This window comes from Simochromis diagramma, unplaced genomic scaffold (assembly GCF_900408965.1).
Source record: "Simochromis diagramma unplaced genomic scaffold, fSimDia1.1 OVJJ01000216.1, whole genome shotgun sequence".
NCBI lineage: Eukaryota > Metazoa > Chordata > Actinopteri > Cichliformes > Cichlidae > Simochromis > Simochromis diagramma.
This window is the reverse complement of record NW_024386883.1, coordinates 6372372-6441268: the sequence shown is the minus strand read 5'-3', so window position 1 is coordinate 6441268 and position 68897 is coordinate 6372372. Positions and strand designations below refer to the sequence as shown.

The following is a 68897-nucleotide window of genomic DNA, read 5'->3' as shown; positions in this document are numbered from 1 at the left end:
TACACTAATGCAGCTTGAAATCCCCTACATCAGAGATAACAGAGTTTTCATAATAATCCTACATATAATTCAGCTATGCATCTTGAATAGTAAAATCTAGAGATAGTCTTCTTTGTTACCCAAAGAAAGACGTATCAAAAGAGCCAAATTTGTCTTATTTGTAACTAATCATCAAATACCTCAGGTCCCCATTGTTGCATCTGTGTTTACATTTCCAAATGGGAAATTCTTCGAATTTGTTTGCTTCTTCTTCTGCATTTGTAAGATAAGTTGTGTGTACATCACTCTCAATAGGAGCTGAGAGAGACATGCAAGCCCATGTCCAAAACGAATCACACGAGCTAGGTAAATATTTTTTGAGGTAGGGGGTGAAAAGGAGCACAAGAAAGACAAACACAATCAGCATGAAAAGGTCTGCAGATGTCTGCCGGCTGTTGCAGTATCAGATAGTGGATTTGTTATTTTCACTGTGCAGTGCCATTTGAGCCCATTTCCACAGGCTGCGATCTTATCAGATGTTTTCCTACATAATGCAATCAAAAATGGACAGACCACAGACAAAAAGCTGTGGCGTGCTGTGCATATTCGGTGATATCTCTAACAGTCTGACAGAGCCACTACCAGCTGAGACGCCTGACTCATCTCTCCAAATTACAACCATGCAGCTTTACAGTTGTAGACAGAGGTTTACATACACTCACATGTAGATCAACCACTCTTCTTGGAAGAATAAAGTGGTTGGTTTCCTGGCATGGACCTGGCTATTAAGCATAATCCACAAATTTTCAATACAGTTGATGTCAGGGCTTTGGGAAAACCATTCCATAAGTTTAATGCTAGACTGATTTATTCATTCCAAAACCAGTTTTGATTAACATGTTTGTGATCATTTCCTGTTTGAACACTCAACTCTGTACCTGTTTTAACTGTCTAGCTGTTCAGTTGAGATTAATTTGAAGAGATTGTAATCCTCCTCCTTCATTGTTCCATCTACTTTGAGCAATGTAGTAGTACCACTGACAGTAAAACAGACCCAGAACATGATGCTACCACCACCACCGTGCTTGACAGCTGGTACCGTGTTTTTAGGTTTGAAATCGTCACCTTTACGCTTCTAAACATACATCTTGGCATTAGGGCAGATAGCTTAATCTTTGTCCTGCTGGACCATAAAACTTGTCTCTGGAAGGAATTGGCTTTTCCATGTTCACCGCTGCAAATGACTGCGAGCTTGAAGGTGTTGATTTTGGAGCAAAAGCTATTTTTTTTGTCTGTACCCTCTCAGTCCATGGCGATGTAAAACTCTCTTCAGTGTGGACAGTGACACTGGTGTTCCAGCAGTTTCCAGTTTATGACAGACTTGAACCCTGGTAGTTCCTGGGTTGTTTTTTAACATCCGTATAAATTTCCTCTTATCTGAGGGTTGCTGTTTGATCTAATGATCTTGGAATCTGCAGTTGTTAAGAAATGCCTCTAAGAGACTTTTTAAGAGATCTGTCTCTTTCTCCTGTCAGGTTTACTGTTTTCCCCCTCATAAAATCCAGCAATTGGTATGATCACAAGCCAGACAGCAAGCTAATGCAACTGCCCAAGCATACAAAGAGCACAATAGACTGGGACAATGCTCAAAATCATAGGAGCAGGAGTATTTCAGCAGTTTTATATATTCCATAAATTATCATAAAAAGAGTATGTAATAGTCCAAAACCATTGAAGCACTGTGGTGATTTGAATTACAGTGTGGGAAAGCAGAAGCACCAAAAACAAAAATCACATGCAGGCCCACGAGTGAACTTGACGCTTCATTCTCAGCTTCAGTCTCTGGGGTTCTTTTTCCAGACATTACGTAGCCTCCCCTGAACCGTAGCAAATGCTCTAATTTGAGTTTGCAGTGTTTACCCTTCCAAAAGCAGGGCCGATGCCCAATAAAATCCCATTAATCCAGCCAATGTCAGCCTATCCCCACAGACACCGGATGAGAGGTGGGGCACTTTCTGGACAGATAGGCATTCCATTACAGAGTCAGTACTTAAATATTTTTGAGTTGGTTTGAAGTTTGTGATCATTATGGATGTGAATAATCCAATCAACCCCCCTTCCCACTTATTCATCAGCCTTCAGTTTTAACCTGCTGATGCTGGCCCCTTTGGAGAGCCTGATGTTCAAACTGTCACATCCTGACACGAGCACTCACTCTGAAACTCCGAACCTCTCCAGTGTCTCTGTCTGCCTTTAAGCTGGTTTGTTCCTTCAGTCTTCAATGCTCCATCTATCATCCTCTCTCTACAGCAGAGGAAATTTGAATCATGATGCAGATGATGGTAATTTGGCTGGGCTCATGTAAAAATAAAATTTCCATCACTCTCTCAAGGTTATTATCAACTAATATGAAAATCGCTGACAGTAAATCATAGTCTCGATCAAGACTGAATGTTAAGTACAATGATGATGCATTGGAACCAGTTCTGTTGGGCCAAAAATAGAAACATTCATTAGTTATTGCTTGTTTTGCAGGCTACCATCTCAGCATCCAAATCATTGTTAGATGTAGAGAGAGAGCGATAGCGAGCGCTTGTGGGCTGAATAAGAATCACGAGCTGTGGATAGAGGAGAGGCTAAATTTGGCACATGTGCATTAGAGGTGTTCACACTACAGGACAAGGTGAAGGTGAGCTTAGCCAGCAGACCCACCGGCAATCGCTCTCCCAAACAGCCTGTTCACCTTGCCAGAACTCAGTCACACACTTATGAGTAAGCAGCTCGACACATACAAAGTTAGGTTTTGATTGACACTTCAATCTGCAGGCTGTATGACTCTGGGGATGTCAGTGTTGGTCTGTAAATGAACTGCTTTGGTCCTGCTTAGGATCACCATTATTAAACTGTTATCATAATATCATTGCTCCAAGCACAGCCTCACAGAGCTGCACACATGGATGAAGACTCTTGTCACTGCTTCTTATTTTCAACATTTCTGGAAGTAAAATGTACCTTCTGGCTGCTTCTGAGTTCCTAAACAGGTGATAATCTAATATTTACACCTGTAAAGTATTATTTAGTACAATTTGGGTTTCACTGCCATCACATTATCCTAATAAGAGGAGCTGCTGTTGACGAACTTCATGATTGAAGGCTTTTTTCCCGTCCCCCGACTGCTGTCTGCTCTCTTGTTATGATGTTCCCAGATATGAAAGCTGAATATTGCTGACATTATTCATCCACCTCCAGGGAACAATAAGGCGTGCGACATACTTCGAACCTCAAAAAGCAAATAAAAAATATTGAGGAGAAAGTCGCCCTTGGGGAAATTTATTTATTTACTTAGTTTATATTCTGTGGTGTCAGCATACTCCTCTGCCACCTGGGGCTCTAAATATGTTAAGTGAAAAATATAGGGCCATCAACTCTTTTTTTTCTCCCCGATTTTTTTTTATAACTGCCATAAAAGTGTATTCATCTGACAAGCCAAGAAGGTTTATTTCTCTTTTGCGTGTGTTTGATGAAACTGAAGTTTGGCAGAGTCAGCTTGATGTTCTGAAACTTTCTCACATAAAACTGTAATCTATCTTGTCATAGGGGTAAAAAGCTAAGAATAGGTCCCCTCTCTCTTCTCGCCAGATAAAAGTAATGACCTCTCCTTTTTAATTTGCCTCACTATAATAAATGTAAAATAATCTCCCCCTCCCTCTTGTCAGCCTCCTTTTTTTTCTTTCTTGTGAACGTCCCGCTCTGTTCCCGACTGTAATGGCATGAGTATTTTCAGCACTGTGGAGGAGCATGAATGGATGATGAAGCCATTTACCTCAGTGACTGCTCATGCTCCTCATTCATCAGTCTACCCTTCTTGTAATGTAAAGCGATCTGTTATTGCACTTGATAGGGAAATTTCCTTTCCATTTTTCTCCCTTCACAAGATGAGAATGGGGTCAGAGAAGGTAGAAATTTGGTGTCATGTTCAAGGGCACCCAACTTCAGAGGGAAAAATATAACTGGTCACTATGCTGTAATTATTCCTAAATTATCCCCCCCCCCCCAAAAAAAAAAAGACAGATTTCATTGCTTGACTGATTAAATACCAAGGAAACAGCGTTGTCCAGTAAAATGCTTTGATTCAGAGAGAAAGCAAAAAGTGTACTCAAAATATCAAGAAACTTTAAGCAGCTGGACACAGTGGTTATTGCAACTTAATCAACATTGGGCAAGTCAACTTCTAAGGGGACACAAGCCCTTAAATCAGTCTTGATGATAGGGTAGAAAGAGTGCGGCACGATATATAGCAATGTGGAAAACTTTTGAGTCACCCACTGAAGGCAAAAACAAATTTTGTGCAATTCTAAGCCTGAAACTTAATATTTGATATGACAACCTTTATTCTTCAACATAGCCTGAACTTTCTTAGGCATTGTTTCTTGTAATTTTTTAAGTAGTCTTTAGGAATAGTTTTTCAAGCTTCCTTGACAGAGCCTCCACTGTGAGCCTTCACAGATGGCTGTAGATGCTCACTGTTGTACCTCTCTCATGACCTCCTCTATACAGGGAGTGCAGAATTATTAGGCAAATGAGTATTTTGTCCACATCATCCTCTTCATGCATGTTGTCTTACTCCAAGCTGTATAGGCTCGAAAGCCTACTACCAATGAAGCATATTAGGTGATGTGCATCTCTGTAATGAGAAGGGGTGTGGTCTAATGACATCAACACCCTATATCAGGTGTGCATAATTATTAGGCAACGTCCTTTCCTTTGGCAAAATGGGTCAAAAGAAGGACTTGACAGGCTCAGAAAAGTCAAAAATAGTGAGATATCTTGCAGAGGGATGCAGCAGTCTCAAAATTGCAAAGCTTCTGAAGCGTGATCATCGAACAATCGAGCGTTTCATTCAAAATAGTCAACAGGGTCGCAAGAAGCGTGTGGAAAAACCAAGGCGCAAAATAACTGCCCATGAACTGAGAAAAGTCAAGCGTGCAGCTGCCAAGATGCCACTTGCCACCAGTTTGGCCATATTTCAGAGCTGCAACATCACTGGAGTGCCCAAAAGCACAAGGTGTGCAATACTCAGAGACATGGCCAAGGTAAGAAAGGCTGAAAGACGACCACCACTGAACAAGACACACAAGCTGAAACGTCAAGACTGGGCCAAGAAATATCTCAAGACTGGTTTTTCTAAGGTTTTATGGACTGATGAAATGAGAATGAATCTTGTGTGCGTGAATGGGTGGATGACTGGATATGTAAAGCGCTTTGGGGTCCTTAGGGACTAGTAAAGCGCTATATAAATACAGGCCATTTACCAGATGGATGGGCCCGTGGCTGGATTGGTAAAGGGCAGAGAGCTCCAGTCCGACTCAGACGCCAGCAAGGTGGAGGTGGAGTACTGGTTTGGGCTGGTATCATCAAAGATGAGCTTGTGGGGCCTTTTCGGGTTGAGGATGGAGTCAGCTCAACTCCCAGTCCTACTGCCAGTTTCTGGAAGACACCTTCTTCAAGCAGTGGTACAGGAAGAAGTCTGCATCCTTCAAGAAAAACATGATTTTCATGCAGGACAATGCTCCATCACACGCGTCCAAGTACTCCACAGCGTGGCTGGCAAGAAAGGGTATAAAAGAAGAAAAACTAATGACATGGCCACCTTGTTCACCTGATCTGAACAGTACACCTCTCTGAACAGTGTCTGGGAGGCTGTGGTTGCTGCTGCACGCAATGTTGATGGTGAACAGATCAAAACACTGACAGAATCCATGGATGGCAGGCTTTTGAGTGTCCTTGCAAAGAAAGGTGGCTATATTGGTCGCTGATTTGTTTTTGTTTTGTTTTTGAATGTCAGAAATGTATATTTGTGAATGTGGAGATGTTATATTGGTTTCACTGGTAAAAATAAATAATTGAAATGGGTATATATTTGTTTTTTGTTAAGTTGCCTAATAATTATGCACAGTAATAGTCACCTGCACACACAGATATCCCCCTAAAATAGCTAAAACTAAAAACAAACTAAAAACTACTTCCAAAAACATTCAGCTTTGATATTAATGAGTTTTTTGGGTTCATTGAGAACATGGTTGTTGTTCAATAATAAAATTATTCCTCAAAAATACAACTTGCCTAATAATTCTGCACTCCCTGTACATATTGAGAACAATTTGAACCAAAAGCATCAAATCTAGATTCATCACTCTTTTTATGGTTGAATGCTTCATAGGTAAGTGTGGCTTAACAATGAGAGATGACTCAAGAGTTTTTACTGTTCATCTTTCTTTAAAATGAAACTTGAGTGAAACAAAAACACAAAAAGATAAGTCCTCTGCAGAATATTAAGTGGCATAAAATATAAATAAATAATGTCTCCCTGAATGTACAGTATTTGAATAAATGTCCTTTCGTGTCTATTAACTTTTGCTGAACACCACACCCTCACCATCCAGGAGACCTCACGTCTCACTACCTATACGAACATTAATTATTGAATAAATGAGAGGCCAGAGCGCTGGCGGTGATCCTGCTGTCCAGAGTGCACAGCAGCACAGCAGCTATTTGCCCCTGGAAAGTTCGCCATGACTGTGGACAGAAGTGATGAGCAGCACTGCTGATGGATTGAGTGTACTGTGAGTGTGACTGAACAGTCCTGCCAAGCATAAATATTGTCTCTGACTTTGCCCATTGAGGACAGCCCAATGACAGGAATTGTTTTATCGAGAGATGTTGAAAGAGCGATGCCAGCCCACACTCACTACATAAACTTGCACTCTAAATGACAGCTCTAGTAGCTCTTTATTAGTTAGCGCATTTTACCACATTTGGAAAACCCAGTGTAAGTATGTAAAGATGAAGTAATGAACACATGTCGCTCGATTGACCAATAACCTTTGAGAAGTCTAGACGCTTGAACTCTTAACTTTAACCAAACCCTAACCTTGTTAATTCTGACCTCAAGGATTAAAGATAAACTCGTTTAACATTTAATACTGTGTTGGATAATCTCAGAGGAACAGCCACATGGCTACAAGTTGACAAGTTGCACTATTGTATCTGAAATAGGAGGAGAAAAAAAATGAATGAACGTAGAACACAGAAGAATAAAAACACAAAGTAAAGCTCAGCATTGTTCTGAAACAGGATCAACAAGCACTTTGACTGATTAACCCCGTCTAACAAGACTGGCAGCACCCTGGTGTCATGCCCTGACTCGGGCAGCTCATTCACTTTCCAAGGTGTCCTGATACACTTCACCCCTCAGGAGGAGTGTCTGAATTGCCTCGAGGGCCTCAGTATCATCGTTCAACAGCCAGAAGGACAAACAGCGGTCACCTGAACATCAGATATCAAGCGTTTTGTAATTCAATCTAAACAGAGGCAATGCAAGCAAAGTATCCATATCATTTGTTTGTTATGTGATCTTGGGAAACTCATTGTTCATTATGGACCAGGGAGATGTGTAAACTAATCCTAATCCCAACCAGGTGCTGACGAAGTTATTATTCTGTAATCATTTTTGAATGATTTTGGGTTGAACATATAAAAGAGCATTATGAAAGTTACAGATGATTTATTACTTCATATAACACCAGATAACCTGCTGCTATTTTTGTTTTTTGCATTCAGGGCCAGAGACATTGTGTAATGTCATAATAACCCCAGAGGGTTCTTGGTTGTCTCTAATGCACTTTGCAATTTAATCTTAATATGTTCTTGAGAGGTCAAGTATCTGCATCAGTTGTTACTTGATCGTTGAGAAATCAGTGTTCGTGAGCTCGAAAGAGTCTGATCGTAGGCACTCCCTGTTTAATTTCCAGATCATATTGCCTTCACACTTCAAATCTTGAAGTGCAGAGTTAATGTGATACCTCACATGAAAGTAAATACTTTCAGAGAGCACAGTGATGTGAATAATGTGGATCCCTGAGCTTTATTAAGATTCTTTACATGCAAACTTGAAATGGAATAATTCACCTTTCACTCTAAATATCTGTTGAGATAGTAATGTTGTAAATTAAATATAATGTCTTCTGAAAAAAATCGTGCCCTATGGCAGCTGGGATAGGCTCTAACCACCTCGTGACCCTGAACTGGATTAGCAGAAGAGAATGGATTCAAATATTGCATGATGTAATTCAAGTAAAAAACAAATAAATAAAACAAATTACAAGTGTCATTACCATCACATTTATCTAACTTTTAATATTATACCTTACATTGTTTTTCATTTTTTCTCACTATTAGTGTGTTTACCTTCCCAAGATGAATGTTTTTATGCTCCTTTCATGAACCCCTTTCATTTTCTGCGGCTTTTATGTTGCCCTGTATTATTCTAAGCGAAAAGTAATACTGTTCTCATATAAATGACCCTACATACTTTACTTAATGTATTTGTAAAGTCCCATAAATCAACAAAGAGACCCTGTCTGTATGTATTATACATATCTAATATGAACTTAGTGTTCATTGTATTTTCCCACTTTGGACATGCAGTGTTATCACCGCCCACAGCTCACTCCTCAGCCCAAGTGACTAACTTTGTTTGGCCGATTGTGCCTGTCTGGCTACAGCTCGCTCCATTACAAGTCTAAATGACTAATTAATGGTCCTGGGACAGGTGACACCAGCTCCTCAAGATCCATTTACACTTCCATCGCCTCAGGGTTCTCACTGGATGCCGCTGCACTTCTTCGCTTCTCCCTTCCATCCATCTTCTCCTCCTCCCCCCAAGCCCTCTGCTCATCTCTTATTCATCCAGAGGTGGAGTACTGTTTAAGGAGCAGGTCTGCGGAGAGACTGATGGACAGATTAAGAGGCAGGTGGAACACAGAAAGAGAGGTGCAGACTCCATGTGAGATGGGAGGGAGAGCGAGATAGAAAGAAAAAAAGCGAGGTGGGTGATATGTGACTATCTTCACAGGAGGGGAGATAGATTAACCCTGAACTCCACCTGCCTCCGGGCGCAGCAGAGTTTTGTGTTGGGTCAGACAGATAGTATAAAACCCTGTGTGTGGGTTTAAACTGCATTATTCACAGTTGCTACAAAGTCCTTCAACTTCTTACCTCAGCTGCTTTTTAAAGTGATGGACAATATCAAGCGTCCACGCTACAGGGCAAGGACAAAGATTAAATAAGATTTTAAATGGAACTGCCATCACCCAGGAGCATTGCAGTTGTACCACAGTACATAATCTGGCACCCGCATCTGTGGGCAGCAGCAGTGCAAAGCAGTGAATGCTCATAGTCAGTAATGATTTCGTACAGCAGTGTGCAAACCTCCCTGTGCTCCTCACTTTCATAGCTAACAGAGTTAGGCCTATAAGATAAAGGTTTTATATACTGGTTTGTCATTTTCATGCTAACTTACTAATGAACATCCATCAAAGAGAGAAGGAATAAGAAGAGAAGCTGCACACCGTGAAAGAGAAAAGAGAAAAGCCATTTAGTGAATAAACAAATGTCTTATTAAAGGTTATAATTTAATAAGATCCTAAAAATGCAACATTAAAGTGGGTGAAGTTGGAAAAAGGGGATATTTTGGATAAAAGAATTTTTGATGCAACAAAAAGAAATCTAAGAGAGAGCAATGTGATTGTTGTTTTATTAACAAACACATACTAGACAAGACAATGCCTAGACTTTTGTAAGAAATAAGTCAACACAGACAAGGTAACGATTTGGTTTGGATACTCTATGTGGGCTGATTGTATTTACTCTCACAAAGGCCCATTTTGAACCAGGAGATTTTAAGCAACATAATAGTTTTATAGTTGCATCTTCTCACAGTATCCTCTCTCTGTGTGTTGCCAGAGAGATGATCAAGGTGCAGGTAATGTCTTTGATGTGATGAGACGCTGTGTTGAGTCATGATAGGAAATCTAAGCACCTAACACCAACTGACACCCTCAGGCTTAGTGGACAGTTTTTACAGTGCTCACCTGCTTTAGATACACACACTTGTGTCCTTTACTTGGCTTGTTTGGATAATATGAAATTATGAGTAAGTCCGGCATGTGTCAGTCATGTGCCAGCTGGAGGGAGGATGAAGGAAAGATCAGGTTGGCTCTTAACTCAAGGTTAATGAATGACAGATGATGCAGGTGGGATGAAGGAGAAATCCAAAATGAGAAAGTAAATGCAGGAACCATTTGAAGCGAATAAACAGAGCAATTCAAGATCATAAAAAGTATCCAGTCATCAATGCATGTGATCAAATGTAATTGCAGCATGTGCAATGGTTTGCATAATGCATAAACAGGACAGCAGTAAGCTTCTGCTAATTTGGCACGTGTGCCGGGCCTGTCAGAAATAATGACACACCTGAGGATTAGACCAAAACTGGTCACTCACTCTCAAGTTTACAAATACACACACACACACTCTCTCTCTTACTGTAGTCAGGAGATAGGGATGGGCAGCCTTGAGAAAATCAATTACGAGGTTCAGTGTCAAATTAAAGAGCATGGTGAGGGCACCGTATCCCAGCAGCAGCCTGTGAACAGCAGCCACCACTAAATCAGCTCTCAGCTCTGGCAGATAGAGTGGACACCCAGGTTGTGGAGGAAGCAAAGAGGTCTTGAGAGGATAAGAGGAGGATTGAACAGATGTCCTTGTGTGTTTGGAGGAAATACTGTCTGCTATGTTTTAAAAAAACAACCTGACATTAATTTCTGCTTATCAGCAGCAACAGCAGTAAGACCATTTTCCAACATTTGTTATCTCGTTGTGCCCTGTTGTTTCTGTGTCTCGGTTTCTTGTTCTCCCTCTTCCTCTGTCTATATTTACATCCCCACCATAACCAGTTGTGTCCATTTGTTGCTGATGGAGTGCTCTTGAGAATGACAGCGCACTGCAATCAGCTCCAGACTCCCCCCCGGTGCTGTGGTCTCTGTGATAAGCACCAGTCTTCCAACTGTCCTTAAATGAATAATTTGTAATTTAGTGAAATCACAAATTGAGAATCTAATTTTCTTGTCAGGTTTGAGGAAAGATCAATACCAATATCATACTGAATTTTATTTACTTAGGGGAAAAAAATCAATCATAATCAATAGATTGTATTTACACTAACACAATTTCTGTGCAGATGCTTTTGCTCAGATAATCTGATTTACTTTTAAACTGGCGTTTGTTTGTTTTTTTCATGAGTTGGTACTCTTATTTCCATTTTATGTAAAGTTCTATATCAAAGTGCATAGTGTTGTTTTGGGCAAGAGTGTGGTTTCAACTATGCATCAGTTTGGAGAAAGATTCAAACCAAGTCCACGAAGAACTGGCTTTCTAAGACTGGTGTGAAAGATTCTAGTCATGTATAGCCTACTGTCAGTCTCATCCAGTGGCTTGAGATGAACTGATGAGCAGTGAACACACATCACCGCAGCCAGAGTCCAAATGTTAGGATAAGACTACAATCAAAATGAGATTACAGATACATGTTTTGCTGTATAAGAACAGAAACACACACAAAGAAGAAAAAGAAAGCCAAAGTTTGATTTAAACTTTTATGTTGTTGATAGGCCGTTGTTGTCAATTTGTGACGGATGTAATGAACATTAGAAACAGCAGCAGGTGGGAGAGTGAATGCTACTAGAGTTTCTTTCTTTCTCTGCCCTAGTTTGTCATTTTCTGTTTCTTTTGCTCTCCAGTTCTTTCTTCTTCTTCTTTTTTTCCTGCCCTCACTTTCCTTCTTTGTTTGTGCCCACAGAACTTACTGCAGTGCTCTGCCGTATGGAGGCATCCATGCTACTGACCCCTGGGCAGTCTCTGACTTTCCCCTTTTCCTCATCTTTAGATCTTTAGTTTCTTAACATTTAAAATGGAATAAACCTCTTTCCTCCTCTGTTCTCTCCTTCCTTTGATCATTTCAACTTAGGCTACTTCCTTTTGAACACAGAACAACACAATATCCCTTAAGGGATATTGTGTTGTTAGAGTCAAGTATTGCTCTGTGGAGCTGTCCAGGGTGCTGAAGCTCGAGTTTGTTTATTAACTAACCTTTTGACCAACACATAATTATGACTGAAGAATAAATACTCCTGGCACAGTTGCACAGTTTCTGCTTAATATAGAAGCTACATTGAACAATGTACTCTGCCATGGTACCCTAGGACTAATGTTTCCAGATTCCTTACTGCGTAATTAGAGTATAATTCACTTCATCCTCATTAGTCCCAGAAATAAATGTAAACATCAGTTGTTTCATCCTCTGGTTTCTGGGTAAGTAATGTGACAAAATGACCGATCAGTCCCACATGTCCCTCCAGCATCACAGGCCAATGCAAAACTCTGATTTTAGAGCTGCTTATTTATTCAGGCTTATTGATTTGTTTGCCAACTCTGTACTGTAGACGTGGGGAGCGTGACCAACTCTCCAAAAGTGCGTTTTCTTTTTGTGGAAAATTGATTAATTGGAAGGAACTGACCAAGGCTCCATTAAACATTCTGCACTACCCAGGCATAATTACAGCAACTCATTTGCAATGAATGCAAAATGTAATTCAAGCCTATAATAATGTAATAATGGAAACAGCCTGAATGGGGAGGGGGAAAAAACCAATAGCCTTGGAGATAAATGACTGTACAGCTATCCAGTAATGGTAAACAGTGTCCCATTTAAAATTTGTAGAATGAGCTTCATGGATTCAATAAACAGTTCTGATTATTACTGTTATGAACATTAATATTTTGTTTTTGGTATTGAGGATTTTTCACTGGTGAGAATTTAAGAGAGTATTTCTTCAGGAAGAAAAGCTAACATTAACATTAAAGTCCATACTTCCAATGATTCCAACCATTTTCAGGGACTCATGTGATCTATTCTTCTTCATATTCCCTTTTTAGCAAAACAATGAATTCTAAAGGAAGAGGGCTCAGAAGAACATTAAGCTTGCCGTGCATCCATCTCTCTCTCTCTCTCTCTTCCCCTCTATCCCCCCCTCCTCTCTGTGACAGACGTCAAAAATACCACCAAGGGAGCGCGGATCAGAAGCTTTCCACGCAGCCACACTTCACACTTGGCCGTCTTCAGCCGTTCTCATGCGTGCAAATCTCAAACAAAACTCATCTTTACTGCAGAAAAACACGACTCCAAGGTGAAAATGAAGAAAGCCGTTTATTTCTATCCCGTCTGCTCCAAGTAAAGGCAATACATCCGACTGACACGACTTTACACGCCTGTGAGAGGATCGGTCACCTTCTTTGCAACACCCATCGGCATATTCCTGTTTTGAGAGGAGGGGGGGGGAAGAGGGAGAAGATGTGGATCTTTTACAGTTCGGACGATTCAAAGTGTATCTTTTCTATTTGGAACCAGTGGTGTTTGTATTACGCAGCAGTGATGTGTTTGTTGTTTTCGCCCGTAAGGATGGACGACGCGTGTCCGTCGTCCTGCATCTGTACCAGGGGCTTGAGGACGGTGACCTGCCGTGACGGGGACTACACCGAGGTACCCAGAGACATGCCAAAGTGGACGTCCACCTTGACACTTACGGGGAGTAACATCTCAACTTTACAGCGTGATGCGTTCATGACCAACGGCACGGAGTTGGAAATGACAACACTCTCTCTGTCCTATAACGGGATACAGGCTATTGAACCTTACGCCTTCCTGGGGCTTTCCCGGTTACATTCGTTGGATCTTAGTCACAATCAGTTGGAGTTTATCTCATCCAGGGCTTTCCATGGATTACCCGAGCTGCGCTCTCTTAACCTGAATTACTCCGTTTCTCCAGCGGCCACCGCGCAGCTCTCAGATGCGCTCAACACACAAAGTTTGCGCAACCTGCACAGACTGGAGTTGGCGGGAAACAAGCTGAAGTCTATCCCCCTCGAGAGATTAGATGTCTTTAACCTCCACGAGTTGGTGCTGATTAATAACTCAATAGAGATCATCGGGGAGGAAAATGTAACCAGTTTGTACCAACAAAGGCGCATACGCGTCTACTTGTCTTTAAATCCGTTTCGGTGCAGCTGTGAACTGGAGGCGTTTTACTACTGGCTGAAGAACTCGTCCCAGTGCCTGGATGCAGGGCGTCTCCTGTGCAGCGAGCCAGAGGCTAAGAGGGGGATTCCCGTGGAAAAGCTCCGGGGAGAGGAGGTTGATTGTATGAACGAGAACCTGGAGGCGGTGTCATATGTTTTCCTAGGTATAGTGTTGGCTCTCATCGGGGTGGTGTTCCTGATGGTACTTTATCTCAACCGGGGAGGCATCAAACGGTGGCTCAACAACATCAGAGAGGCCTGCCGTGACCAGATGGAGGTATATCATTACCGCTATGAGCAGGACTCTGACCCCAGACTGGCCAACGTGGCTGTTTAACCAGTCGAAACATCAATCCAGTGCTACATAGTGTGAGGACAGACGATATTACCAGGAGAACTTATTTATCAAAGACTGTGGCCTTGACCTGTCACAACTACAACTGATGGTTTTTTAAAACTAGTTTCATCACGTTCAGCCCATGAATTCACTCTGGGATATGCACAGAGCCAAAGGCAGTTAAATATAAGTAACTGTTCATCCAGCACAACTAAATACTTCAATCTTCTCAGCAGTGTTGTACATATTGTATATAAGTATCTCCTCATAGCAGAAATGCTTTCCATCCGTCGTGTTATCTTACACAGCCCCACTTGTTTAGTATTTACCCTCAGTAACCGTCCAAAGCGCACAGTAAAGGTCCATCAAATTTCCAATTTGAAAAGCTGAGTCAGCGTTATTACCCAAAGCTGCGGCCCCTGCTTAATATTTTACATTCAGGAGAACCTGCACAGAGAGCAAGACTGCTTTTAATCTACCAGGGAGTGCATATTGTCAGAAAACTGTCAGAGAAGGAAACTCATTTGGCATTTTTTTTATGGAGTGCCATGTTTGTGGAATATGTTACACACCATGTTTTCACGAAGACCCTTTTATCTCAGAGAAGAACGTGTGTCATTTGACACCAGATCAGCTTATCAGTAAAACTGTGGAAAAAGTGAAAGAGAGACCAATTTTAACCGTGCATGTGATTCCTGTAGGCATAGAAAACCAACCAAAACATTAATAAAAAGCCAAACAAAAAAAGAAAAATCATGAGTTTGCAGTGTGTCTGTACATTTTATCATCACTGTCAGGGAATGTAGACTTCATGCAGCACTATGTCAGACATTAAATGTATTTTTTTCCTGCTGTGTTTCTGAATGAGTGTGCAAGCTCCCGGTGAAATTTGCAGAACGTGTGACTTCACAAACTAAAGTGAGGTGTCACATTGTCATCGGGGTTCAAGGACTAGAGGGAAAGACTGGAGAGATATGACATAAAAGTGCAGTTGTGTTAATCACATCAGGACTGTGACTAATAACCTGTAAAGACTGATCATGGTAGTCGGTATCTTTACGGCTCACGGCTGATCGACCTTCTTAGCTAAAGGTCTCCATTACAGTCAAGGTCAATTACTAAAGAAAAACAAGCTAAAGGGAGGGCCCAGGTGGATCACTGTGTGTATATGAAATGAAAACAAACTGTAGCTATGGATTTCTAAACAAGCAGTAGGTTATTTTCCGTTGTCAGATCATTAGTGGAAGGTAAGAGAGTGAGTAAATCAACGTACTGGGCATACCAACTAACCAAGGAATCAGTGTAGCAGCTGTTCCTCCCTCATAAATCATAACAAATGTGATTAATACACCTGATTAAAGACAATGAGGCGAGAAAATTAGAATCATCCACACCGCACTGGATGAACAGTTCTAACAAAAGGAGCGAGGTGATGATTAGCACTTTCCGGTGGAGAGAGGGATCAAGCAGTGACAGATCACTGTGATACAGATGGCCCCCTCTCTAGACAAGCTACAGTTATTTATGTCTTCATCTACAGATTAAAATATTACAATATCTGCATGTTTAACTTAAACTTCCAGTTAAGGGATTAGATAATGAATACATGGACAGATTTTTTTTTAAAGCCATTTTATTATGTCAGCAGGAGGACACACCTTTACGTAACAAAAGACTGTGACACCGTGCCACTTCGTGACATGCCACTGTACCATACGCTGTCATGTTGCATATGAAGTCTGAGGTGATAAAGCTAATCACCAGGACAGCAGTGTTCAAGGATAAAAGCTTTTGTGTGCTGTATATGCATGTTCCACGTCTGCAGCCATGCCAGCAGCTCTGCGAGGCTGCACTGAAACACATTGGCGCTTTGAGCTCAAAGCTACCAACAGTTCACATGTTCACTGTTATGATGCTGATGTCAAGCGCGTATAATTTACAATATTTACAAACCTTAGTTTAATGCTTTAGCATTTGTCAGAGTTCACGAAAATGAAGATGGTAACCATGTAGATTTGATTGCTTACATGTATATCGAGTCATGAAAGGACAAACTGGACTTATGAACATTTTAAGATCTTTGGCATTAGATAAAAAGTTGGAGGATGGTGACCAAGAATGTTTTATTGCTCTCCAGCATTTCAGTCTGTGGGAAAGTGGTGGGGCAGGCCATCCCCGGAGTAACATTACCACTGTGCCTGAAAATGAAGAATCCAGGCTTAATTCAAAGTGAGCACTGTTGACAAGTAACAACCTATAAAAGTCCATAATTTGAAATGTGTGTTGTTATTCTGTCAAAACCAATTTTTTTAGTTGTTCTTAGAGATTCGGGTTAATCTCATAACAATGTGCTACATAATGAAATGCAAGATTGCTGAAAGCACACTGTCTGAATTTTTCAGGCCTTTGTGGTGTTACTACGAGGTCCAGAATATGAATAATGGATGTGTGGATTTTAAGCCGTTGTTTACAAATGCAAATAAATGTGAAAAAGCTAATGAAATGCTAAATCATCCCCAGACTAGTGGTTCGGGGGGTTGCCTTTGGGCAAACTAATTCTGTTCTTAGACATTAGAGAACACAAAGCATTTGATAACAACAATAATAATAATGAAGGAAGACTGATGGAATATAGGGGATAATGTTATAATGAGACAAAACTGAGTTTCTTAATTTATAGTATGTGCTTCTGGTTTCAGTTTAAATGCTGGGCTTGTGTGCCTTTAAAAATCCAGAAGTACAAACCCACACAAACTTGACTAGAGCCAGTTGGGATCATATATTTCTATGATATTCACAGTTATATCCCCCATGATCAGTCCTGCTACTTCATTTAGTCAAAATATAATCTCCTTTGCAATTAATTTTATTCCAAACTGAAATCAACATAAATCAACGATCTTCCTAATTTCTGTTTAATCCCGACTTTGACTATGTCTCCTTTATCTTTCTTCTGCGTGTTCTCTGCCTCTTTGACCATCACCTTTTTCTATTTTCTGGAGTCCTGGGCCATAAATAAACAGGTGGGAACAACAAACATCTTATTTTGTCTTATTAAAGTATCCAGACTTGCTTCACAGCTCAGCGCTCTCAGTTTTCTTTACCTGTCATTTCTCCTCTTTTTGGTTTCTTCATTTTTCTACATTCTGCTTACAATATCAGACCTCCTCTGTACGCTTGCACCCCCACCCTTCCCCGCTCTGCCTATTCGCTCCCTCCGCTCCTCTTCATTCAGGTAAATGACTTTATCCAGTTGAGTGACTTTGTAAGGATGCAGAGACAGGGTTTAAGCTGAGCCCAGCAAAAGGGAGGGACAGAGGAAGAAAGATAAAGAAAAGGGGAACAGAGAAAAGATTCATTAGAGTTCTACTGTCCAGGCTACAAATGCCCTTGCCTTATGCAAAACGATGACTCATCGCCTTGCTCTATATATGAATGTCTGGGAAGCCAAACACAACTGCTGTCTAAGAGAGACCAAACAGCAAAAATGTTATCTTTGAATATTATTTAACTCAATCATGAGCACCTAAACCTTTTTAAATGACCTCTGTCATTCTTTCATAGGAGCATTCGGATGTCTCGCTTTGCATATGCATCACTAGATGTGACAAAATCAAGATGCAATGAGTCACAATCAAATAAGATGTTTGCACCCTGTCTCTGTAAAACTGGTTTCCTGGTCTGCTGAGTGTGTATGGAGATGAGTCTGCCAGTTTGTATTCTGTTGATTACTGGTTATTGATTGCTTCTGTTTGAATATAAGAGAAACAGTTTGGCTTTGTAGGATTGTAGGATATGGGAAGGAGCAATGTTGCTGCAGACTGGGGTAGACTGTAAACACAAGTGAGTTAAACTTATTATAATGTCCAGCAGCTACAGGGGGTTTTCAGTGGTAATGTGTTTAATGAGTGCTGAATGGCAGTTGTCCTCATGTGGAATAATGACCGAACAGAAAAAAATGACATGCTGTTACCTGTTTCTGAGTTTTATACATGCTATCTGCTCAAACCCATAGGTAGCGTTTTTTAGTACACCCAGGCTTTGTTCACTTTGTCTTTAGAATGACTGTAATTCCCGGTGGCAGAAATTCAACAAGATGTCTGAAATATTCCTCAGAAATTGTTGGTCCATATTGACATGATAGCCTCGCACAGTTCCTGCATCCATGATGTGAATCTCCTTTTCAACAACATCCCAAAGGTGCAATATCTGTTGACTGTGGAAGACATTTGAGGATAATGAACGTACTTTCACCCTGAAGACATCATTTTATTTGAGCTTTGTGACATGGCATTGAAATGTGCTCAGTTGATACTAAGGGACCCAAAGTGTGCAAAGAAAATTTCCCCACACCATTGTTACACCATTGCCACCAACATGAACCACTGACAGATCCATCATGGCGGGATGGAGCCATGCTTTAATATTGTTCATGTCAAATCTGACCCTGCCATCCAAACGTTGCGACAGAAATTGAGTCTCTTCAGACAAGACAACATTTTTCCAATCTATTAAATTTTTGTGACCCCGTGTGAATTGTAGCTTCCACATTTTATGGCCACAAGTGATTAACCTCAAATTGTTTCTTCAATTTGAGAGTCATAACTTTGATTTAGTAGGATTTCAGAAATTTTTATTTTAGTCCCTCTGTTTTGTATTGAACAGCAGGACTTACTGCTTCACTTTTTCAACCATGTCCATACTGCAGGAATCAGAGGACAGGATGAGGCAGAAAGGACTTTCCTCCAAACTATGGAAGGGGAGTGAATTTTACTGCTGTCTGAGGGTGAGGTGGAGGAAGGTCAAACATCAGAACAGGAAAGTGAAAACTCTGAGCAGGGACAGTGTGACACACATAATGGTCATACGCAAACACACACACACACACACACACGAGCTAAAAGTTTGATTTCTTCTTTTATCCTTTCAATTTATTTAATTGATAATATATATGCTAAAAATGCATTAAACTGTACAACTCTCTCTTTTTCAGGCCATTATCTGTAAACTCTAGAGATGCTTGTGAGAAAAAAATCCCAGTAGTAGTAGTTTCTGCAAAGCCACTTCACCTTTCATCCCACACTACACATTTCTCCCTCGTTCTGATGCTCAGTTTGAGCTTCATGCTTATGCCCACGTTTACATGGCTAAATGTATTGGGTTACTGCCATGTTATTGGGTGATAACATTAAAAGTTTGCAAGAACAAGCAGGTGAATAGTTTTATCTAAAGAAGTGGTTGGTAAGTGTATATCTTAATTCATGTGATGCAATTAAATTGTATGGAAATACCTGACTGACTGATAGCATGTCACTTCAGTCAGGTATACTTTGGGGGTCAATATCTGCTGCATTTTTTCAGCATTAATGATAATGACATGCACAAGGTTTAGGATTAGAACAACAGCAAAGCACAGATGTGCTGTGACAACAGACATAATTCAAATGAGGAGATTACTCAATATTCTCGTGCCATACTGGTGCTTGATGAATCTGTTACATTTCATTGTTAGCAGAATTGGTTCAAGATTAGTCATCAGCCTCTAATCAACCTAGTTTGGGATACCTGAGCTGTAATTTTATGCTGTTAATTCCACTGTAAGATACATAAACCATATGTGCTTTTTTAGCAAGAAGGTAAAATTCATTAAATTTTGCTCAAAAAATAGAACGAGATTAAAATGTTGCACATTTTATTCTGTTTTTTAAATAAATACAAATCAAACACATTAATTTAGGATGTTTTTTGTTCTTTCTTTCTTTTAGACAAACATCTCCTTAATGCCTTTGTAACAGGACTGAGACTGCCATATCTTCTTGATCCTAGTGTGGAAAGCTTTTATTTCACTTGGTATTCAGCGGTAGAAAAGATGTATAAAGGTTTCATTATTCACTCAGAGCAAGTCTGCGCTTCTATCTGTCATCTCTTTTAGTTTTTCAAGGTCCACATGAAATGTGACTCCAGATTTTAGAGTAACATACACTTTTAATATGTATAATTAGCCTTTTAAAAATGGCTATGTTTACTTTAAATGACCACTTTTTAATGACACATCATTAGTGGCCTTCCCAAATATTTCCTCCCAGTTTTAATTGTTAGAGAGCAGGTTTGGGAATCCTAACAGGTTCTTATGAGATTAATTAAGGCAAAGTTTAGACAGCAAAAGGTTTGTTTGTTACAGGCAAGGTCATTAGGCAGCATCCTGTAGTAATGTCATCACAAATGGAGCTCATTAGGGAAAATCCCAGGAGTCAGAGAAGCAGAAGCGATTTTTTTTTGTCCAGGGTCACTGTGTCCTGTTTGATTTTTTTTTATGCACTCACAGGGAATTCAGTGTATCTCGTACCCCATTGAATTACTTACTTTGTATATATAAACCTAATGTACACTAAAATGTGATTAGTATGAGACACAATTAATATGCATACAGTATATCTCAGATAATTATTAAACGATCCAATAATCCTACCTTAAACACACCACAGCTATCCTTTTTAAATTTCCTGAACACACTGCATTATATTTACAAACCATTGGAAACACTTAGGTGAGATAAAGGTCGACTGGTGTTTGACCAAGAGAACAAATTCTTTCTAAACAAGCTGTACAGCTGTCAGATCTTTACACCAGTTAAAACCATACATCCTTGATACTTACTTAATATTTAACAATAAATAGTCAGCAATGTGGGCACCACAATAGTTAGCACAATTGATTTGCAGCAAGAAATCCTTGATTTCTCCTTTTATCCTTCCAAATTTCAGTCCTGGCCTTAAAAAAAAAGCAAGCAATTTCTGTATGCTTTTTGAATGTGTCCCCCAGCTTCTCTCTGTGAGCTCTAGCTTCCTACCACAGTCCAAAGACATGCGTGGGCTAAGGTTTATTGGTGATTCTAAATTTGCTGTTGATGGGAACAGTTGTCTGTCTCATAAGCTCTGTGACACACTGGCAACCTGTCCAGGGTCTACCTTGCCTTTTGCCCAATGTCATCCAGCCCCCCTGCAACCCTGAATTGGATAAGTGGAAAAAATGGATTGGATGTATTGAGTGAGCTCAGGAGGAAAGGTTTTGACCTTACTGTAGGGCAAACCTTAATTCCTCAGATTTCACGCTTTAATTTCAATCAATTTCTTTCCAGCGGGGGCACAGGTGGTCACTTCAGAGTCAATAATTTGGTTAACAAGGACCACCAACATCTTTAACATCTCAAAAATGGTGGAAAATGCTCTAGTCACCACTAGAGCTTAAAAAATGGGTGGTTCACATAAAAATTATGCTTAAAAAAATAAAACTCCCAATTCAGATTATATAGAAATCACATAGTTTTCAGTTATGCCATTGATTGCCATTGATAAAGAACCTTGAACCTTGATTGCTTAGTAGAATTTTTTTTTTGCAGTGCCAGCTCATCAAGAACCTTTTGAGTTCGAATCCACCAGCTGACTTTTTGTGTGGAGTTTGCACATTCTCCTTGTCCCTGCATGGGTCCTGTCTAGCACTCTCCCACAGTCCAGTGACATAATTGTGAGTTAATTAGTGATTCTAAATTGGCTGTAGGTGTGAATAGTGTGTCACTGTGTGTCGTAGCTGTGATAGACTGCCTTTCACCTTCACATGACCCTCAATAGGACAAATAGTTAAAGGCCTTCTTAAAAGGCCCACACATTTAGTGAAATTCACTAGTTACGTAAGCTTCACCGTGATGTAAAAAAATAAAAAATAACAATTTTGAGTAAAGTCCTGACTTCATCAGACAAACAACTTGATGTATTTTTCTAATTCTCCTGCTTAATGTGGCAGAATTCACCATTGTGGCTTTGGTTTAATTTCAGCAAGTCACAATAATATTTATGTTTTTCATCAGTGAGGCACTCAAAAGAAAGCATTTAACTCCTACTATATAAAAAAATTATTCATCCTAATTACTTGGAAGTGAGTGCTGATCGCTCATTAAATTGCATTTCAATTCATCACACAAGCATCTACAGTAGCTCTGCTAATTAGCTGTCAGTGTACGTGTGTGTGCGCATATGTGTGTGTGTTTCTTATTCAAATGCTTGCGTAAAAGAAAAAAAAAAAAGCAGTCTCAGCAGTGTGAATATTTCATGCTGTCCTTCACTCAGGAGAAGCTTCTGATCCTCTGACCAGTCATAACGGTGCGTGGTGCGTTAGCGGACAGACTGAGACTGCATCGGCTCTGACAGCCTGTCAATCAAGGTTTTTGATGTATTAAAGAAAGCTCTTTGATCTCAGTAGAGGCTCAACCCAACTATCACAACATGAATTTCAGCTACAACCACAGTACATGCCTTTACAGTATAATGGATTTGTATGCATTTACATATATATATTCAAAAAAAATTATAAAAAATGAAAGTTGTGCAAGTTAAGAGCCAGTTTCATTCAAGTAGCCTTGAGCAAACACTGAATGCTAAATATGGTGTGTTTCAACAATAACTGGTCATTCAGAATCTTATAATACAGTCACAAAAAGCATTTAGGACTGCAACGATCTGTCTCGATCCTTCAGACTCAGCAGTCCCTTTCTTCAGACATTAAACTGTTAATTAGCATCCTCATGTGGCCAGCTGGACAAAATGCACCAGCACAAAGTCAAATGTAATGCTTAAAATATTGTAAAGTTCAAACATTTAAAGATGCGAAGGAGAGATTTAAGGAAGAAATATGTCTTGCTATATACTTCTTCAGTCGAGATAAGAAGCTATAGCTTAATTTAACTGGCTATGTGTTAACCACTAACAGCTACATCCTACCAATGCTCTACAAAAGAAACTGGACAAAAATTAAGATTTATTTTCTTAACATCAAAGAAAATATAAAGAATGATTCTCTTTATTGTATTTGGTTAATTGTGAATAGCCTACCGCTGTTTTTCTTTTCTTTGCGCTTGACTCTAGGTTACATGTGGAAAAATGTCTATATGTGTGGTACTCGTCAGTGATATAGTCCAAGTTTCTACCCTTCATTTCCCAAACAATGCATTGAAGTAAACTTTTGTTGTAAGTGTTGATTTCAGCAGAGTTAGAAGGAATGTGTGGGCCTAATACGGGTGAGTTACACCTGGGCTGACTGTTATCCCCCCAAGTGAAAGTTAATTATTTTTGAGCTTCATGCTTCAGTTTCATTTAATCTTTGTGCTCATTTTATATCAGGTCTCCTGGACTGAAAAGAATCATAAATCAACGTCAGGATTAGAGAAATTAGAGAAGTGTCTGCCATAAATCATAGATGATGCAAGTTAGAACCACAAAAGAGGAAAAATACTTACTTTATAATACTTAAGCTATTGATAGCGTTTTAAACTTTTTTGACATTAGTATGTCTTTCATTTTGACAACACATGGCCCACGGCCATCTGGCCCGTGTTATTGATTGATCTAAAGCGGGGGTGGACAATCTCAGTCCACAAGGGCCGGTGTCCCTGCAGATTTTGGATGTGTCCTCGAACCAACACAGCTTATTTAAATGGCTACATTAGCTCCTCAACATGTCCTGAAGTTCTCCAGAGGCTTGGTAACGAACTAATCATGTGATTCAGGTGTGTTGACCCAAGGTGAGATCTAAAACCTGCAGGACACCGGCCCTCGTGGACTGAGATTGCCCACCCCTGTTCTAAAGTGTTCCCATACACGGTTGGACCTCTTCTCTGTGGCAATGTTAATTGGGGAGCAATGTCTCTGATCAGGAGATATACTCATCTGTTTTTACCAATTAACCTACTTAAATCAAAGCCCAACATCATACGATTGCTTGAATTAGGATTATCCACAGTTTTATTGCATAAATTAGCTAAGGTCAGTTCACTAGTCAAAGACTGAGCTGCCCTGTCTTTGATCCACCTGTGTTTATTTGAGTCTGACACTTTCATAAGATGATCATTTACAACAGAATCATTTCATCATCAGTGATTAAATGAGGAAAAATGAAAAAGGACTGTGTCTCTTTAACTCCTAAGAGTCTTTCTAATGAGTCCCCCTTCTTTTAACATCACTGGGGAATGAAGCTTAAAGGCCTGACTGGAAACAAACACTGTAGCCTAATTAATCTCTTCTGTAGTTCATTAGAAGTGGCAGGGGATATGGGAATGCAAGTATTTCAAAGAGACAGACTTGCAAACATCAACACTGTTTAATAAACCCTCGACATTTGAAGGTAATAATTACAGCATCCCGTAATAACAGAGTACGAATGATAAATAATACAAAATATAAATAATAGAAATTGTAGTTCGGCACCAATCCTTTACTTATTGTGAGTTTCACATTAGATTTTAGGAAAATTTTAGCATTTTTTTATTTTTCCTGTTGTCAAATACACCTTAATCCTCACCAAACATTTGTGAATCGTCAGTATAAATGATCATCATTATCATTTTTGTGATTATAGAATTTATTTTACTGTCACAATGGGGTTCTCAAATCCCATTAGTCACACCTTATATTTGTATTTATGTAATTGAAAACTAACTGTTGGTTCACAGCAAGACGGTCATGAGTTCGACTCTACTTCTGGCCTTTCTGTGTAGAGTTTGTTTTTTTCTCTCTTGGTTGCGCGAGTTTTCTCCAGGTCCTCTAGCTTCCTCCCACAGTTCAAACACACGTAGTTAGCGTGATTAGGTTAATTGATCATTTTAAATTGCCCGTAGGTGTGAATGTTTGTCTCTCTGTGTTAGCCCTCCATCAGACTGATGATCTGTCCAGGTTGCACCCTACTTCTCGCGCTATAGTAGCTGGGATAGGCTCCAGCTTCCCCACAACCCTGATAAGGATAAAAGGACGAGGATGGATGGATGGAAAACCAAGTACATATTTATTTCATTGGAATTAAGATGATAAGTAGCAGCAAGGAGCTGCTAATCATAGAAGGGTAGGCATTCGAAATTAAAGCCATGGTCTGCTGTTTGGCCAGCATGGCAGCTTTGCTGGCACTGGGTCATGATCTCAGCACAGCAGCAAGTCTACAACAGGATGGCTGAAAAAGAAAAGAATAAAACTGGTGCAATGGTCTGGTCAAAGTCCAGAGCTCAGCCTTGACTTTAAGAGCTCAGGATAACTGGATGCTCTCAAACTCCAATGAACTGAAAGAACTGTGCAGCAAAATTCTTCCACAACAAGAAACTGACAAAGTCAAACAGAAAACAACCACTTCAGCTTATTGCTTCCAAAGGTGGCTCTACAAGCTCTTGAATCATGGGGTGTACTTTGTTTTTCTGCTGCTTTCACTGCTTCTGCATTTTGGTTTAATTTTTGTAACCCATCATTAATGTAAGTTGCTGTTAGTATTTACCTAATTTTAAGAACTGCTAAGGATCAAGTGATATTTTTAATCTAGTGACAGGTAAAACCTAGAATTGAAAGATAGTTTGCTTTCTTTTTCACATGACTGTAATTAATCTCAGTTATATGTATAATTCTCAAAATTGTAGGGAAATTGATTTAAAATTGAGGCCCGAGCACACTGAGAAATATAATATTATGTAATTTTTATTTTTGCATAAATAATACAAACACAGTAATTTTGCCCAAACATAAACGTCTGTATGAAATGACTAAATGGCTAAACCTGATAAAACTAACAATGAATGCAGATCCATTAGGACTTGGATTTCTGCACCCACAAGAAACTCTGTCTCAAGACAAAAATGATCCTCTCCAGCCTCCTCGACTCCTGGGAGCCCCACTAATGAGTCCTTATTTGTGATGTCATTTCCAGAGGATGCTGGCTAATGACCTTGCCTGTAACAAACAAAGCTTTTACTGTTCAAGCTTAGGCCTAATTAATCTCATCTGCATCCATTAGAAGGTTTTGCTCTCATGTAATTAAAGCTGCAGTGTAATGGGAAAGGATGTAGAGTGATATTAATGACTCATTAGTGTTCTTGAAAAGCTCAAGTAAACCTCTAATTGTCTAATAGTCATCTCGTCTTTGAAGAGCTGTAGAAGATAAGCCTGTAATCTCAGTTGCTGCACACAATGACCCGCTTTCTCAAGTCACACTTTTTATAATGTCTTTATAATGACTGTGAAAAATAATAGGTGCAAAAGATTACATTGTGCTCACACTTACTTGCTGTGGTGGCAATTGGCATAAATCATGTGCTGCAGACAGAATTTACAAGAAAGTGATAACTTCGCTAGAAATTTGAGTTTTGTTTTTGTTTTTCATAATTTGAGGGCAGATCAGAAAATTCACAATTTTATAATCACTCATAAAATGTTATATGCTATCACATTAGGAAATGTACCATCCAATCTTGGAGTACAGTAATGTACAGAACTCTGTCCAGTTCTGTAACAAACTAAGTACACCTGATGAGTCAGTAACTTCAATATAACCACGTTTAGAAGCAATAACTTAAAGTAATCATTTTTTGTATGATTTTATCAGTTCATGGTCAACTCCTCTGTGTACCCAGAGACATCTGGTTGCCTGTGGCTGCAAAACAAGACCAAATCATTACCCCTTCACCACCGTGCTGATAGTTAGTATGAGGCTGTTTGTGCTAATATGCTGTGTTTTGTTTTGTTTTGTCTTTTTTTGCTGAGATGTTCACTCCTTGGAAGTTTGTGGGTTGTGTTAACACACAGACCAGGCCTGAAAGCTGCCAAGATGTCTGCTTTTATAGGGGTGCTCGCACTTCCTGACGACCAGTTTTTCAAGTCTATTTTAGCAGCTCCTGACTGGTATACCTGCTCTCTTGATTACTTATATGTAATTTGTTTTCCCCTTCCCTACACAGAGTCATGTGAATACTTTTATAAGTAATTTTGAAATGTCCTTGAGACCACCCCCAAATATTAATACATTATTAATAATATAAAAATATATGATTACAATTTTTTCTAATTATACTGTCATCAGCTTTAAGAGCACTGATCTTGATGAAACTTGGCATAAACATTGCCAACAATTGTACATATTTGTACAGCTGACATTTCAACTAAACGCTGAATGGAGTTTCACTTAGAAATTAATTAATGTATCAGTAACATTAATCAATGTATCATTAATTATGCATTTTAATTTGAATTAGAATGGTGTGTCATAATATAATATATCAGCAGTTCTACGCTGACCCTGAAAACAGACCTTTTTTTTTTTTACATTATCACTAATTATTAGTGATAGAAACCAATGACGTGCACGTTCTCGCTGCTCAGCGGAACCAAAGTCACCAGCGACGGAAGTACTTTACGGATACACTTTCGTCCGTCACTGAAATGTTACCCCCTGCAGCGTCCGTGCAGGTTGGTTGTAAAAAGCCTGAAGTTATGAAGATTAGGACAAAAGTGCCTCGATAGAGACATTCGCCGAGAGACAATTAATAGGTAGGTACAAGGGGTAGTTTCTTTATCCTCATAGGTGTTTAACAGGCGTCGTCCAGGAACACGAAACGACGGCACAGCTGTGTTGTAACATCAGTGTAGCTAAACGTCCAGGGTAGCCTGACACTGACGAGTGTCAACGTTGCTTAACTAATTTAAAGTTGGAAGAGTTCAGTGTTATTTCACTCAGGTAAACATTACCAGAAAAAGAGTTATAATCAAAGTTTTGTATTTTGTATTTACTCTTTTTATCTTTCTTTCAAAGTTTGTTTGATGATCTGAAACGTGTGACAAGATGCAAAAATACTTTTTCTCAGCACTGTAAATATTGAATTGATATTTCACAACTCGGGTCAAAACACTGAATTCTGAAACAAAAAAAGCATTTGTATAGGTTACACAGGACCTTTAGAAAGGGCGGATGTATAAAAGTAACCACAATAATTCATAAAAATGACAAAAACTAACAACTATATTATTAGATAAAACTCCTAAGATACAGATCTCTGTTTACTGTCTTCAGCAGATCTCTCACATTACAGATTTTAAGATGCCTACAGGCCTGAGCAGCAGCTCTTTTGTGTTCTCATTATTAATAACAGTCTGCATTCTTGTCAGCAGTGTGACTGAGTCAGGACGTTGTATTCACACAGGATGGCGTCACCTCATGACCGCAGCCGGAAAGATGACGAGGATGACCCTGTTGAACAGATGATATCGCGCACTGGCTGCGCTGAGCTTCACTACGCCATCCAGGAATGCATGGCTGAACATCAGGACTGGCGAGCATGTCAAAGCCAAGTTCAGACGTTCAAAGACTGCATGATGAATTTCCAAAAGGCCCAAAAAGAACAGCTGAGGCAGCATCAGCCGCCCTCCACCAAGTCTGCGGCCAGCTGAATACAGAACATCTTGCAAACACATACAGTGCTGTGTTTGGGACTTGACTGACAACCTTAAATTGCAAAGACTGTACCTAATTTAATCATTAGAATTGAAAATAAAGCTCTAGCAGTATCATAAAATCCCTACTTACAGTCTCAAGTGTGTGATTTAGAGCCTGACTGATAATTGGGATTTAATAGGCAACATGAAATATCACTTAACTTCAGTTAGCTTGTGTTTAAGTGTGTATGTATGTAAAGAAATGCCATACTATGTGATTTGTGAATCAAAGTGCATTTGAAAGTTATCTTTTCAGGTAAAACGCTTTATTTTTGGTCAGTAATGTATTTTCTTTAAATAAAAATGAAAAGATTGTTTTCAGTCTTTTCATAGTTGCATGAAATTACCATGACTCTTGCCACAAATACATTTTTAGGGGAAAATCTGAAACTTTGGGATTTTTCATGACTTCAAGCCAAAGCAATAAAACACCCTTGGAATCTTTGGTGTTTAGCTTTAGGTAGATACAAAATTGTGCAAGCCACAGATATGAATAATGGTCTGTAAACATTAATTCAAGCCATGGGTGTTAACCCCCCCCCCAAAAAAAAAAGAGTTATAAAGAGTTTATTAAGAGTTCTCTGGAGAGAAATTTGCCTCAAAAGTGTTACAAATGTGTACAGCATGATCCACAAGCATAAACTAAGATTTACAAATGTGTGCAGTAATTTGTGTGTAACTTTTGAGGATTCACAAATGCATGCTGCAATTCATCACACAAATACAAAGCAATTTGAACACATAAAACTATTTTACAAATGTGTGCATCAAAGCCTGTAAGAAAAAAGGATCATTTACGCACAATTTATTGATTTCGGCTTCACGAGTCTGTCAAAAACACTTCTGTGCATGTCCTACATGCAATGTGAGTTTTGAGACAAATTTCACACAAATCGTAAATATGTGATCAACTGTGTACAGATCTGTGCACGGATCCAAAAATGTGAGCTGTATTCGTACAGTCCCTATCAAAAGTTTAAGACCACTTAAAAAATACAGCTGATCAAAAGTTTAGGAACGCGTGCCTTTAAAATGCCAAGTCTGTGCAAAACTGTAGATTCATTGTCATTTTCTGTCAGGTAGTCACACTGTCATGATGTTCTGATGGGAAAGACAAAAAAAAATGTTCCCTTTTTGAACTTGGTCGGGTTGTTGAAATGCATAAGTAGGGTCTCTCGCAGCGTGCCATCACTACTGAGGGGGGATGCAGTAAGACAGTCATTTGGAACTTCTTAAATGATCGTAAGGGGTATGAAACAAAAAAGTCAAGTGGAAGAACCAAAAACTTCACCAGTACTGAGCCAGAGGATCGAATTGGCTGTTCGTCAAGACACTGGACGATCCTTGTCCCAAATTAAGGCCGTTACCTGTGCCAACTGCAGCCCAATAACTATCAGATGGCATCTGAGACTGAAGGGCTGCAAAAACAAAAAACCATCTTGCAAAGGCCTCGTCTCTTTGAACACTACAGAACTGACTGTTTGGACTTTGCAAGAGGGCACCAAACATGGGACATTGAAAAGTGGAAGAAAGTTTTATTTCACCTTGATGGTCCTGATGGTTTCCAGCGTTACTGCCATGACAAGCAGATCCCACCTGAGATGCTTTCTACGCATCACAGTGGAGGGGGGGCCATAATGGTCTGGGGTGCTTTTTCCTTCAGTCGAACAGTAAAGCTTCAGGAAGTGCAGGGGCGTCAAACGGCTGCTGGCTATGTCCAGATGTTGCAGAGAGCATCTCTCATGACTGAGGGCCCTCATCTGTGTGGTAACGACTGGGCTTTTCAACAGGACATTGTACAGTACACAATGCCCGCAGAACAAGGGACTTCTTCCAGGAGAATAACATCACTCATTTGGACCATCCTGCTTGTTCCCCTATTCTAAATTCAATTCAGAACCTTTGAAGATGGATGGCAAGGGAAGTTTACTAAAATGAACAACAGTTCCAGACAGCACATGCCCTTCGTGTCGTCTTCACCACTTGGAGAAATGTTCTCACTCACCTGCTCACCTCATGGAAACGCTTGCATCAGCTTTAAAACAGCCTGTTTCGATTTAAGCATTGTTTTCAATAAATTGCATGCTCAAATAAATGTTTCGTCTCACTCCCATTTCTTCTTGTTGTATGTTGAAGCTCTACTTGGAACCTTGTTAAGATCCAACCATGCAAAATATGATTTTTTTTTTTTTTCAATTTTTCAAGTAGTCTTAAAGTTTTGATAGCGACTATATCTGGGATTCCTCTGTATTCTCTTCATGGAGTTCTCTCTGTAGCTTCCAGCAAAATCCAGCTGCATCAGAAAACAAGAGGTTGAACTACAAATGTGCTAAAAGCTTTAATGGGCCAGTAGAACTGTTGTTGGAAAAAAAAGTGTAGGGAAAGCCACAGTCAGACACAGCTTTTTAAATGAGTCCTGTGAGATGCTTCAACTTAGAAAACATTAAAACATTAATTGGAATTAGTTTATTTTAAGGACAGGAGAAGTTTGATGATCAAAGTAAGCAACAATTCTGCTCTCTATGGATCTAATTACTGCAAATAATTGGATATTGTTTAATGTTTTTCTCATTATATTGTAAGCATCACCTCATGAGATCAGTATAGGTAAACTGTATATATTTCGCTGTAAAGAGGTCAGACATGCAGCCACATGCTTGCAGCCTGTGCTGTCCAATCCTTTCAGAAAACATCAGGTGAGCTGCATTCACTCCTTTAACACATGCATGACTTCAAATGTGCTCATTAAACTACCATGTGAATTGTACCTGTATTGTAATGCCACTGTAACAATATGATTTTCTGTTCCTTAGACTAATAAGGTAGTCCTCAAACACAGGTGGTGGAATTCAACTATGATTTTTCAAAGGACTGTTTTAAACAGCTCTGCTATCATTCATCCTCCAGGTTTCTATATCATTGGATTTGAGACATTTCCTTTCATCAGTGTCTACTTTATCTTCCTGGCGTTTGTTTATGGTGTTACAGTGCTGTTTAACATTTTGGTGATTTATGTCATTGCTTCTACTCGTCGTTTGCACACTCCAAAATTTTGGGCTGTTGTCAACCTTGCAGTTATTGATCTGTTTCTTAACACTTGCACCATTCCCAGCATGATAAAAATATTTCTCATCAAAAACAACTTCATTCCATTTAACTTGTGTTTGCTACAGATGTATGTTTATTATGTGTTTGTATCTTTGGAGTCATTTGCTCTTGCTATACTTGCCTATGACCGGTTAATTGCAATATGTTTCCCTCTGCGTCATAACTCCATCAACACTGTGCAAAGCATGTGTTGTATTGTCAGTATAACATGGTTTCTTGTTATGGGAGTAATTGCATTTACAACAGGTATAATGACTCGACTCTCTTTTTGCAGGTCTGTGAGAGTGTTCAGCTATTTCTGTGACTATGCACCCGTGTTTCGGCTTGCCTGTAATGATAACACAATGCAGTGGTTTGCAGCTTCCTTTCTCAGTGTTTTGTTACTTTTTGTCCCTTTTACTTTCATTTTTCTGTCTTATGTCAGCATCCTGGTGACAGTGTTCAGGATGAAATCTGTGGACAGTCGGGTGAAAGCTTTGGCCACGTGTGCTGAGCATCTCATTCTTGTTGCTATATTTTACATTCCTCTTACTGTCATTTTCACAGTTGGTTTTTTTCTGGGTGTTGTTAATCCAGATCAGCGAGTTCTGAGTCTGTCGCTGGCCTCATGCATCCCACCTTGTATCAATCCTATTGTATATTCTTTGAAAACCAAAGCAATCAAAACCAGAGCACTGACACTGTTCAGAAAAACTAAAGTTAATGCATAACATAATAAATAGACTGAAATAGTTTGAAATGTCAAACTGATTTCACGTCATGGGGCACATACAGCCCACTTTGTTCTTAAATGGGCTAGATGAATGAAACTGTCCTTTATTTCAGTGTATAAAGTTTTAAATACAAGAAAACAAGGTGGTATTTTAGCTGTATGTCTTGGTTTTCTACATGTGTAGAGTTAAAGAAAAAGTTCTGGTACCTTATTGTCCAGACTGTCCTGTATTTATAAAACAAAGGTTATCTATAGGTGGTGAAAAACAGGAACTTTTCTGTCATTTAATCATTTATCTATTACTTCTTCTGGTTTACCATGATTGGTAATAGGGGAGGTTTTTTTTTTTAATAGGAAAAGCTGTTAATCATATGAAAATAATGTTTTTCCTTCCTTCACATGTTCTAGCCTGGCTGGATTATGCTGTTTTGTGCCCCCATGCCTTATATTGTTGCTCATAGCTTTAGTTTTTTGGTCATGGATTTTTGCCTAATTAGTCCCTAAGGCATCATCCTGTCGCTCCTGCCGACAAAAAAATGACTTAGGTAAGCTACGATGCCTGTTTAGAGACAGTGTCAAGCCTGAGGTAATGTCTAAACCTGAGTGTTTTACATCATTCAAGAAGAGGAGCGACAAAGTCTGTGATGTCTTTACTCTTAAACTACTTAAAGTACTACTTAAGAAATCCATCTATCTCACTATTCTGTTAATTATGTTTTCATATTATTAATTTGGTGGCTTGTGTGAATTTTTTTTCATAATACTTACACCATTTTTATGAGGTAATGAGTAGCATTGTGATAAATTATGGAACTTTAAATGTGAATATTGAAGTTTTAAAATTTGGATTAATTTGAAAGTTTTTTTATGAACCAATCAGGATTTCACATCTGTTATTTCAATAAGGAGAGCTTGTTAGAAGGAAATTTACACATAAGCTTCATTTAATTTAACTAGACTAATTTTGTGACTAAACTAAACTAACTGTCACATCATAAGTAACACTCCATATGTATACAATGGTTAAAATAAGTATTGAACATGTCACCATTTTCTAAATATATTTCTAAATATATTTATTTATTTATTGACATGACATTCTCAGCAGATGTCGGGAAAACTCATCCAGTCCACACATGCAAATTAATCAAACCACAGATGTCCATAAAATATGTGTAATTAGTTAGAAATGACACAGTACTGAACACATGACACGATACTGAACACACGACGAAAGGGAGGTGCAAAAAAACCTGACACCAGCTGTAATCTATCAGTGATTAGTAAGCAATCCTGCCACTTTGTGCAAATTAATGTCAGCTGGTTCAGTCCCAACTGATGCTACACAAGAAACATCTCATCATGGGTAAAACCAATGAGTCCTTGACCCTTGCAACCTTATTGCACCAAAAGATACAGATGGCACTGGCTACAAAAGAATTTCTAAACTACTGAAGGTTCCAGCGAGCATTGTTGGAGCCATAATCCAGAAGTGGAAAGAACATAATTTCTCCATAAACCAGCCACGACCAAGTGCTCACCGCAAGATTTCACACAGAGGAGTGAAAAAAATAAGCAGATACAATTGTGTCAAAGAAAACAATGGCCTATATGCACACTCATGACACAAGATTCCATTACTAAAGAAAAAGCATGTTGCAGGTGCTTTTTCAGTTTGCTGAACAACATTTGGACAAGCCTGTAAAAGAATGGGAGGATGTAGTCTGGTCAGATTAAACAAAAATTGAACTCTTTGGATGCCATAATAAACACTATGTTTGGTGGAGAAAAGGCAGCACATATCACCCCAAAAACATCATACTAATTGTAAAGTTTGAAGGTGAAATTTGGAGGTGGGAAAATCATGGTGTTGGGCTGTGGCACTGGAACACGACACATTACTGAAGGAAGGATGAATGGAAAAATGTAACGAGACATTCTTTATAAAAATCTGCTGCCTTCTATCAGGATGATTAAGATGAAACATAAGTGGAAGCTTCAGCAAGACAATGAACCTAAGCGGACAGCCAGGGGACCTCTCTGTTTGTTTTAGAGACAGAACACAAAGCTGCTAGAATGGCCAAGCCAATCACCTGGCCTGAATTCAACTGAAAATCTATGGAGAGAACTAAAGGTCAGAGTTCTTAGGAGGCAACCTTCAGGATTTGAAGACTGTTTGTGTAGAAGAATGGGCCAAAATCACAGCCGAGCAATGCATGGGACTAGTTTCTCCATACAGAAGGCGTCTAAAAGCTGTCATTGTCCACAAAGGCTTCTGTATGATGTATTAAAGAAATTTCAGTTAGCATGTTCAGTACATTTTCCCTTTGTCATTACTCATTATTGCAAATAATTTAAGGAAATCTATGGTTTTTGTTGCTTTGCATGTGTGGATTGGATGAGTTGTTACTGACATCTGCTGAGAATTCCATGTCAACAGCACCTTTAGCAATATATTTACTTGGAAAATTGTTGATGTATGTATATTTCGCCAATCTCCAAGCTTCTCTGGGTTCTGGAATATTTATATATTCAGAGAGCACTTAACCGTTTTTATTTACCAAACAATCTGCACAATTAAAGTTTGGTTTAATTTTTAATAAAATTGTGACCTGCATTTTAATTGCGTTCCTTGTTTTTAAATATGAGTAGTAAGCAAATTTGAGTTATATTTACTTCATGTCCTATTTAAGTGAAGTATTATTCAGTTTTGACGTTAAATGAACAACAGCTCTGAGTTAGGTGAAGGTGGAGGAGGTGGTTGAAGAGTACAGGTCGAAGAGGAGCTTGTTGATGAAAAAAGATTAAATTTCGTGAGTAAATCAGTGTGTTCGGTCAGAAGGCTGAGTGTACAGTGCTTTAGTGCTAAAGTCACTGGAAATATTGGCTGAAATACAGAGACCCCATGAGTTCTTTTAACTTTGGCCAGGCCTGGCAGTTGAACAGGCCTCAGGGAGTGTAGCTTTACATAGTTCTTCTTTTCACATGTTTTTATTTTCCAAAAGACTAATAAACTGCATTTCTTTCAGCATCCCATTTGGACATATATTTTTTACACTTCACTCAGTAATTCATACAAACCAAGTTGCTCTCCACTGGTTTGTATCCTGCTCCACTGCAGTATGAATGTGTGTGAATGTTAGATAGAAAACACTTACATAGGAAAAGAACAGAAAAAAATGCTTGTATGAATCAGTGAATGAGACAACTTGTATAAAATCACTCTGAGCGCTCAGTTAGAGTAGAAAGAACCAGCATAAGAACCAGTCTATTTACCAAGTTTATAAAAAGGAAATTCAGATTTCATTCCACATATTCCTTATTTAGCACTCCTACAGATTCAATACATACAGACTTCTATGATTTTATCATCTCTAGTACCGTACCGAACCCTGTTACTAGTATTAGCATTTTCCATAGAATTATGTCTTAATTACTTAGAAACTGCTTCCCTGTAGACTTATTCATAGTGCTCTTTCTCATAGAGCGACATCACATATATAATATTGTACTATAGTATATAGTAAAATATTACGTACATATTAACACAGGATAGTGCAAGAGCCTCCTTAACATCAGTTTTCATTCAATATATTCAGACTTTCATTCTACATATACATATATTATATTCCTCGTCAAACAAGAGGAGAAAAGCAACAAATAGTTTGTCCATTTTGTAAAACTCTGACATTTGTTAAATAAACAAGGTTGTTTGGACTAATGTTAAGAAACTTTCGTTGGCTTTTTTGTCAAAGAAACATTATTCCCATGTTTACAACCTCAATAATATTTCAGCAACTCCCCAACTTGGTCAGACACATTTTAAATGAGTCCTGTGAGATGCTTCAACTTAGAAAACATTAAAACATTAATTAGAATGAGTTTGTTTTGAGGAAAAGAAAAGTTGGTGATCAAAGTAAGCCACAGTTCTCTCTCTATGGATCAAATTAGTGCAAATAATTGGGTACAGTTGTAAGCATCACTTCATGAGATCAGTATAGGTAAACTGTATATATTTCGCTGTAAAGAGGTCAGACATGCAGCCACATGCTTGCAGCCTGTGCTGTCCAATCCTTTCAGAAAACATCAGGTGAGCTGCATTCACTCCTTTAACACATGCATGACTTCAAATGTGCTCATTAAACTGCCATGTGAATTGTACCTGTAATTTAACGTAACAATATGATTTTCTGTTCCTTAGACTAATAAGGTAGTCCTCAAACACAGGTGGTGGAGTTCAACTATGATTTTTCAAAGGACTGTTTTAAACAGCTCTGCTATCATTCATCCTCCAGGTTTCTATATCATTGGATTTGAGACATTTCCTTTCATCAGTGTCTACTTTATCTTCCTGGCGTTTGTTTATGGTGTTACAGTGCTGTTTAACATTTTGGTGATTTATGTCATTGCTTCTACTCGTCGTTTGCACACTCCAAAATTTTTGGCTGTTGTCAACCTTGCAGTTATTGATCTGTTTCTTAACACTTGTACCATTCCCAGCATGTTAAAAATATTTCTCATCAAAAACAACTTCATTCCATTTAACTTGTGTTTGCTACAGATGTATGTTTATTATGTGTTTGTATCTTTGGAGTCATTTGCTCTTGCTATACTTGCCTATGACCGGTTAATTGCAATATGTTTCCCTCTGCGTCATAACTCCATCAACACTGTGAGAAGCATGTGTTGTATTGTCAGCGTATCGTGGATTATTAATATGGGAATAACAGCTTTTGCAACAGGTATAATGACTCGACTCTCCTTTTTGCAGGTCTGTGAGAGTGTTCAGCTATTTCTGTGACTATGCACCTGTGTTTCGGCTTGCCTGTAATGATAACACAATGCAGTGGTTTGCAGCTTCCTTTTTCAGTATTTTGTTACTTTTTGTCCCTTTTACTTTCATTTTTCTGTCTTATGTCAGCATCCTGGTGACAGTGTTCAGGATGAAATCTGTGGACAGTCGGGTGAAAGCTTTGGCCACGTGTGCTGAGCATCTCATTCTTGTTGCTATATTTTACATTCCTCTTATTGTTATTTTCACAGTTGGTTTTTTTCTGGGTGTTGTTCATCCAGATCAGCGAGTTCTGAGTCTGTCGCTGGCCTCATGCATCCCACCTTGTATCAATCCTATTGTATATTCTTTGAAAACCAAAGATATCAAAAACAGAGCACCGACCCTGTCAGAACTAAAGTTAAAACTCCTGGAGTTTTCTTTAGATGCCTTTCCAGCTTTGACAAAAGTCCAGCTGGAATAACCACATTTACTCAGGGCCTTCTTGATGTGCTGTTCTTCTGCCTCCCTGGCCGCTGTGTCAGTGGTGATGGTGTTCGCTCTGTGTTGTAGCCAGTGTTGGGTAAGTTACTTTAAATTAGTAACTTAGTTACATTACTAGTTACTTCTATCAAAAGTAACTCAGTTACTTCAAGTTACTCGTTACTTTCAGAGTAACTAGTTACTAGGGAAAGTAACTTTGGTTTTACTCAGAATTCTCTTGTTAATGTGTTGCTTCCGTAACTGGATATCCAGCAAGATTGCCAGTCTTCTAGCTTGCTTACTTGCCACAAGTGCACTGTGCCACCTACCAAGACAAAGGAAAAAATAATGTGCACACTTCCACGAGAGAAATCCCACGTCTGATTCTATCCTAGCCTGCTTTTTACATCCAACACAAAAACTGCAGTCGTGGTGCTTTCGATTGTACTCAGAACTCGGAAATTCTGCCTTCCGAATAGGAAGATGTAGGTAACACCAGACTGCAGATGAGCTGCATACAGGGCTGGACTGGGACAGAAAATTGGCCCGGAGAATTTGACTAGAGACCGGCCCACCATTATAGGAAAAATCATAAAGCCTTTGAATGAAAATAAACACTGTTGTGACAGTGATGTACACTGTTCTGATGGTATATATGTATCAATCTACCAATCGTTTGTTGTAAGATTCAGATAATTATTTATTAAAAGCTAGAAATTTTAAATGAGAATAAGAAATTATTTCCTTGTGCCCCCCTTTCCCTGTTAATGCCCTACCTGCCCCCTGGCAACACTTTGCTAGACCCGCCCCTGCACAGTTACCAGCTGTCAGCTACATAAAAAAAGGATCCTGGTGTTATTTGTCTCTCAGAAACAGTTCATAACTTCTCTTCAACTCATTCATGTCACCTAAAAGGTAAACCTGTTTCTCCATCACAGCTCTGATGATTCAGTAAGGACATCTCCTGGTTTCATCTTCATGTTTCCCTCTCACCACATATCCAAACCGTATCATGACCAGCAGCTTTACAGCTGTGGCTCCAGCAAACATCAGCTGATACTAGAAATTAATATTAAATAAATTCTAACAACAGCTGATCAAGCTTAAACGTGCTGCTGTTGTTTAGCGCAACATCCGCTGGTTTCCTCTTTCTGGAGCAAAGTGGGCGATAAATAAACAAGAGAGAAAAGCCGATCAGCTGATCATTGATCAGTTTCATGATTGAAGTAGCAACAGGAGAGGGAGGAGAGGATGAGAGAAGAAGAGGCAGCTGTGCGGCGTAAAGACAGAGTAACTCCAGCTTTGTGTCTTTTTCATTGTAGCTGAAGTCCGGGACAAACTGTTCCTTTTCACCTCAATACGAAACGCGTGATATTTTCTCTGAATACGAGACGATTACGGGACGGTTGGCAACTCTAATATTTAACCTTATGAACAAAATAAAGTTCAACATCATTAACTTCATAGCACCCACCCAGCTGTATAGAAACTCCGTCATGCTAGCTAGCACGCAGTACGAAAAAGTCAGCACAACGAAAATAAACTCCACCTAAACTTGGTTCATATCTGACCCAGATGGACTGCAGGTCATAACTTCTTACCTGAAGTTCAGTTCACCTGACACTCGGGCCGGCGGCCGCCTCGAGTCTCTCCTCTTGCCTCCCTTTTCCTTCATCCACCTGCTGGCCTCCACCACTTGCTAATGTTACTGAATCTGTGGAAGCTCCGCGATAGCCACCACACGAAGTAACGAATAACGAGCCTATCTAAATCCCAGTAACGAGTAACACGTTCCTGGTTTTGGCATAATAACTAGTTACCGTGCTCGTTACCACAATAATAACGTAGTTACTGTAACGCGTTACTTAATAACGCGTTAGTCCCAACACTGGTTGTAGCGTCCTGATGACACCCAGTTTGTGCTCCAGTGGATAATGAGAGTCAAACCTTAAATACTGATCCCTATGTGTAGGTTTACGGTACACGTCAGCTTTTAGATGTCCCCCATTACTGATGGAAATCTCACAGTCTAAGAAGGCTAACCTGCCACTTTCATATTCTCCCTGGTGAATTTGATGTGTCGGTCCACCGAGTTAATGTGATCCGTACAATGTAGTACGTCCTGAGATTTGATTTTCACCCAGGAGAATGAAGAAGTTACTTGGATGAGTGACGAAACGTTTCTCCCACAAAACGCTACATCCAGATGAACAGAATCAACTTTTGGAGAGAGACAAGTGAAACCTTTGGATACATTTATTCTCACATTTTGAGAGTCTTTAACAAGTTTAACAAGCTAAAAGCTGGGACTGTGACAGGTTGAGAAATATTCCCAAAAGGGACATGTGCGCAACCCCTGTGAATATGGGATGAGTCAAAAGTAGCATAGATGGTAAGAGGATTAAGTTTTACTTTCAATAAACCACAAGTAATCATGTCTTAGGTAAAACAGGACAGGATAATTTGTGAGGATAGGTCTTCTTCCTCTTAAAATGTGTCTTGTAAAACCTAGTGTACAATCTTCCTACCCTCTTATACATGATTTAAAAATTCATTTATGAACTCTAAAAAGAGCTGTTTGATATCATTTGGCATAAACACTCATTATGAGAGAATTCTAGTCCTGGATTAAACTGTCCCGTGCCACACTGTGAACTCATGGTATTACAAATTGGACCCATTACACAATTTTTATTTGCTTATATATATATATATATATATATATATATATTTTTTTTTTTAAATCTACACTCATTATGTAATATTAGCATATCATTCTGTAATGTCTGTCACCATTTTTTTCAGGTCATCAGGAATAACTTAAACATGGGTATCAAAACATACACTTCAAACAGTGTGCCATTTGTTCTGTACTCTTCTGTATACAATTATATCAGCACATTATGCTGTAGTTCACGATTCACATGATGCAGTAAAAGACAGTAATACTGGTATTATGATGAGAGCGTGCCCTCTAGTGGATTTATGTGTACAGTGCAGGGTTTCATGAGTTACGCTGGTAAATTTGAAATTGCAACAATCCCTGAAAGGTAAGTTTGATTAATTACGTTATGTATCAATATTTTATGTATCAATAAACTTCTTTTAAGATTTAGATTCATTAGCAGATTGCTGACCGATCTACAATAGAGTCTATAAAGTAGAGTCTTTATTTAGAATTTTACAGAGTATGCACTTCACAAAACAGCACCACAGTGTTGATGTGATGGACAAAAAATGTGACAGAATATGTCAATCAGTAGAGGTTTGCCATAGAAGACCACTAAATGCACAGACCAAGAACTAAAGGCAAGCTTCCTACAAATTTATTTTAAGTAGAGAGAAAAAAATTCAATATTAAAAATGTGTTTGAGTTTTTTTAATTTTTAATACAGTTAAGTACAATTTGGGTGGACTGTCCCGGGCTCTGTGGGGCCAGGAGGCGCTGCTGCACTGGGCCCCGGTCTGGATGGGCCTGGGCCCCCTTTCCCTGGCGGGTCGCGGAGTATAGGGGTGCCTACTGGGGTCAGCGGGGGAGCTGGCCCCAGGGAGGGGTCACCTGCCCCTCCCTTCCTTCCCTCCCCATCTCCAGCTGCCTCCCTCTTCCCGCTCCACCACAACCACCCACACATGCAGGACCTTGGAGTAGGGGTATGTCACCAGGGTGCAGAGGAGGCTACCCCCCCGTCCCCTTCTGGCTGCCTCTGCCTCAATTTTATCCCACAACTTAGACATTCACATTACTCACGCTCTCATTACACATACATATAGGATCTTGGGGGTGGGCACGATACACGGAATCCAAAGTACCATCAGGGTGTACACCCCACCCCTGGCGTCGTTGCCCACCTCTCAAGGTTAAATACACGTAGACATTGAGGGCTAGCAGGAGGGACCATGCGCTTACCTGCTGCTCTCTGGCAGGTAGCTCCATGCCCTCCTGGGTTTTAAATGCACCTTAGAACACACATGCATCAACACTACAATGAGCGGGTGGAGGGAGGTTTGGAGTCTTCTCTCACCGCCGTTCTCTGTGACCTGCTGGAGCGGGGGGGCTAGGAGGAGGAGTTGGCCGTCCGACTGCAGTCTGGAGTGTGGGGCCTCCCTGCTGCTGCGGAGTCGGGGCGGTCTGCCTCTCCCCACCGCAGGGAAAAGGGTAACACCACCTGGGTCTGGGTGCAGTTCCCCCTCCAGGGGTAAGGGTACCTAGACCCGGTTTGTAGAGTACGCTTGGGGAGTGTGATCGTGTGTACAGCGTCTCTTTATGTCTGTCTCCACGTTGGTTGAGTGTGGAGTAAGTGCATATGAGAGCATGAGGGTGGGAATGGATGTTTGTATCTGTGTGTGCCTGTATTTCTGTGTCTATATGTCAGGTTGGGTGTCAGGCGCCACCTCTCTGGGGACATCTCAGGCCCTCCAAGGTTTGGAGGCCTATCTCCCCCTACCACCACTTCCCCTGCCGGTGGCGGACTCCCTCAGGTGTCGGTGTGTTGGTGGTTCTTTGTGTCCGGGGGTGGGCGTCCAGGTACACACCGGCTGACTTCTTGGCGGCCGCTTATCGGGGCCTGGAGCCTGGGGCTTGCTCGGGCCACTTCGGAGGCGGGGTGCCCCCGGCCTCTCGGCCTGGGGCTCGGTCACTCAGGCACGGCTGGCTGCCGGCGGAGCTGCAACTCCCCCTGGCTTCTGCTCCGCAGCTGCTGAGTGAGCCCTCATCTCGGACTCTCCTCAGCTCTTTCTGGGACAGTGGCGCGGCTGCCCCTCTGTTGGTCTTCCTTGGTCTCTTGTGTTCTGGGGGCCTCTGGATGTCTGGAGTTTTGATCTCCTCCATACCTGCTTCATGCCCTGGAGGACGGGGCTGTGGCCCCCCCACACCCTCTAGCAGATCATTACATGAAGGAACCTTTTAAAAAAAAAACAAGCGCGTCCATGCTCACAGGTGTACACACGGGTGATCACACCCACAAACTACACCCTTTTTGGCTCCTACCTCAAAGCACACTGTGTTCTGTTGATCTTATGTGCTGCACAATAATGTTTAATATTTAGTATTTACTGTCATATTCCCATATATCATTGTGATGCTGTTTATTCTATTACTCTTGTTCTCTTCTGCTTGTTTTCTTTTTTCTTTCTCAGCAGGTGATCCAGGTGATTGATATATGCATTTTTTATTTCTTTTTTTTTTTTCTGCTCATTCTGTTGGTTTTTGTTTTTTGCCCTTCTCCCCCGTCCCTCTTCTCAGCTGTTTCTCTTTCCCTCTTTCTTTCTCCCCTTCTTTCCCCCAGTCAAGTCTGTCCCGTATTCAGTAAGTGAAAATAAAATAAACAATAAAAGGTGAATCAAATGGACCATTACGGCAAGGCTGGGATGGTCAATTTGGTAAAGTAAATCCGTTGGGCATCTTTCTTTGCCTTTAGACAACAATTCTGATGGCAAAAGAGCCAAACGGGACAGGCAAAAAAAAAAAAAAAAAAAAAAGTACAATTTCAAACCACTAGATGGTGGCAGAAACATTGTGAAACAGTGAACAGCTGATTGTAAGTAGAACAGTCAAAGTTTATTATCGCACCCACACTGCTACTTCTCAGTCCGCACCTTAACCTTGTCAGATCTCCTGTTGAAGCCCGAATGGTGGTTTGCTGCTATGCTCTAGATTTACCTCTTTATTTGCTCTGATTAGTTTTCCACACCACTTGTGGTGAGCAACTTGTCTGGTCTGTCTTGTCTGTCCCCACACACACCAAACTTCAATATTTTGTGAATGAACCCATTTTAGAAACATTTATGAAATATGAAACGATGGTCACTGCAAGGTTTTCCAACAGCAATAATGCATTCAGGAGTCAGCAGAGAAGAAGCCATTCCCCCAAACAGTCACAATACAGAGACAACACAGGAAGACATAATTATATATACATATATATGGGTGTGTGTGTGTGTGTGTGTAGAGAGAAAGAGAGGAAATATATACAATATGTAAAATAATAATACTCAAGTTTTCAAGACATTTTATTTCTATCCTGTACTCTCCACTGATGTAACATAACGACTCCTCCTGCATAATCCTGATTAAAATATGTTGTAGCCTTTCCTCTTGCTGCAGTGCCCCAATCTTTAGATCAAAATATTTTCAGTTCCCCACTACAACTTTCCTCCTCCCCATACACCTACATAATGACACTTTAACACTTCTTCTTCTTCTTTAAATGTTTTATTTTAAAAACTTTAATCAATGCTAAAATACAACCTCACGTCAAGAATGTTGCAAAAATATTTTCTGTATTTTAAAACAACTTTTGTGTTCTAAAGTATTTTCAGTATACATGTTCATGTAGTCACATAAAAAAATAAGCAGATAATCTGTTGGACACAGTCAAATAAATTTTTATTGATTTTTCTTCCTATTCTTTAATACAAAGGCCATAGAATGAGCGCTGCAAATGTTTCTCATAGTTTTCCATATTTAAATTGTATTTACAATGGATTACGCAACAACTGGAATAATGTATGACTATTCCATTTTGTTTTTTTATGAGTACTTTAACTTTAATATGTTTTGAACACAAGACTTTATTCTACTCTAACAATCTTTTATGATTTAATACAGCAGTGATTACAAGGTCTTGTTTTTGCTTTCATGCAATTGAGATAAGTTCTTTTGCAAAGCTTCTTGACTGCATTCATCACTTCTTCTGTCTTCAGAGCATATATAATAGGATCGAGCAAAGCTGGTATGGTGTGTGTCAATGTGGAATTTATCATTCTGGCATTAGGATGGATGTAGGAGGCCCTTGTTGCTATGTTAGTGATTCCAATTGGCAAGAAGAAAATGACCACAAGGATCAGGTGAGAAGTACAAGTTTTTAATGCTCTGATTCGTTCCTTTCTTGATGTAGTCCTGCTCAGTGCTATGAAAATACAGACATATGTGGCTATAATGAATATAAGAGGAATGATGATGAGTATAGTGATAAGTGCAGATGCCATGTTGTAATTTAAAGATGTATCATTACAAGCCAGACGATAAACTGGTCCATGATCACAGAAAAAGCTGTTAACCACCAAAGAGCTACAGAATGAGAGACGATTAACAAGCCCAACCATGGTTGCTATTACACTCACTAAAAAAATCCATACAAACAGCAGAATTGCAGCAACTGATGTTTCTGTCACAATATTATGATACCTTAAAGGGAAACAAATGGCTATAAGTCTGTCATATGCCATAGTGACAAGTGTCCATGACTGCACACTTGCAAAGAACATAACAAAGAACATATAACTTAAACAGGCGTCATAGAGGATGTATCTCTTGTCAAACAGAAAAGTATCTAAGAGTTTGGGGATGAGAGCTGTGCTCCCACACAAATCTGTCAAAGCCATGTTGAACACAATCATGTATTTAGGAGTATGAAGAGTCTTCACCAGTGAAATAAGTGAGAGAAGAAAACCATTACCCAAAACAGTCATGATGTAGACAAAACACAGGAAGGCATAGTAATATCTAATATGAGGGATGTTGGAAAACCCACTGAGATAAAATTTTTCAGGCCGAACAAATGTGTTATTGAACATGGTAGTGGCTTTATCTTCTGTTCCCATTGCAAATATTTCTTTCCCTAAACATAAAAAGAGCAGAATATAACAAACCATAATGAGTTACTTCACTGTTGCTGTGGAAAAAACTAAACTCACCCGAGACTCTGTCAAGTGTGCAGTGCAATAAAGTGGATTGTACTGTGAGAGATGTGTTATTTATATTTCACCTCTATCACAGCGTGGAAGTAGAAATTCAGGTGGGTGTGTCACATTCTCATGAAGTAATTTGGAATATTTTTCAGTGTGAACCTGTTAGAATTTATGTCATTTAATTGTTTATTATTGTAAATAGAGCAGTGAATCATTAATGAAAAATGATTCAAATTTTTAAAAATAACACAACTAAACACTGTAAATAGTAGATACATTTAAGTCACTTAAAACTGCGATGTCGTTTTTCTAAAAAAGCTAACTTTGAGTTGAAGCTACTAGAGCTGTTAATATTTATTATTATTATAGAATAATATACAGATTTAAATTCCAAGGCAGACTAAGATTTACATGTTTACTTCACATGTTTTTTGTATATTTGTATACTCCAACTGAATACTTGAGTAGGGAGGCAAAGAAAACATTTTTCAAAAGAAAGGAACTGAGAAACTACATATTCATACACACATATGTACTCATATTTAGTGTATCAAATCAAATCAAAACAATTTTCTATAGCACATTTTAAAAACAACGGTGTTGACCAAAATGGTTCACAATCAGCCAAAAAGAGAATGAAAAGTTAAAAAACAAAGCATTTACAAACTAAACAGACCAACAAACAACAGAAGTGACAAACATAAAAAGCGAAAGGATGCTTAGAACTCAAGTTACACTGCTGGAAATACTTTATTTTGATGCAAATGCTGGGTTTTTTTTTTTCTTTTTTTTCTTTTTGTTTGTTTTTTTGCAAATTTGCATTATAACATGTATCTTCATTTTTCCTGCAGTACATAAAAATAGGTGTATCTTAAAAATAAAACTATGAAGACACTCAAAATAAGTTTCCTGTAGTTGGAAACTATTTTGTTCAACTTTTTTGTATATTTACAGTTTTGAGGGATAGCCCTTTAAATTTTCTTTTACTAGAAATATATGTAAAAGACAAAACAAAAATGATTTTCAATTTTTTGTAGTTTATTGCACTTTTTTGCAATTTATGTAGTTACTATGGACTAATTGCATACATATTATTAAAATTTGGGCTATAACGTTGTATTGATATGTAGCAACTTGAAATGCTACCAAAAAAAGCACTACAGCATGTAAAAATATATAGATAAGCTCTGGCGGACTTGGTTCTATGGTAGGTCTTAAAGGGTTAATCAACCAAAGACCAAGAAAGACTTTTAATTTATTTGAAACCCTGATGCTTAGCCTTGTCTGATTTTGTGAGTTTTTTATATTTAAGTCATTTTTTGCATTTTTTGCACATATGGTGTGCTACCTCCCCAATAAATCTGCAGCAGTGGTTTGGAAAGGACTCATCCTGCCCCCTGTGTACAGTCCCAGCCACACTCAAGCACATCTTGGTTTCTTTTGTCTGGTTGGGAGCTGACACAGTCTGTAAGGTGATGGGGTTTTGGGGAGGTAATGTGAGAAGAGAAGCTGCAGAGAGGCGTGTAAGACTGCGACTCTGCTTCCTTGTCCCAACTCTGGATAGTCATGTTTTGGGGGGTTTAATAAATTTAGCCAGATTTCTAGAAATGAGAGCTGCTCCATCCAAAGTGGGATGGATGCCATCTCTCCAGGTTTTCCAGTTATCTATAAAGCCCACATTGTTTTTTGGATACCACTCCAACAACCAGCAACTTAAGGAGAACATGTGGCCATGTCACTCCTGGTCCGATTTAGTGCTCAGCTCAGATAAAATAATTATCGTGGGTGATTTTAACATCCACGTATATATGCTAAAAATGACAGCCTTAACATGGCATTTAATCTGTTTTTAGACTCAATTGGCTTCTCTCAAAATATAAAAGAACCCACCCACCACTTTATTCACATTCCAGATCTTGTTTTAGCATATGGCATAGAAACTAAACATTTAAGTGCTTCCTGAAAACCCTCTCTTATCTGATCATTTCCTGATAACATTTAAATATACAATAATTGATTACACAGCAGTGGGGAGTAGATTTCATCATGGTAGATGTCTTTCTGAAAGTGCTGTAACTGAGTTTAAGAATATAATCTGATGTTATCATCTTCAATGCCCTGAACCAACACAGAGCAGAGCAGCTACCTGAACACTAGTCCAACAGAGGTTGATTATCTTGTTTATAATTTTACCTCCTCACTACCTATGACGATACTGTAGCTCCTGTGAAAAATAGAGCATCAAATCAGAAGTACTTGCTGTCATGCTATGATTTTCAAACACAAAGCTTAAAGCAGATACCTTGTAAGCTGGAGAGGAAATGGTGTGTCACAAGTTTAGAAGATCATCATTTAGCCTGGAGAAATAAACTACTGATTTATGAAAAAAGCCTTCCATGAAGCTAGAACATCTTACTACTCATCACTAATTGAAGAAAATCAGAACCCTAGTTTTCTCTTCAGCACTGTAGCCAGGCTGACAAAAGGTCAGAGCTCTGTTGAGCAAACCATTCTTTTAACATTAACTAGTAATGACTTCATGAACTTCTTCACAAATAAAATTTTAACCATTACAGAAAAAAATTACTGATAATCATCTCATAGATATAACATTATCTGTAGCTTCTTTCAGTACGATTGATAGTTATTTTCTCCAAACCATCAACGTGTCTTTTAGACCCCATTCCTACAAAACTGCTTAAAGAAGTCCTGGCATTAATTAATGCTTCAATCTTAAATATGATCAACCTATCGCTAATAATCGGCTATGTACCACATGCCTTCAAGCTGGCAGTAATTTAAATGTTGCTTAAAAAGCCATGTCTTTACCCAGCAGTCTTAGCTAATTATAGGCCAAACTCTAACCTTCCTTTCATATCAAAAATCCTTGAAAGAGTAGTTGTCAATCAGCTAACAGAGTTAGCTGTTTCAGTCAAGAGTTTCAGTCAGGTTTCAGAGCTCATTACAGCACAGAAACAGCTTTAGTGAAGGTTTCAAATAATCAGGCCCCATCTTAATGACCTTGTAGTACCATATCACCCCATTAGACCACTTCGCTATTGCACTGCAGGCTTACTTGTTGAATGGGAGGCAGAGCCTTCAGTTTTCAAGTCCCTTTTCTATAGAACCAGTTTGGATTCGGGAGACAGACACTATCTCTACTTTTAAGATTAGATATAAAAACTGTTAAGAAATATATTCTAAAACACTTCTTCAGTAAAGACTCAGAGAAGAGAAACACACAGAACTTCTTGCTAGCAAGGGCAGCCTCCAGACTGAGAGACTCGCGCTGAGAAACTGCCCCGGTCTTTATTTATACTTCAGTGTGTGTGTGTGTGTGTGTGTGTGGGGGGGGGGGGGTCCTGCTGATCAAAGGGTCATATAACATGAAAGCACAAAAGGTACATCCTTGGTCATAAAGAGGGTAGCCTCCCCCTCACCCTAGATGGTTCACCCTAGATAACACAGTGAAGAAGTCCAGCAGTTCATCTAAACAAAAGGCACTTAGACTAAAACAGACATAGCTACGTTAAAACAATAAAACAAGGTACGAGCTCTTCCCATGCTCCCAGGATGTGGGGGTGCATTCCTGGAGTGCACACCAAGCCTTTTGCAGCCTGCTAGAGATCACACATCCTGTCACTACACAATTGATTATACGCCTCTAAGCATACATGGTTAAATATTTCCTAATACAAATAACTACATGCAGTATTCTACCATATGCGAACTTATATCACTAAAAGATTATACTGACTAATAAGTACAATTTTCCATTGACAAAAACGTTCCTTTTTGCTAAAGTACATAGTTAGAGCTTGATCAGGTAACCCTGAATCCTCCCTTAGTTATGCTGCAATAGGTGTATATTCCTGGGGGATTCCCATGATGAGTATTTCTTCTTCAGTCACCTTTCTCACCCATAGAACTCTCATAGAAATCTCTGGCTCTCTTCCACAGCATGTCTTTTATCATGTCTTCCTTCTCTCACCCCAACCGGTCTTGGCAGATGGCCGCCCCTCACTGGGCCTGGTTCTGCCGCAGGCTTTTTCCTGTTAAAACTGAGTTTTTTCTTCACATTGTCGCCAAAGTGCTTGCTCATAGGGGGGGTCACATGACTGTTGAATTCTTCTCTGCATGTATTATTGTAGAATCTACTGTACAATGTAAAGCACCTTGAGGCGGCTGTTGTTGTGATTTGGCACTGTATAGATAAAATTTAATTGAAATCTTAAAACAGAAGTATGTATTTACATTTGTGTATATTGAACTGAACAATGCAAAGAGAAGTGGTAAATGTAGTAAATATAAAAAGAAAACAAACACACAAGCAGTGTTAAGAAAATTGGAAAGACACAATTAGTTGCTGAAATTGTCTATTACCATAACACCAGTTAATAAGTCTTACAAATAAGGTAATAAATATAAAAGAGATTAACAAGTAAATAAACATATTAGTACTCACAGTTGCTTCATAAATATTCAGATTAAAACATGTGATGCACGTTAAACATCCTTAATTGCTTGTTGAAATCTTGTTAAGCTTTCTGTTGTGCTGGTACAATAGAATAAGGCAGCCTGTCAGGATTGTAAGTAATTTCTTTTCCACAAGGAGTCACTGCTAAGCTTCACAATGACAATCATGTATTTAGGCGTATGAAGGGTCTTCACCAGACAAATAATTGAGAGAAGAAAGCCATTACCAAAAACAGTTATGATATAGGCAAAACAGAGGCAGACAAAATAATGCCTAAATCTCAAATCATTTTGATTTTAACCCTGATATTATTATCAGAGGTGGGTAGTAACGAGTTAAATTTACTCCGTTACATTTACTTGTGTAAGTTTTTGAAAAAAAATGTACTTTTAAAGTACCTTTTTTGCACGATACTTTTTACTTTTACTTGAGTACATTTATGAAGAAGAGACGGTACTTTTGCAAAATTCGACTCGTTACTTAAAAAAAGAAATTAGTTTAACACATTAGCTAACATGCCGCCAGTGGAGTTTCCGGTACTTTTTTACCAATGAGATGCGGCCATGCAGTCACATGACCAGTTTGAAACTGTGGCGGGCAGAGCAGCCCAAGCATTTCAAAGTAGCGGACACACGGAAACGGTGTTGCCAACTTAGCGACTTTGTCGCTATATTTAGCAAGTTTTCAGACCCCTTAGCGACTTTTTTTTTTTTCTAAAAAGTGACTAGCGACAAATCTGGCGACTTTTTCTGGTGTTATTGGAGACTTATTTATGACGACTTTTTGACGTGAAAGGGCGTGTTGCTCTTACTCTCAACAAGCAGCGGTGCTGCCGTGGGCACCTCACCCGTGCTAAAGCGCTCACGGGCGGAGGATAGTCCTCCCTCAGCTGCAGGCAGTGTTGCCAACTCCTCAGTAAGGAAAATCGCTATTGGTTGTCCTAAAAGTCGCTAGAAGTCGCTAAATGACGTCATCACCTAATTTGCATAATTGATCATGCTAATGTAATTTTAACCTACGCTGTTGGAGAGAGAAGAGACATAAAGTGAGCAAAAAACGTCCTAAATGCATTTAGAATTTATTTAGAACTACAAATTAAATTTCTTTTTGCAATTATTGTTTTTAATGTCACAATTCCAACTCTGCTCCTTTATCCGGGCTTCGACCGGCAAAAGTGACAAATAGGCACTCTGGTGGAGTTACTTTATGTGTGTGTGTGTGTGTGTGTGTGTGTGTGTGTGTGTGTATTTACAAGTAGTTTTAAACCTTGTGATCCACAAAACAGCATAACAGTAAAAGAAGAACTGACTGCGTTACAGTCAGTGTAGGAGCAGCGGCTTCGCTCATGCGTGGTTCATTTGCAGTTTGGACGCACAGGTGTGAACATCTCCTGCAGCCAGTGTTGCCAACTTAGCAGTCTGCATTAAGCTGGGCAAACACTGTGCAATTTTTTTTCAGTCACGTTATTCAGCTCCTCAAACTGTACAATTAAATCGCAAAGGTTAGAAGTTCATAGGTCACGATGCAGGGTCTCACACTATATGGCCTGATGCTCTGATGGGACCTGAGTGCTCAAACTGTGCGTCCATAACATGAAGCTTATCATACAAAATCTGTCCCTCGCTCTCCCTCTCTGTCTTTTACTCACACAGACACACACACACCATCAACTTTGCTAAATTATTAATGAAAAACATTGACCAGGCAGCTGTGATTGAGCAGCAATGTCCATCCAACTCTTTTCTTGGTTGTTGTAGTCGTGATAATTTTGTGAGGCCTAGTGATGGGATTTCCGGCTCTTTTTAGAGATCCGGCTCTTTCGGTTCGGATCACTAAAAAGAGCCGGCTCTTTCGGCTCCGAACCGGCTCTTCAGGTTGTTTTGTTGCTTTAATTAATTTATTATTAACAATAATATAAAATTATGCACAAAAGGAATTACTAACGTAAAAAAAAGTGGTTCTACTTATATATGTTTATATATAAATATATGCGGTGGCCCCTAGAGACAAAACACGTACAAACTCCAAAACACATTTCTAGCATGAACTGAACTTCCAAAGCAGAGCTACTAGATCACTTAAATTACACAATTGAAAGCATGTGTGTATTGTTTGTGTATTTATACACAGGCACTCATATATATTCAAATAATTTTAAAAAAAGTTCATTTACCTGTTACTACCACACACCAAATCCGGTCGTTGGTACTTGCTGGCTTGTGTAGCCACAAGATAACAAAGGCTCAACACTGCGCCCAGCATCCTGGAGCACTTCTGTTGTCTTTTGTACTTGTTTTGAGTTTTTATGTGCTTCGGAGTTTTTATATGCTTCGGAGTTTTTACGTGCTTTGGAGTTTGTACGTGTTTTTACGTGTTTTGGAGTTTTTACGTGTTTTGGAGTTTGTACATGCTTCAGAGTTCATACGTGATTTGAAGTTTGTATGTGCTTTGTCTCTAGGGGCCACCGTAAAAATATACTTTTATTTATTCACTCCACATAAAATGTAATAAATAAATCATATAATACAAAAATCAACTATTCACATTTCAACTTTTAACTATTTAAATTTTCAGCTTTTTCCTTTTACAAATTTAAAGTGAAAAGAACACAAAACACTGCAAACCACAACACAATTAAATATAAATTATAATATGAAAACAAACAGAAGATGCATATTCTCTGTCATATGGACCTGCATGAATAAACTTTCTGAATCCTTTATCATCTGCAACCGAAAATAGTTGTGGATGATTACTATACCTTTCTAATGTTGTTGTCCCTGCCTCTCTTTCTCTCTCTCTGGCTCTGTTCCTGTGCTACTGAGTGTAATTACCGCCCCTCCCCCCTCTGCCCAGCGTAAAGCACAAGGCTCGCGTGCTGAGTGAAGCGGAAAAAAAGTGGGAGAGAGAGGCTGAGAGAAAGAAAAAAAAAAAAAAAACCCACGTGACGGCTCGCGATAAGGAGCCGGCTCGCGTCGTTCACGTCAAAGAGCCGGCTCTAAGAGCCATTTCGTTCGCGAACGACCCATCACTAGTGAGGCCACATTGAAAAGCCTCGGATACGGAAGCGTAGAGCTGCCACCCAGGCAAAAGAAAAACAGAACTATATCACGTTATAACGTGAAAAGTATATTGTTCTAACAATATACCTTTCACATTTGAACAATATAATATCACGTTATTACAATATAAATAATATATTGTACGAACGTGATATTATATTGTTCAAATGTGAAAGGTATATTGCACGAATATGAAAAGTATATTGTTAGAACAATAAACTTTTGATGTTATAACATGATATAGCTCTATTTTTCTTTTGCCTGGGTGGCAGCTCTACGCTTACGTACTCGGATGAGCTTGCCTCATCCTACAAGTTGTGCCTCTCTTGTGTCCAGATCACACGCTGCGCTGCCGTGCTGCTCCACCTTTTCACTTTCATTTCTGTGTTTGTGCGTGCGCAGTTTGAGAGGCTGCGTTGAGGGGCGACAGGATTTCAAACAGGTTTGATTATCATGCGACCATACGATTGATGATTGGGAGCTGGTCGTGAGGTGTTAACTGCTTTTCGTTACCCCATGTACACGATGCACACACGATTAAGGCAAAACACGGGCCGATCCCCAAAACGGTTGCGCGACTGAAAAATCGGCTCAAAATGGGCCAAAAATCGCACAGTGTATGGCCAGCTTTTGGAGGCTAGCTCCAAACAAACATCCACAGCTTGGCAGTGTATACAGCACTATAATGACCAGACCTAATTCTTTTGAAAACCATACATCTTTCCACAGGTCTCAACTTCATCAGACATCACCTAGACTCAGAGCTGGATGAGGCCAGCACAAAATTTTACTTTACTGATAAAATCCTATCTCTCAAATCCTCACTCCCCCTAGTGGTGAGCCCTGCTCTCACTGGAGAATGTGCTTCAACTTTTCATCAGTTTGAGCCAGTGTCACTCTGTATACTTAAGCAAATTGTCAAGCAACTGAAAATTACTAGTTCTGCATATGAACCTCTTCCGTCTCGCATTGTGAAGGACGGCTTTGATGTAATTGGGCCCAGTATTCTATTTTTAATGAACTCATCATTGTCTTCTGGCTATGTTCCCTCTGTTTTTAAACATGCTATAGTGCAACCTGTTCTTAAAAAAAGATGTCTTGATCATTGTGATTTCGTTAATTATAGGCCGATATCCAAACTTCCATTCCTCTCTAAAATCCTAGAGAAGATAGTTCTCTCACAACTCCAGGCTTACCTGGTGTCACGGCGAGTGAGGTGAGCCGTGTGGAGGAAATGAAGGAGGATCCAAGTGCAGGCAGTCGTGAAGGTGTAAAGGTGGTTTATTGAACATGAAAGTAAATACAAACGGCAAATGGAGCTGGAACTAAACTATACTGGGATCAACTAAACTACAGAGCACAAACCTTAACGAGAACGACCAGAAGAGACTAACGGCGGACAGCAGGGAGAACACGCAGATGAGGCAGGGTGGAATACACAGACGGACCAGCAACTACAATGACGGAGGACATGACTTAAATACACCCAGAGAAACACAGGGGAATTACACACAGGTGGTGGACACAGCTGGGAATGATCAACAAGACGAGACAGAGGTAAAACTGAACACACTCACATGAGACCCAGACCTTCACAATAAAACAGGAATTGAGAACACCACACCAAGACGCAGACCTGACACTGAGAGACAGACAGAATGACACATGGAACCTGAACTAAACTAAACGTGAGATACAACCGAGAACAATTCCTTAAACATGAAACTCAAATAATAAACATCATAATCATCATCATCATAAACACAACAAGAGAACAAGAAAACAATCCCTGATGCAAACTAAAACCAAAACATAATAACCTCAAACATGGAATAACAAAAACATGAAACTCCACATACTGGGTCCAACGGACCCAGACCCGTGACAGTACCCCCCCTCAAAGGGCTGGCTCCCGACAGCCCCAAACAAAAAGCACAAGCACCAAGCCAGGGCGGGCGGAGGGGGCCCAGGAAGGAGGGCCCGAAACACAAAAAACCAGGAGCACGAGAGTCCAGAACCAAAACACGACTGTTCACTAGTCCGTAACACAGTCAGGGGGCCGACCACGCACACAGCTACGGCAGCGATGGGCAAACAGTTCAGGAGGCCGACCGTGCACACAGCAACGGCGGCGACGGGCAAACAGTTCAGGAGGCCAACCTCTTGGAAGGTAGTGGCGGCCACTGAGCAGGTCCGGAGGACGGCCGCGATGCCAGCGGCGGCGACGAACTCCTTCCGGAGGCCGTCCCCGAAGGCCATGATGCCATCTTAGAGGCCCGGAAAACGGCTGGCAGAGGCGAGGCGGAACAGGTCAAGCTGGCACTGACGGCGGCGTGGCAACCACAGGACCAGACGAGGGCGGAGCTGAAGCTGGACCAGGCGTGGATGAAGACACGGAGGCTGAGGCTGGACGAGGCGTGGATGAAGACACGGAGGCTGAGGCTGGACCAGGCGTGGATGAAGACACGGAGGCTGGACCAGGCGTGGATGAAATTCAAATTCAAAATTCAAATTTTATTTGTCACGTACACAGTCATACACAGTACGATATGTAGTGAAATGCTTGGACAACTGCTCGTGACCTAAAGAAAACAAAAAAGGAAAAGGCTATGAATAAGATAGGAAATAAATATGAAAAATTAAAAAGGGTAAATTTAACTAGGAAGGAATAAAATATAAATTAAGGTTAAAAATGAAATAACTGTACAACACAAATTAGAATGAAGGGTAAATTTAACTGGGAGAATAAGATAAAATATATAAATTAAAGTTGAAAATGAAGACACGGAGGCTGGACCAGGCGTGGAGGAAGACACGGAGGCTGGACCAGGTGTGGATGAAGACACGGAGGCTGGACCAGGCGTGGATGACGGCAGCGGGACGGTTGCGGAACCTGACGGCAGCGGGACGGCTGCGGACGTGGATGACGGCAGCGGGACGGCTGCAGAACCTGACGGCAGCGGGACGGCTGCGGACGTGGATGACGGCAGCGGGACGGCTGCGGAACCTGACGGCAGTGGGACGGCTGCGGAACCTGACGGCAGCGGGACGGCTGCGGACGTGGATGACGGCAGCGGGACGGCTGCGGAACCTGACGGCAGTGGGACGGCTGCGGAACCTGACGGCAGCGGGACGGCTGCGGAACCTGACGGCAGCGACGCTGCAGGCGGTGGCGTGAATGCTGCAGGCGGCGGCGTGAATGCTGCAGGCGGCGGCGTGGAAGTCGCGGGGGATGAGCCAGCAGGTGACGGCTGAACGGACTCCCACGGACTGTCAGCGGATGTGCGGATGTGCTGGGTGGGCTCCTCGGGCCCTCCAGCAGACGTGGCGTGGGGCTGGACGGGCTCCTCGGGCCCTCCAGCAGACGTGGCTTGAGGCTGGACGGGCTCCTCGGGCCCTCCAGCTGACGAAACATGAGGCAGGCTGGGTTCTCCAGAACCCCCAGCAGACGAGGCTTGAGGCTGGCTGGGTTCTCCAGAACCCCCAGCAGACGAGACTTGAGGCTGGCTGGGTTCTCCAGAACCCCCAGCAGACGAAACTTGAGGCTGGCTGGGCTCCTCAGGCCCTCCAGCTGGCGACACTTGAGGCTGGACGGGCTCCTCGGGCCCTCCAGCTGAGATTGATGGCTGAATGGGTCCCTCTGGTCCTCCACCAGAGGACAGGGGCAGAGGGGCGGACTCACTGGAGCTCTCAGCAGGGGATGACGGCCGAGACTGCTCAGTAAAGCCCTCTAATGAAGCTGCTGGTGCTGGCATCTCGACCTCTAGGGGTCCAGAGTCGGCTGGTGACTGGCACCCAGCCTCTGGGGAGGCCCTAGAGGGAGCAACTGTCTCTGAGATGGCCAGCTTAAATGAACCAGCTACAGTTTGTGTGGAGTGTGTTCCCTGCTTGTAATGAGGCTGTGAGGATAAAGGCTGGGTAAATGAGTGGACAGGCTGCTGAACTGGTGGCCACTGAGCTACAGGTAGCGAAGTAGTAACAGGTGGTGGAGTGGCTGGCTGAACTGATAATAAGGCTGATGAATCTCTTGCCAACTGAGCTATTGACTGGGCTATGGACTGTAACATGGTGTCTACTGGGTCTGACTGTGACTGTAATGGAGGTGATGATTGAGCGGCTGACTGAGTTAGCGACTGCTGGGCAGCTAACCGAGCTACCGGCTGAGCAGCTGACTCAACGAACACAGCCCCGGTATAAACAGTCATATGAACTGGTGAAACAGACGGAGCGTCTCTTCCACTCACCACAGCCGGCAGTTCCGAAGTCCTAATCTCCGGCTGTGGGGCGACGCGCCGACGGTGCGATCGTCGCTTCCTCCCGGGCAAAACCTCCGGCGGGCCGGGCAAAACCTCCGGCGGACCGGGCAAAACCTCCGGCGTCCGGCTGGGTTGGGAAGCGGTAGCGGCTGGTGGGTGTAGGTGAAGTTCGTGAAGGATGAAGTCTTGCACGAGTGGGTGTAGCGAGTCCAATAGCCAGGGATAATCCGTGAGCAGCTGTTGCAGTCTGGCTTCCAGAACGTGGAGGAATGCCTCCCCCTCATGCTCTAGCCACAGGTTGATTATGTTTGAGGCGGAGTTCGTGATGAGGTCCCGAAGCTCCGTGGGTGGGGTGAATGCCACTGGATCCATATCTGGCTGGTCCGTACTGTCACAGCGAGTGAGGTGAGCCGTGTGGAGGAAATGAAGGAGGATCCAAGTGCAGGCAGTCGTGAAGGTGTAAAGGTGGTTTATTGAACATGAAAGTAAATACAAACGGCAAATGGAGCTGGAACTAAACTATACTGGGATCAACTAAACTACAGAGCACAAACCTTAACGAGAACGACCAGAAGAGACTAACGGCGGACAGCAGGGAGAACACGCAGATGAGGCAGGGTGGAATACACAGACGGACCAGCAACTACAATGACGGAGGACATGACTTAAATACACCCAGAGAAACACAGGGGAATTACACACAGGTGGTGGACACAGCTGGGAATGATCAACAAGACGAGACAGAGGTAAAACTGAACACACTCACATGAGACCCAGACCTTCACAATAAAACAGGAATTGAGAACACCACACCAAGACGCAGACCTGACACTGAGAGACAGACAGAATGACACATGGAACCTGAACTAAACTAAACGTGAGATACAACCGAGAACAATTCCTTAAACATGAAACTCAAATAATAAACATCATAATCATCATCATCATAAACACAACAAGAGAACAAGAAAACAATCCCTGATGCAAACTAAAACCAAAACATAATAACCTCAAACATGGAATAACAAAAACATGAAACTCCACATACTGGGTCCAACGGACCCAGACCCGTGACACCTGGATGCACATGACATCTGTGATAAATTTCAATCTGGTTTTAAACCACGCCGCAGCACTGAAACAGCTTTGCTGAGAGTCCTTAATGATCTTCTCTTAATTACTGATTCAGGGCATTCTGCTGTATTAGTCTTATTGGATTTGTCCTCAGCCTTTGACATGGTTGACCATATTATTTTATTAACAAGGTTAGAATGCACTGTGGGCATTCGGGGCGAAGCCCTTAATTGGTTCAAATCATACCTTTTGAACAGGTCTTTCTCCATTACCTTGGGTACTTATTCTTCCTCAACTGCATCCTTATGCTGTGGTGTGCCCCAAGGCTCTGTGCTTGGCCCTATGTTATTCTCATTATATATGCTCCCCCTAGGCTTAATCTTTGAAAAATATAACATTTCTTATCACCTCTATGCCGATGATATACAGATTTATTTTCAATTAGATGATGACGACATTGCTTCTTCGTTGCACTGCTTCCTCGAGTGCATGAGAGAAGTCAGAGAATGGCTTTCAGACAATTCCCTTATCCTGAACAAAAAGAAAACGGAGATTGTGGTGTTTGGCAGCTGATACCTTTGGTTCCTTTGCCACTTCTTTCTCTGACTCAGTTAGTGACCTAGGGGTTCTGCTGGACAGCTCTTTCAAATTTAACAAACAAGTGTCTTCAGTAATCAAATCTAGCTTCTACCAACTGCGCCTTATTGCTAAGGCTAAGCACTATGTCCCTCATAAAGATCTTGAAAAGCTCATTCATGCTTTTGTGACTTCTAGATTGGATTACTGTAATTACCTCTACTTTGGTCTTCACTCCGCTCTCCTTCACAGACTTCAGCTTGTCCACAATGCTGCGGCTCGCCTTCTGACTGGCACTAGAAAGCATGCCTCTATCACCCCAGTTCTTATTGAGTTGCATTGGCTACCCATAAAATATCGCATTGAATTTAAAATATTGTTGCTCACTTTTAGAATTATAAATAATTTAGCCCCTCGTTATCTTGTCGATCTTCTTAGTTTATATGTCTCGGGGCGAGCCCTCAGGTCTTCAGCCCAATTACTCCTGGCTCAGCCTAGATCTAGACTTAAATCGAGGGGTGACCGTGCTTTTGCCCTGGTTGCACCGAATCTGTGGAACAACCTTCCTATCGCTATCCGTGCGTCAGACTCCGTTTTATCCTTTAAATCCCGTTTAAAAACTCATTTATTCAACATAGCTTTTCATCTAGTTAGCGTCCCTGTTTTATACTTGGTTCAATTTCTTATTTATGTACTTTATCTTTTAGCTATATCTGTTCTTAGTAACTTTGTTCTTATATTCCCTTTTATTGTTGTATAATTAGTACCCTTAACCTGATGACATGTGGTACTTTGTTAATAGTCTTTTATTTATTGTCTTAATTTTCCTGTTTTTATTGTAAACCACTTTGGTGTACCACTGGTCTTTTAAATGTGCTATACAAATAAAGTTGTATTGTATTGTTTATATATTTATATTATTTACTGTAGGTATTGGTGAAAAAAGCTTTATGTTGTGAAAAACTGAAATCTGGAAGTTAGAATTGTTGTGCCTTATTTTGTTGATGTTTTTACATATATTCCTTTTAAAAATGGTAAAATTTGTATATTTATTTATTTTTGTTTGTCTGATAACATTTATTTAAAAAATAAATCAGACCCTTGCCCCTCCCTTCCTTCCCTCCCCATCTCCAGCTGCCTCCCTCTTCCCACTCCACCACAACCACCCACACATGCAGGGCCTTGGAGTAGGGGTATGTCACCAGGGTGCAGAGGAGGCTACCCCCCCCCTCTGTCCCCTTCTGGCTGCCTCTGCCTCAATTTTATCCCACAACTTAGACATTCACATTACTCACACTCTCATTACACATACATATAGGATCTTGGGGGTGGGCACGATACACGGAATCCAAGTTACCATCAGGGTGTACACCTCACCCCTGGCGTCGTTGCCCACCTCTCAATTTTAAATACACGTAGACATTGAGGGCTAGCAGGAGGGACTATGCGCTTACCTGCTGCTCTCTGGCAGGTAGCTCCATGCCCTCCTTGGTTTTAAATGCACCTTAGAACACATATGCATCAACACTACAATGAGCAGGTGGAGGGAGGTTTGGAGTCTTCTATCACCGCCGTTCTCTGCGACCTGCTGGAGCGGGGGGGCTAGGAGGAGGAGTTGGCCGTCCGACTGCGGTCTGGAGTGTGGGGCCTCCCTGCTGCTGCGGAGTTGGGGCGGTCTGCCTCTCCCCACCGCAGGGAAAAGGGTAACACCACCTGGGTCTGGGTGCAGTTCCCCCCTCCAGGGGCAAGGGTACCTAGACCCGGTTTGTAGAGTATGCTTGGGGAGTGTGATCGTGTGTACAGCGTCTCTTTATGTCTGTCTCCACGTTGGTTGAGTGTGGAGTAAGTGCATATGAGAGCATGAGGGCGGGAATGGATGTTTGTATCTGTGTGTGCCTGTATGTCTGTGTCGATATGTCAGGTTGGGTATCAGACGCCACCTCTCTGGGGACATCTCAGGCCCTCCAAGGTTTGGAGGCCTATCTCTCCCCACCACCACTTCCCCTGCCAGTGGCAGACTCCCTCAGACATCGGTGCGTTGGTGGTTCTTTGTGTCTGGGGATGGGCGTCCAGATACACACCGGCTCACTCCTTGGCGGCCGCTTATCGGGGCCTGGAGCCTGGGGCTCGCTCGGGCCACTTCGGAGGTGGGGTGCCCCCGGCCTCTCGGCCTGGGGCTCGGTCACTCAGGCACAGCTGGCTGCCGGCGGAGCTCACGGGCGCGTCACTGCAACTCCCCCTGGCTTCTGCTCCGCGGCTGCTGAGTGAACCCTCATCTGGGACTCTCCTCAGCTCTTTCTGGGACAGTGGCGCGGCTGCCCCTCTGTTAGTCTTCCTTGGTCTCTTGTGTTCTGGGGGCCTCTAGATGTCTGGAGTTTTGATCTCCTCCATACCTGCTTCATGCCCTGAAGGACGGGGCAGTGGCCCCCCCCACACCCTCTAGCAGATCATTACATGAAGGAACCTTTTAAAAAAAAAACAAGCGCGTCCATGCTCACAGGTGTACACACGGGTGATCACACCCACAAACTACACCCTTTTTGGCTCCTACCTCAAAGCACACTGTGTTCTGTTGATCTTATGTGCTGCACAATAATGTCTAATATTTAGTATTTACTGTCATATTCCCATATATCATCGTGATGTTGTTTATTCTATTACTCTTGTTCTCTTCTGCTTGTTTTCTTTTTTCTTTCTCAACAGGTGATCCAGGTGATCGATATGTGCTTTTTTTTTTCTTTTTTTTTTTTTGCTGCCCATTCTGTTGGTTTTCGTTTTTTGCCCTTCTCCCCCGTCCCTCTTCTCAGCTGTTTCTCTTTCCCTCTTTCTTTCTCCCCTTCTTTCCTCCAGTCAAGTCTGTCCCGTATTCAGCAAGTGAAAATAAAATAAACAATAAAAGGTGAATCAAATGGACCATTATGGCAAGGCTGGGATGGTCAATTTGGTAAAGTAAATCCGTTGGGCATCTTTCTTTGCCTTTAGACAATAATTCTGATGGCAAAAGAGCCAAATGGGACAGGCAAAAAAATAAAAAATAAAAAAAAATCAATAAAAAAAAATCAGATATTTCAAACAGTTACTTGCTACTTGAGTAGTCTTTTCGCCAAGTACTTTTTTACTCTTACTTGAGTAACTTTTTTGATGACTACTTTTCACCTTTACTTGAGTAATAATATTTTAAAGTAATGCTACTCTTACTTGAGTACAATTTTGGATACTCGACCCACCTCTGATTATACACTTATTACTTCCTTTCAGTGTTGAGATGGTTGAGTTGTATCTTCTTTCCACTACATAAAGTTCTTTCATCTCTATCCCTTGACTCAGCCCTTTAAAAGGTAAATTAATACAGTGATGCAATATAAGTGCCCCCCTCACATAATCATGATTAAAAACTGTTGCACCATTGCCGATAGAGCAATTGTTCCAAACATTTTTATTTAGATGAAAACATTTTCAATTTAATTATTATAATTATGGTTGTAAACTTACTTAACATTTTTATTTTACAGACACTCGAATCAATACTTCACTTCAAGTAAATATAGAAAATATTTTTTTCTTTCATTTGCTTTGCATTTCAATTTACAATAATACTAAAAACATAAGCAGATAATCTGATGGAGAAATTCAGAGAAAATTTCTCCATCAGAAATTTTTGAGAAAAAGCTAAAATTTGATGCTTTTTCTCAAACCAAAAGACAGTTCAGTCAGAACTGCAATTTGTGTCATGCATAATTTCATATTTAAATTCTACTTCTCAACACTCTTAACAACAGTCCACAACATATTATGAAACACTTGGCTTTACTGGTATAATTTATGGCTATTGCACTGTATTACAAATGAGTAAGCTAATTTCAATATGTTATTCTATAACACTCCTCTACGATTTAATACAGCAATGATTACAAGGTCTTGTTTTTGCTTTCATGCGATTGAGATAAGTTCTTTTGCAAAGCTTCTTAACTGCATTCATCACTTCTTCTGTCTTCAAAGCATATACAATCGGATCGAGCAAAGCTGGTATTGTGTGTATCAATACAGAATTTATCATTCTGGCATTAGGATCAATGTAGGAGGTCATTGCAGCTATGTTAGTGATTCCAATTGGCAAGAAGAAAATGACCACAAGGATCAGGTGAGAAGCACAAGTTTTTAATGCTCTGAGTCGCTCCTCTCTTGACGTAGTCCTGCTCAATGCTATGAAAATACAGACATATGTGGCTATTATGAATATAAGAGGAATGATGTTAAGTATAGCAACAAGTGCAGATGCCACGTTGTAATTTAAAGATGTATCATTACAAGCCAGACGATAAACTGGTCTGTGATCACAGAAAAAGCTGTTAACCACCAAAGATCTACAGAATGAGAGACGATTAACAAGCCCAACCATGGTTGCTATTACACTCACTAAAAAAATCCATACAAACAGCAGAATTGCAGTAATTGATTGTTCAGTCACAATACTATGATACCTTAAAGGGAAACAAATGGCTATAAGTCTGTCATATGCCATAGTGACAAGTGTCCATGACTGCACACTTGCAAAGAAAATAACAAAGAACATATAACTTAAACAGGTGTCATAGAGGATGTATCTCCTGTCAAACAGAAACGTATCTAAGACTTTTGGGATGAGAGCTGTGCTCCCACACAAATCTGCCAAAGCCATGTTGAACACAATCATGTATTTAGGAGTATGAAGAGTCTTCACCAGTGAAATAAGTGAGAGAAGAAAACCATTACCCAAAACAGTCATGATGTAGACAAAACACAGGAAGGCATAGAAATACCTAATATGAGGGATGTTGGAAAACCCACTGAGATAAAATTTTGCAGGGCGAACAAATGTAGTATTAAAAATGGTAGTGGTTTTAGCTTCTGCTCCCATTGCAAATATTTGTTTCCCTAAACATAATAACAGTAGAATAGAATAAAGCATAATGAGTTACTTGATTGTTGCTGTGTAAAAAAACTAAACTCACCCGCGAAGACAGAGCATTGCACAAGTGGGTTATACTGTGAAAGATGTGCCGCTTATATATTACCTCTATCACTGTGTGACAGTTGGAAATTCAGGTAGGTGTGCCTCTTTCTATCAGAGTTTTAAGTGTCTTAAACTAAATTGTGTCTGAGTTTGTTTAAACAAGCAAAATTTGAATTGAAGCCACCAAGAGCTTTTAATGCTCTTTGTTTGTGTGTGGAAGGCTGATGGGGACACTCAAGTTTGTAAATGCAATAATTCGTACCATAGGTGCATCTACTAAAATCTCAGATGAGTTTGAATCTCAGTGACCTTGACCTCAAAGTCAAGGTCATGTAATGACCCCATGATGTTTCAATGTCTGAGGCAGGCCACAATGAGTGATTTGGTCTTTCAGATTGTGTTGATCTACTTGGATGAGCTATTCGTGTTTTCAACAATATTCCAGGATCACCTTGTGAGAGTCTCTTCTCAAGGTAAAGGTTGAAAAATGCCATTTCCTCCGGCTCAAGTTCAAGTTTCTCGGTCATGAAGTGTTGGCTCAGGGGATAAGCACTGATCCTGACAAGATAAGCGCTGTGGCAAAATGGCCCAATCCGCAGTACTGTGATAGAGCTAAGTTTTTTGGAATTTTGCAGTTAGTATAAGAGATTTATTGAGGGCTTTTTCCAAACTGCAGGGCCACTCCATGATGTAGTGAATGTCTGCGTTAAGAAGACCAGTCATGGCAGGGCTAAACAGCTTTTTGCTTCAGCCTGGATGTCACAGTGCTTACAAGCTTTTGAATTACTTAAGGAAAAGTTGACTAGTGCCCCTGTTCTAGGCTATGCTTCATTCTCCAGAGGCCTGGTAATGAACTAATCATTTGATTCAGGTGTGTTGACCCAGGGTGATATCTAAAACCTGCAGGACACCGGCCTTTGAGGCCTGGAGTTGCCCAAACCTGGTGTACACAGTAGTGCCTCTAGAAGGAGGGCCAGTGAAAAGAGTACACAGATCTAACTTGAGGCCATGTGTCGGGTCTAGCCAAGGCTACATGACTAAGAAGTCAAGTACTGCAAATGAGCACCAAGAGTCTGACACTGAGTTTGAGCACCCAGTGTTTGCCTTGATGGAGGAGATCCGGTACCAAGTGGAGCGGTCAGCGGCTCAGGAACCTAAAAATTTGGTTCCAATGGTCGACGATTCTGGAAATCATTTGGAAAATGGAACTGAAAATATGGTGGAGGGTGAGGATCTACTAAGGCAAGAGAACAGCAACAACTCTCATAACCTTGCCAGGAAGCCAGGAAAAGGAAAAAAGGAAGGTCCATCCACAACTGCCACATGCAGGAGTAGGAGAGAAACAGCAGGGATACACACTCCTTCATAGGGATGGGTATCGAATACCGGTTCTTGTTGAGAGCAGAAACAGAAAAGTATCTAAGACTTTTGGGATGAGAGCTGTGCTCCCACACAAATCTGTCAAAGCCATGTTGAACACAATCATGTATTTAGGAGTGTGAAGAGTCTTCACCAGCCAAAAACCTGAGAGAAGAAAACCATTACCCAAAACAGTCATGATGTAGACAAAACACAGGAAAGACATAGAAACACTTAACATGAGGGATGTTGGAAAATCCACTGAGATAAAATATTGCAGGGCGAACAAATGTGGAATTAGACTTAGGGTTATTTTCACTGCTGGCTGACTTCTGACATGATAAGACGTATGCCATCCAGATATGGGCCATGCATGGCATAGATGGCACTGTCTATGTGATGGCATGCCATATCTGGCCTTGATTGTGGTTTGGGTTATGTGGCCTGGGCTCATAGAAAACAGGTCTAGCCCAGATCTGGCATCAAGCTGGCACTTCTGACTGACTGGTGTCATGGCAGGATCATGCCAACCAGATGTGGGCCAGGTCTGGCAATGATGGCACTATTTATGTTCCTATTTTTCTATTTTAGTTAGAAGACCCAAATGCCATGTTGCAATACTTTACTGCTATGGTAGCCAACGTTTCAAATGCAGGTTTGACAGGTTTGTGAGTGTACACTTTATCCGAAACCTACTTTATCCAAAACCTAGTGACGGTTTACTCATCTTTGCCAGCGGGTGGCTATGGCTCCGGAGGTAGAGCAGGTCACTTACTGATCAGAAGGTTAGTGGTTCGATCCCTGGCTCCTCCAGTCTACATGTCAAGAGTGTGAATGTGTATGAATGTAGTTAGCAAGCACTCATTTAGAGAAAGTGTGTGTTTGGGAGAATGTGGCATGTTGTATAGAGCACTTTGAGTAATCTGGAGACTAGAAAAGTACTATATGCGATTCAGTCCATTCACTGTCTGAACAGTTTTCAGGTTACTTTTGCACTGTTTTTCATGTTCTGGCACATGTTGTTATTACATGGCTTGATTAAGGTACACATTAGGCTGACATCTGGGGCCAGAGCTGAAACTGTTCTGGGCACAGGGCCAGCGGTGTGTCTACAACTTGCCCGTGGCTGCACACAACTTAGACATTGCCCGCATGTGCCGCCTCCTCCTCATCTCCTTCTTCTTGGCAGACGTCATCTGTTGCCACACAGATGTTGTGGGGGATGCAGCAAGCTCCCGCAACTTTGGGAGCAAACAGAGGCCGGATCGCATTACGCATTCAACCGTTTGAAATCTGCTACACTATACCTGTTACTGCAGATCCCCTCTAGATAGGTGCACTTGGAATATAATTGCATACAGTTTAGTGGCCTGAACAGTAGGCCCCAGGGGTCTGTTAGTTTTAAAGGGCTAGAGTAACCTGTAAGAGCTATTCACACTAATACTGATTAATACTTTTAACCTTTATTGAATATTCCAATAAACACTCTGGAAACATAGAAAACAATGAAACACTACCTCAAAGATCCAGTACCATGACAATAACATTATGTACTGCTACTTTCAGAACCTTTAGCATTTAGCACTTAGTTCCTCCTACGCCAATCAGGCAGCTAACGAGCGGCTTCCGCTTCGTCCCAGGCAATGTCGACGGTTCTCAGATCATCCATAAATGATCGACGCCATGTGATCTTTGGTTGGCCTTGCTTTCGCTTGCCAGTGCGTGGGAGCCATGTAATGGCGATCTTGGCCGGGCGATAAGGGAGTAGACTTAAAATATGGCAGTACAATGGTAATTTCAGTACCATTGATATTTATTTTAGAGATGGCACGATACCACTTTTTTATGTCCGATACCGATATCATAAATTTGGATATCTGCTGATACCGATATGAATCCGATAGTGTTTTTAATCAATAAAACAGTTTTTTTTATATCTTGCTGCATTTTGTATAAGTTCATACTCAAGTTTAAAAAACAACATCAACAATAAAGCTATTCTGTTATACCTGTATGCAAAAAAATTGTTCAGTTTTGCAATACTGATCAATCTAATAAACTTAAACCTACACCATCCTCCCTATTCTGGTATTTTAAAGAGTAAGCAACCTAACTAATAGGGTTCCAACTCCCAGCAAAAAAAAAAAAAAAAAATAGGGAACCATTCCTCACGCTCCACCTCATGATGCTTAATCGACATAATCAACCTTAATTTCATGCAGTGTGAAAAAAATGTACAGAAATAAATTATTTTTCAAGAATAATTAAATAGATTCAACATCTTTCTTCAACAGAATTGCAGACTGCACAGATCGTATCTTCCCAAAGGAAAAAGTACCATAGCTTACTAGGGTATATTAGACTTAATAGTTACTATATACAGTAATGGACTTCTATACATTTTACATCAGATTAAAACTTTGGGTGTAAGATTCGGATAATTATTTATTAAAAGCTAGACATTTTAAATGAGAATAAGAAAGAAAAGTATGTCTTTGTGCCCCCCTGGCTAAACTTTGCTAGATCCGCCCCTGCACAGTTACCGGCCATCAGCTGCGTAGAAAAGGATCCTGGTGTAGAAAGTAATATTAAATAAATTCTAACAACAGATTATCAAAGTTAAACGTGCTGCTGTTGTTCAGCCGCTGGTTTCCTCTTTCTGGTGCGAAGTGGGCCAAAAACAAACAAGAGAGAAAAGCCGATCAGCTGATCATTGATCGGTTTCACGATTGAAGTAGCAACAGGAGAGAGAGAGGGAGAGAGAGAGGCAGTCGCTCCATATATCAGTTGTTAAGCTTAACGCTGGAATGCTTTACAAACATTCAGAGATGAACTTGCACACTTGCTTTACTTCTCTCGGGGATAACTTTGTCGGAGATGAAATGCCGGGTTGTTAGCGAGGCTCCAAATACTCAACCAGACCGCAGACAGTTTTCGCACGCCACAGCCGCTCTATCACGTGACGCATACTGCTCCGACGTGCTAACGTTATGAGGCGAGTTACGGCGTGTCGCAAGTTTTGTGAGGAGCTTTCGTGATATTTAATGGATCGGATTACAGTTTTTATTTCTCTCCGATATCCGATCCAGTAATTTAGATTCCACCAATACCGATATGTAATATCGGATCGGTCCATCTCTAATTTATTTAGACTGTTTTTCTCCAATTGATCTTTCTGAGTTAATTTCAGTAATCACTTTCTTCAAACCATCAATGCGTCTTTTAGACTCCATTCCTACAAGACTCATCAAGGGAGTCCTTCCATTAATTAATGTTTCAAACTTAAATCTGATCAACCTATCTCTAATAATCAGCTATGTAGCACAGGCCTTTAAGCTGGCAATAGTTAAACCCTTAAAAAACCCATCACTTGACACAGCTGTCTGAGGTAATTGTAACGTGAGGGTTCACTAGATGGTTGGGAATCTCTCTGAATAATTAGGAACAGCAAGACGGAGACGGATAACTTTTTAGCAGCCTCTTTACTTTTAGCACACCGCAACAACAACCCACACTTCCTGTGTGCCGCCCTCATCAGAATCAGAATCAGAATCAGAAATCAGAATCAGAAAGGGGTTTATTGCCAAATGTTGAGCAGGTTTACAACATTAGGAAATTGCTGCGGTGCTTCAGTGCAAACATAGTGTCATAAAGATATAAAAATAAGAATAAGAATTAAAAGTGCTACGTAGAAAGATATATACATTAGTGCAGGTGGTGATCAGTGCCAAACATGGAATGATGCAGTGACCCAGC

General features: G+C 40.6%; 5 protein-coding genes, 1 long non-coding RNA gene and 1 pseudogene across 8 annotated transcripts; 4 read left to right on the top strand and 3 right to left on the bottom strand.

Moving 5' to 3' along the window:
• The first annotated feature begins 8368 nt into the window (after positions 1–8368).
• Positions 8369–17775, top strand: waif2 (Wnt-activated inhibitory factor 2). The gene has a single exon (XM_040031925.1). It carries the CDS (start codon positions 12821–12823, stop codon positions 14288–14290), a length of 1470 nt encoding a protein of 489 aa, XP_039887859.1. The 5' UTR covers positions 8369–12820; the 3' UTR covers positions 14291–17775.
• A 9728-nt stretch (positions 17776–27503) lies between these two features.
• LOC120733623 (cytochrome c oxidase assembly factor 4 homolog, mitochondrial) lies at positions 27504–29838 on the top strand. 3 transcript variants are annotated; one of them, XM_040031919.1, is made up of 2 exons: positions 27504–27639; positions 28258–29838. In XM_040031919.1, exon 2 carries the CDS (start codon positions 28291–28293, stop codon positions 28534–28536), a length of 246 nt encoding a protein of 81 aa, XP_039887853.1. In that variant the 5' UTR covers positions 27504–27639; positions 28258–28290; the 3' UTR covers positions 28537–29838. The 3 variants fall into 3 exon arrangements, with proteins under 3 accessions (XP_039887853.1, XP_039887851.1, XP_039887852.1); XM_040031917.1 differs by having other exon boundaries at positions 28255–29838; XM_040031918.1 differs by having other exon boundaries at positions 27505–27639; positions 28290–29838.
• Positions 29839–31436: 1598 nt separating this feature from the next.
• On the top strand, positions 31437–32399 carry LOC120734088 (olfactory receptor 2AT4-like). The gene has a single exon (XM_040032660.1). It carries the CDS (start codon positions 31437–31439, stop codon positions 32397–32399), a length of 963 nt encoding a protein of 320 aa, XP_039888594.1.
• Positions 32400–36618: 4219 nt separating this feature from the next.
• LOC120734087 lies at positions 36619–43276 on the top strand (annotated as a pseudogene).
• Positions 43277–44246: 970 nt separating this feature from the next.
• On the bottom strand, positions 44247–45487 carry LOC120734086 (olfactory receptor 146-like). The gene has a single exon (XM_040032659.1). It carries the CDS (start codon positions 45306–45308, stop codon positions 44247–44249), a length of 1062 nt encoding a protein of 353 aa, XP_039888593.1. The 5' UTR covers positions 45309–45487.
• Positions 45488–53899: 8412 nt separating this feature from the next.
• On the bottom strand, positions 53900–59552 carry LOC120733622. The gene is made up of 2 exons (XR_005695885.1): positions 58217–59552; positions 53900–54079 (listed from the first exon to the last, which is right to left on the bottom strand). It is a non-coding gene; the product is annotated as an uncharacterized LOC120733622 (long non-coding RNA).
• A 3005-nt stretch (positions 59553–62557) lies between these two features.
• LOC120733621 (olfactory receptor 146-like) lies at positions 62558–65310 on the bottom strand. Its single transcript, XM_040031916.1, has one exon. The coding sequence runs from the start codon at positions 63735–63737 to the stop codon at positions 62676–62678; it is 1062 nt and encodes a 353-aa protein (XP_039887850.1). The 5' UTR covers positions 63738–65310; the 3' UTR covers positions 62558–62675.
• Between the last annotated feature and the right edge of the window lie 3587 nt (positions 65311–68897).

What these genes read in the sequence shown, in the direction of transcription:
- LOC120734086 (XM_040032659.1), bottom strand. Translation starts at nt 45,308, where the DNA reads ATGGTTTGTTATATTCTGCTCTTTTTATGTTTAGGGAAAGAAATATTT.
- LOC120734088 (XM_040032660.1), top strand. Translation starts at nt 31,437, where the DNA reads ATGATTTTTCAAAGGACTGTTTTAAACAGCTCTGCTATCATTCATCCT.
- waif2 (XM_040031925.1), top strand. Translation starts at nt 12,821, where the DNA reads ATGAATTCTAAAGGAAGAGGGCTCAGAAGAACATTAAGCTTGCCGTGC.
- LOC120733623 (XM_040031919.1), top strand. Translation starts at nt 28,291, where the DNA reads ATGGCGTCACCTCATGACCGCAGCCGGAAAGATGACGAGGATGACCCT.
- LOC120733621 (XM_040031916.1), bottom strand. Translation starts at nt 63,737, where the DNA reads ATGCTTTATTCTATTCTACTGTTATTATGTTTAGGGAAACAAATATTT.